The 71673-nt window shown below is 43.0% G+C and overlaps 2 protein-coding genes and 1 long non-coding RNA gene across 4 annotated transcripts in view; 2 read left to right on the top strand and 1 right to left on the bottom strand.

Annotated features, from left to right (window-relative positions):
- PSTPIP1 (proline-serine-threonine phosphatase interacting protein 1) overlaps window positions 1-4881 on the top strand; it is a 46147-nt gene extending 41266 nt beyond the window's left edge. Inside the window, exons 10-14 of the mRNA XM_040492186.1 lie at window positions 286-382; window positions 893-983; window positions 3234-3289; window positions 3494-3618; window positions 4576-4881. Coding sequence (XP_040348120.1) covers window positions 286-382; window positions 893-983; window positions 3234-3289; window positions 3494-3618; window positions 4576-4707 — 501 coding nt within the window. The 3' untranslated portion in view covers window positions 4708-4881. The remainder of the gene's footprint in view (window positions 1-285; window positions 383-892; window positions 984-3233; window positions 3290-3493; window positions 3619-4575) is intronic.
- Window positions 4882-13587: 8706 nt separating this feature from the next.
- TSPAN3 (tetraspanin 3) lies at window positions 13588-43912 on the bottom strand. The gene is made up of 7 exons (XM_040493342.1): window positions 43669-43912; window positions 29299-29490; window positions 29008-29082; window positions 24027-24128; window positions 23000-23152; window positions 22654-22737; window positions 13588-14486 (listed from the first exon to the last, which is right to left on the bottom strand). Exons 1-7 carry the CDS (start codon window positions 43729-43731, stop codon window positions 14394-14396), a joined length of 762 nt encoding a protein of 253 aa, XP_040349276.1. The 5' UTR covers window positions 43732-43912; the 3' UTR covers window positions 13588-14393.
- Window positions 43913-43987: 75 nt separating this feature from the next.
- Window positions 43988-66835, top strand: LOC121042034 (uncharacterized). 2 transcript variants are annotated; one of them, XR_005795948.1, is made up of 6 exons: window positions 43988-44130; window positions 46292-46435; window positions 60743-60866; window positions 61291-61611; window positions 61824-61873; window positions 66674-66835. It is a non-coding gene; the product is annotated as an uncharacterized LOC121042034 (long non-coding RNA). The 2 variants fall into 2 exon arrangements; XR_005795949.1 differs by lacking the exons at window positions 61824-61873; window positions 66674-66835 and having other exon boundaries at window positions 46292-46430; window positions 61291-61487.
- Window positions 66836-71673: the final 4838 nt, after the last annotated feature.

Genomic DNA, 71673 nt, shown 5'->3' with positions numbered 1-71673 from the left:
TGTCTTCTTCAGAGGACAGGAGTGAGATAAGTCCCTTGCATAGGACCTTGTGCACACCTTGTGTGTTCAGGAAGTAGAAGAATCTGTCAGCCAGGGTTCTGACCTCTCAGTTCCACGCCAAGGCCCCCAAATGCAGGCACTGAGCTGTGCGCACAGGGCCCGTGAGGAGGCTGGTGGGGTGGAGGCCCCTGGCCAGAGTTCACACCCACTGAGGAGCAGGGCTTTGAAGAGGGTAGGCCCCAAGGTGAGGCCTGATCCCTCAGCCTCTGCTCTTCCCACTGCCAGCTCTACGAGGAGGTGCGGGTGACGCTAGAAGGCTGCAGCGTGGAAGCCGACATCGATGGCTTTATCCAGGCCAAGAGCACAGGCACTGAGCCCCCGGGTGAGGCCCGGCCTGCAGGTAGCCTCTGGGGCCAGGCCCATCTGTCCCTAAGAGGCCTGGCCCCAGTTCTCTGAGCCTCAACTGCCAGGACAAGGCTCACAGCTCCCTTCTGGGTGAAGGACCCTGGGCCAGACCCCAAGGAGGGGTCAGGGATGGGGCAACCCCCTGGTCAGGACCCTGGCCTGCTGCCTCCTCTGAAGCAGAGATGGCACAGTGCTTAAGAACACAACTCTCAGAAGGGGAAATAGAGGCGGGAGCCTTCTTACAGCCGGTTTGGTTCCACTAAATCATGAGCCCAGAATATTTGATCTCAGTGGTGCCCACAGTGGGGTGTGTCTCATCAAAGTGAGAGAGGCCCCCTCCCCAAGCACCGAGGCAGGCTAGGGCCAGAGTGGGTAAGTGGGGCCCCCGTCTGGGTCTCTGGATGGGGACAAGTCGGGTATCAGGTGGTGCAGGTCCCGCCTGCCCTGCCCTCGGTCACCCTGGGCCTCACAGGCTTGCTGCCCACAGCTCCGGTGCCCTACCAGAACTATTACGATCGGGAGGTCGCGCCCTCATCCGGCAGCCCTGGCGTACAACCATCTTGCGGTGTGATAAAGAGGTGAGGTGCCAGATGGGGCTGAGGAAGTGCCAGGAAGTGGGTCCGGCCCCTCCTCCTCCAAGTGTTTCTCCCACGTGTATTTACTGAGCACCTACTGCGGGCCTAGTGCTGGGTTTAGGTGTTGGGCATTCTTTGGGGACAGGACAGCCTCATTTTGGACTCATGACACTTTCAGTCCAAAGGGACCCAGACATTAAGCAAATAATCACACCCCATTTACTTGCCGGTGACTGCGCTCAGAGCTCCAGGGAGGCCCCAGGCTGGCTTCCTTGTCCCTTGGGCCCTGCTGCTAGCCTGGGTTGGTACCCTTGACTGTCATGCTGTGGTAGTGACACTCCTGCTCATGCAGGATCAGGACACAAGAGCAGACCTTATAGACAGTGCTCTGGGAGAATTCCCCAGGCCTTTCAGGGCCCCTTCCCTGGCCTGGCCGCAGAGGATCCTAGTGCCATGCATCACTGTGTCACCTGCACAAGTCACCTTCTCCAGGTCCAGAGCCCAGAAGTCATTGGGGTCAGACTCAGAATCCAAAGACCCTCTTGGTTCAGGCCTTAGGTGACAATGGTGACAGCTCATTGAGAGCACCCAAGTTCCTGAAGGGGCCACGTGCCCTGTGTGTGTGTGGGAGGAGTCTGCATCTGTGGGTTTCATGTGGTGCCTGTGCCCCACTCCCACCCTGAGGCCCCTGTGATGCCCTCTCTCCATCCAGCCTCGTGCAGAGAAGGCCCTGCCTTCAGGAGGTAGGTAAGGATGAGGATGGGGTTGATGGACCTCTCAGCTCCCTGAGGACAGCTTATCTCTGAGGCTTCGGGAACTCCTGAAGCCTCCCCTGTGGGACACCTCTGGAGACAGGGAGTGACCCAGGGGCACAGCATGCCCCTCCAGGAACCGTGAGAAAGCAAAGGCCCCAAGGGAGGGCAGTCACACCCTCAGTCTTAGTGTAGTCTTGGGGGACTCAGGCCTCCTTGCAACCCTAGGAAGGACCTGGGTCTCAGCACAGATGGTCATTTAAACACCTGATGGAAAAGCTCACCTGGGACAGCGTCAAGAAAGGACTGACACGGGTGCCTTGATGAGAGAGCGGTCCCACCAGGTGGAGGAGGCCTGGCTACTGGAGGGGATGGGCAGGAGCCAAAGCAGGGGAGAGCTAGAAGCCACGTACAGCTGAGGAGGGGTGGGCCAGTGGCCGGGAAGTGAGTAAAGTGTCACAGGTATAGACAAAGCTGGGGAAACGGGCAGCAGCCTCCACGAGCTCTGCTCCTCCCAGCCACAACCCTGCCGACTTTTACCCTGACTCTGGGTAAGGGCAGGACTCTGTCATTGGTGCTGAACCTGCACAGCCCGTATCATCATCAGTCCGGGTCCACACACCCATGTCCATGTGTTTCTATCCTGCGCATGTATCCTGGGCAGCCCCCTTGCACCTCACAGCCACTCACAGGCTATGCCTTGCACCATCTCTGTCTGTTAAAGCTTTCTTTCAGGGGGCACCTAGGTGGCTCAGTTAAGCATCTGACGTCAGCTCAGGTCATGCCTGGGATTCTCTCCTCTCCCCTCCCCCACTTGCTCTTTCTCTCTCTCTCAAAATAAATGAATAAACTTAAATAAAGCTGTCTTTCAGGACTCAACCCCACCTGGAAGCCTTTCCAGAGGCTAGGAATAGCATCAGCCTCTACTTACACAGCCCTCAGCACTGCCTGCTTTGTGGGTACCCATGTCTGTCTCCCCAATGCCCCCAGGGTCTGCCTCTTGCTGGCTCTGGTCTTTTTATGCAGCAAACCCTCATGGCTGCCGCTCAGTCCAGGCATGAGCCAGGCACAAGGGAAGGGGTGAATTAGCCTGGCACTGCTTCCTAGTGCTCACATGGACATTGGAGTCCCTACTTCCCATGGTCAGGGAGTGGCTGGGCTGGCCAGGTCATGGTGGAGCGCAGGGAGGAGGTCTGACTGGGCCCAGGCAGGTGAAGGTCCCAGCAAGGCCCAAGCGGGCTGAACTCTGGAGGGCAGCCCCTTCACCTGTGGGGGTTAGAAGGCGGATGGAGAAGTCTGGGGGCTCAGGGCCTTGGGAATGCAGTGAAGAGAGCCTGCAAAAAGCAGGCTGAGGAGGCTTAGGAGGGTGAGGCAGGGGAAGGACCACCCTCAGGCCTGACGGGCACTCATGTCACTCTGTGCCTAGAGGCCAGATGGCCCCAAGCCCTGGGGCTTTGCTGAATCCCTCTCCCTCCCTACCTGCTTTGCTTCTTGCCCCCAGGTTCTCCGGGCTGCTACACGGAAGTCCCAAGACCGCATCATTGGCAGCCTCTGCAGGTTACTGGGAGTGATGTGGGGGCCCCCAAGCAACTGAGCCCAGGGGAAAGGAGAGGACTCCTTTGTGGCACAGACGGGTTCTCTAACTGCTTTTGGGGGGAGGCTGAGCCAAGTCAGGAGAAGCTCCGTGCCAGGGGGGCCTCCGGGATCACTGCCTTTGAAAGGGGTAGGCTCCAAGCCTCACCTTGCTCTCCGCCTCCACAGAGACCCTGACCCCAACCCCTGAACGGAGTGAGGTTGTCTACTCTGCCATCACGGTGCAGGAGGCGCCGGGCCCCCCAAGCGTGCCAGCACAGGGCTACAGGGTGCTCTACGACTACACGGCCCAGGTGAGGCCCTCACCCCCTCTCCTCAGGCAGGCACAGGCAGGCCAGAGTGTGGAGTGAGCTGGGGCGTGTGCCCCTAGAATAGCACCCAGCACTTGGCAGTGGCTGCGTATCTGCCAAGCAAATGTGGGACGGGTACGAGGGCCTGTGCCCGAAACTGTTCTCACACACGCGTGGTGTCCAGGCATTCACGGACACTGTGTGCCTGGGTGTGCATGTGCAGGCACGCTGACAGCACCTGGGGCAACCTGCAGGAGATGGACCAAGGGTCAGACCCTGTGCCCTCAGACTGGGGCCACAGGCGCCAAGAACGAGACCTCGGGTTGGTCTTCTGAGGTCCATGGGGAAAGGATGGGTCAAGAGGCCATAGGACGGGTGCTCTGAGATCCTTGAGAGTCCAATCTGCTCCCTGCTTTGGTGGATGTGGTAGAGCCCCCCTCAGTCCACACAGAGGGAAGCCAAGAATCCCCTCGGGGCAGGCAGGCTGTGCCCTGGGTTGTGCAGACTCCCAAAGCCTGGTTCTCGGTCAGAGGGGGGACAGGCCAGGAGAATGGGAGTGTGCTTGCGTGACAGGGGCTGGCTCGGCAGCAGTGGGGAGGCTGTGTGCGGTGCGCCTGAGAAGGCTCGGAGCGTGGCCAACACACCTGTGTAAGCAGAGCTGGGAGAGTGGGCAGCAGGGGGGAAAGTGGGGGAAGAAGCCTCAGGGTGAGGAAGGCCTAAAAATAACAAACCAAGGAGGGCAGGAGGCCGAGTCCCACAAGACACCCCACACCCTACATGTCTCCGGAGGCTGCCCCAGCCAGAGCAGCCTCGTCTTGTGGCTCCAGGAGGCCAGGTGCGGCTCTGAAGACCTGGCCCACCGGGGAGACAAGTTCCCATTTACTGCTGGGGTGGGGGTGCCCACCAGAGCCCCCCTGAAAGGGCCCCTCCAGCCCAATGCACTTTCATTCTCTTGCCCAGAATTCCGACGAGTTGAATATCTCTGCGGGAGACATCCTGGAAGTCATCCTGGAAGGGGAGGATGGTTGGTGGACAGTGGAACGGAATGGGCAGCGTGGCTTCGTCCCTGGTTCCTACCTGGAGAAGCTCTGAGGAAGGGGCAGCGGCCCCCACCTGGACCTGCCCTGCCCTGGGGCCAGCAGAGTCCTGACTGCTGCCCCAGCCTTGCTGGGGCCCTAAGACCAAGCCTACACCCCAGGACGTATGCTGGAGGCTCCCTGAACAGTCTCTCCCACAGGGAATAAAGGAGTGCATTTTTTCTCATTAGTCTGTGGGGGTCCCTTTCACTCTTTCTCCTGCCCCTGTGTCCAAGTACATCGTCCAAGATGAGGGAAAGGAGTGAATGGAGAAGTCCGGGGGAGCAGAGCTCACTTACTTCCAGTGTTATCACTAAGGCCCGGGCCAGTCCTGTCGCAAGGTCTGCTGGGGAGGGAGAAGAGCCCTGGCCCCAGTCTGGGAACTCCCACGCTGCCAGGCAGACACATTCACACACAGGCCAATGGGAGAAGGCTGTAGGGGTCGGGATGGGGGATGGCGATGAGCATGTGCTCAAGAGACCTGGGATGGGGGGACCATACTTTCTGGGGGCAGAGGGACTGGAAAGGAGTCTCAGAAGGGCAGTAGCAGACAGGGCACAGAGAAAAGAGCATCAGGGTGGGGTAAACGTGTGAGCACAGGGTGGAGGTGGGAATGCCTGGAACATTCTGGGGATGAGCCAAGCTCAATCTGGGGAGGAAATAGGTGATGGGTCCACTGGAGGTGAAGGGACCAGAGTGCGGAGTCGACAGGCTTGGAGCCTTGTGGGTGCAAGCGACCCTATCTCCCAGACCCAGCTGAGGCTCAGGGAAGGCACAGCTGCCTGTGCCGCTCCATCAAACATGGCATGTCCCACCCAGGTAGGGGCTCCAGAGCCCACGCAGGCTGGCCCTGGGCCCTGAGGTTGCCGGGCTCCCAGGCCCCCAGAAACACAACTTCCACTGCTGGCCAAGGCCTGCCAAAGCCCTGCTCTGGCTACAGTAGGTGCCACATTGCCAAAGATGTTGGGAGTGGGTGTTGGGGAGAGAGCCCATGGGAACCGATGGCTCCTCATTCCTGGCACTCCTCCACTCAACTGTGGGGGCCCCAACACTGCCAGCACAACAGGCGCGACCAAAGGGGGTGGCGGGGGACACAGCGTTCTTCTGCACTGGGCACACCTTGAGAGATACTGCCGAGGAGGGTCACTATTCCCTGAAGACAGCTTTCTCTAGGACCGTTACTTCACTTATTCATAAACTTGTATGGCCCACCCCATACGAGCAAGAGGAGTAAACCTCAGTATTGCTTTACTCAAGGAGCTCACGACCCAGTCAAGGGACCAAACAGCCCAGAAATTTAATGACAGTACAGGAAATGTCCTGAGGTTCAGAGCAGTCACGAGACTTCTGGGAATAGGTGACCCAAGAGAAGCCAAGGAAACAGGAAGGCTGTTCCCAGAGAAAAAAGAGGGCTCCTTTCTGCTCCTGCCTGCCTCTGGTAGCCCACAATGGGCCGGAGAGGGCTCATGTGTGTGATGGAGAAGGGAGTGAGGGTCAGCACTGGAATCCCCCAGGATTTAGAACTAGAAGATACTCTGGGAGAATCTAATCTGACCTCCTGCACAATGCCCTGCCTGTCACCACTGGGTACCCCAGTCGGCATCAACATCCCTGGCGACAGGCAGCATCCATGAAGGCCCATATGCCCGGGCAAATGTCAGGTGCTACGGTGGCAAAAATGAGGCATCTGACCAAGCTCCTCCCTAGGCAGAGGGTAAGGAGGGCACTGAGAAAAGGGGGCTGCCCCCCATGGCTATGCAGATTTCCAGCTCTGTGCCTCATCTTTATCACGTGAGCAAGAAAGTAGGGGTGACTAAGTACACTTGGCACCTGGTGGTGGAGGGGATGGGCTCTGTTCTCTTGGGAGGGGTAGTACCTTTGGGGTGCAGCCTCTCACCTGTCTTGTGTGTGGGCACCACAAAAGTCCATCAAGCAACGAAACGGTTGTTTTCTACCCAAGTGTTACTCATGCTGGGGCCAGGCAGGGTGGAAAGGCATGAGGCAGCCCCCGTGCAGGGCAGGCCTCCCGGAAGCAGGGCTCCAGCTAGCCCTCTGCTGGATACCACCCACCTCTGCTTCAATGTGGCAGATGGGATGAGAGAAAGGCTTTGGGCATTTGGAAAAAATCAGACTAAGGCTTAAATCTTCCTGGAAATGTCATTGTCCCTTATAAAGCACATTCTACAAGGGAACTGAACAAACACCCTGACACATCTGACGTTCATAAATAGGGATGTTTGGAAAGGAAAACATAATCTTGTGCGCAATCTTGGTCTTCTACTCCCCTGAAGGAGAGAGGTCAGTGAATAAAGCCCTATGGAAATGCCTGCCTGCGACTGCCAGGCGTGGGACCTGCCAGGTGCCTCGGAAGGAATTTGATCAAGGCCTCCTGATGACTTCTGTGACTGGCCCTGTATTTAATAATTGGGAGTGGAGGGGTGTTCAGGGGTGCAAAGAGCTCACTCACTCCAGAAGGGGTGCACAGATGCTGTAACTCCTCTGATATAAGGTAGAAAGCAAGCAGGTGAGAGTAGGCCCCAGATGCTAGGTGCAGACTGTCCAACATGGAAGTGATGGTGGCTCGTCTGGGAAGTGGCAAAGGGGCTGAAGAGCAATTCAGGAAGGCCAGGGAAAGCAGATCGACAGGACTTGGTAACTTACAGGCTAAGAGACAGAAGTGGGAGGACTGGAAAGGAAGGAGGAAAGGAGCGACTTCTGAACTGAGCCAGGCCTTGAGGGCAGACGGGTCCTCCCGAGGCTGAGAAGGACATGGAGGAGGGGTCAGCGGCAGGGACAAAGCCTGAGCAAGGGCCCAGAAGAGGCAGGACAGCCAAGGAGACTGACCACCGGCGTCACTCACGTATGGGCAGCCAAGAGGGAAGAAAAAGAGAAAGTTAGGTATCGTGCTTTATTTGTTCCTTGAAAATACCTTGTCATCTTGACTGAGCATTCCATTCGACTACAGAGATTTTTAAAAAAACCTTTGGCCTAGATATTTATCATCATTTCTGACAGGTGCTGCAGTGTCTACGGCCCCAGAGGGCGATGGGTAAGGAGTGTCAGATAACAGAGCCTGTGCTCTAGTCGTTCAGGCAGCCAGAGAATGGAGCTGAAAGCAACTCATGGGTCACAATTTATACCAGGGAAAAAACCCACAAATGAATCTAAGTCAGAGTCATGGCTCTGCAGCTTTCTCCATTCTCCATGCACCAGGCAGGTCAGAACCTCAGCTGCCATGAAACAACTGCGTGGACGGACAGCCTTCCCGGCAGAAGAGATGGCGCCACATAAAGAGGGAGCTGGCAGCCTGCTTCCTGATGGATGACAGCCTCTGAAGTCAGAACATCAGGGTCCAAAGCCAGGCTCGTGCTTCCTTGTGTGGTTTTAGGCAAGTCACAATTTCTCTGGACCTCATCTTCATCATCAGTAAGATGGGTATAATCGGCCTCTTGTGTACCTGCTATCCTCATATAAGTTCAAATTAGATATAAGTACTAATTAAAAGCAAGAGATGACCATTTTGAACAAAAAGGCCTCTGAATCTTGGCATAATCATCCTCACTCAGCATGCCCTTTGGAGGGCTGTGGTTATGTCAGTAAGTCCTTCCCAAAGGAGACAAGGAGTAAAGAAGCGATCTGCTTTTTGGCCAAACTAGATGCATGCCATCACTGAGCTCCAACACCTAATGCCAAATACCTTCCCATAGCTATTCCCAGGCCCAGCCACATCTGCCTCAGTCTGGTGAACCAAGATGTCTGCCTATTTCCCATCCTGGCGTGTGAGGCGGTAGCACAGGCCCAGAACAAAGCTGCCACGGCAAGTGGGCACACCACCCTTAACATCCTCACAGGATTCTCAGGACCCCAGGGATGTGGCTTTCCAACTGGGTCCAGCAAAGCCCCACTTAGGGGCCAAGAGTTCATCTTGAACTCCACTTGTAGAGTTTATATGCCGGACTAGCAGTGGTTCTCAACCCTGGCTTCTCAGTGGAGTTACCTAATAAGACTTTTAAAAATGCTGATGCTTTGGTCCCACCTTAGATAGACTGAAACCAATTCTCAGTCAGACGAATTTGAGCATAAATATTTTAAACATTCTTCTGGTGATTCTAATATGCAGCCAGCAATGAGGACCTTTCTGGCTAATGGGTTTTTCAGCTTAAAAAAAAAAAAGTAAAATGGAAATCCTATTCTTATGGCACCATAGTAACTTATTTTAGACGTTCAGTGCCCACTAAGTGCCAGGTGCTGGCGATGCAAAGATAAACACATTTCTTTTCTATCCTATTATTTCCATATCTATTTTTCTTTCAGTGAGTACACTCAGGAGAGAAGGACTTGTGTGTAAGTCCATTTCCCCAGGAATAGGAATGTACACAGCACTGTCCAAAAAGGTATTTAGTAGGAACACTTAGCTTATTTTTGCAAGGTCACTAACACCCTCAGAAGACCTCAGACACACTGTAACAAAGAGCCACCCAGAATGTGCAAATTATTTTCAAGAACTGCCCCCCAACCCGTGTTGGATACAAGATCAATGTATCTAAGGTGGAGGTGCTCCCTCACACCAACCATAACCAGTTAGAAAATGTATCAGGAAGATTATCCCACTCACAGCAGTAGACACTGAATTTCATAGAAAAGTTTCCTAAGTAAACTTAACCCTATTAAGAGATGTAAGGGGAAAAAAATCCACTACCAAAACCCTATCAAATTAGGCAGATGACAGAAACTGGAAATCCAACAGATACAAATGGCTAAAACATCTTAATAGTAAAAGAATACATATTCTTATTTATTGGAGTGGAAGAAAAATAAAGGCTGATAATATACAAAATGCCAATAAGGGTATAGGAAAATGCACACTTTCATACTCTAGTGGGAATATAAATTAGAATAGCTTTTCTGGAGGGCGGCTGGACATAACCATGAAAAGCTTTTAATGTGCCTTTTTGTCCAGAGTAAATCCATTACTCCATTCTTGCGTCCACGTAAAAATGCACAACATGGGGTGGTGAAAATGCGCTGGAACTAGAGAGGTGGTTGTGCAACGCTGAATGCACTAAATGCTGAACCATGCACTTTAAAATTGTTAATTTTATGCTATGTGCATTTAACTCAATAAAAATTTTTTAAAAATTAAAAAAAGTTAAATGCTTAACAGCATGTGTACCCAAGTCTGCACTGCAGCAAGGCTGGAGTCAATCTGAATGTCCATCCACTGCACACTGGTTAAGCATGATATTAATATACCCATGCAGCTGACAAACAAAAATGACAGAATTCTACATTCTGGTACAGAGTACATACTATGCTGTGAAGAAGAAAAAAAGACCTTGTAGAACAGAATTCATATATTAGCAAAAAGCAAAACTAAACCCCATCACCAAATGTAGTTTTTTGTATATGTAAATAGTCTGGAAGGATACACACCATCCCTAAACTTTACCTGTGGGTACTTTTTTAAAATAGTTGTATGGTTTACATTTTTTAAAGCACTACTACTTTTGTTAAAAAAGAATTATGAACAATTTTTAAAAGGGATTAAGACAAGCTCTGATAGGATAAGCGGCAAAGACACCCCTGTAGTAATGCACACAGCTAGTGTCAGGGACCAGGGATCCTCAGAGAAACTGATTCCAGGGCACCAGGGGTACAAGATAAGCCTGGGACATCTTGTTAAGTCAGAAATTACAAAAACGTTCAACAAAAAATGCCAGGACACAAAAAGCAACTTGAAGGGGCTCCCGCTGGCCAAATCTGAAACTATTTGAAAACCAAAAGCAAAAAAGGACAATAATGAACTATAGATCACTGGGAAAAAAAAATGGGACTTGATCAGTCCATAATGAATATAAATGTGTGTGTGTGTGTGTGCGCGCGCGCGCATGTGTGTGTAGACAGACATACATACATACATACATACATAAACTGGGGGAGAAGGCAGGGAGGACAGACTGGTAAACATGGAAGGAGTGCTGGAATGGAAAAAGTGTTTCACAACCATCATAGTAAAGATGAAACCTAAAACAACAATCATCATAGAGAAGATCAAATCAGGCCAGAATCAGCAATATTTGCTAAACCTAGGGGAAGTTTGGTGAGAAGCAGGATTTTTAAATAGTCTTACTGTATGGTCTCCAGAGATGGCCTGAGTTGGGAGAAAACAGTAACTATACCATTGAGAGAACAAAAACCACCTTAACTAATGTGTGCCAAACTCGCCCTTCCTCGCCATATATAAGTGAGGACATTTCTCTTTTGCCAGCTGGAGGAGACTTTGTGTTTCAGTCTGGCCTGGATCTCAGCGGCATTCTCCATGGTGGCTCTTGGCTCTGCTGGCTCAGTGGTGGGCACCACTAGGGAGTTTATCCTGCAGCACAGGGCAGGCACTGCACTCCTGTCAGGTCCAACCCTCAGACTTGCAGGGCCCTCCTCTGACTTTCTCAGTTCCTTCCTTGTCCTCTCTTCCCTTGACCCTGGGAGTGGGAGTGGTTTCCTACTAAGCTGCTTTAGAGCTTTTTTTAAAAACCGCTTTTAGTGGCTAACCAATCTTTACCACTGTTAGCAACTGTTTATATTGTTTCCTGTTTTCATATTCCCCTCACTGCACCCTGAAGGATACACCAGGTGCCAGGTGATCAAAATTAACATCACCACGTCACCACTGTGGGGCAGATGGCATTGTGTGCTCCTGATTGTTACACCCTGAGAGGACACATGACATGGGTGGTGCTCCAGCCACCTGGAATGCAAAACCTAGTCTAATCAAGAAGAAACATCTGACAAACCCCAAACGAGCAGCAGCACTTAAAAGAAGGGACTGTATTCTTCCAAAATGTCAGTGTCATAAGTGACAAAGTTATGGCAATGCTCCAGATTAAAGGAGATCAAAGAGACAGGACAAATGATACCTGGGTCCTTGACTGGATCCAGAACTGGAGGAGATATGGTGTATAGGGCATTATGAGGTCAAATGAAACACGAATGGTAGGTTAAAGTATTGTATCAGTGTTTAATGTGCTGAATTAGAATATCCTTATTCTTAGGAAATACCCACCAAAGTATTAGAGCTAAGGGCCATGAGGTACTTACAGAGAGAGCACATGCAAAAACACAAATGACAGATCAAACAGGGCAAAATATTAATAGATGAATCTATATGAAGGATATTTGGGCCTTCTATTCTTGTAATTTTTCTCTAAGTTTGAAATTATTTCCAAAAAAAAGTAACTTTAAAAAAAGGCAATAGGATACAGCAGTGGCCCTCAGCCTTCATGCTCTGGAAGCTACCCAGGTTCTGGGATCCAGGGGTCTGTAGTTCCCAAAGTTCTTTTAGGTGATTCCAATGTGCAGACAACGGTGGGACAGCAACACAGCCTGAGAGCTCATACATTAAATCCAGACATAAAAAATGGCTCTTTTGCCCTCTGAAGAATCAGCATTGGGGAACAGAGTCTCAGGTACTACAAACTCCCAGTCCACCATTAAAGGGAAGAAGCTGCGCTTTCACCAGGCAAGCAGAGAGGAACGAGTGAAGGAGACTGTGTGGAAATAGCCTCCTGGGCAAGTTAAAGGAACAGGCTAATAATTGGTACATTTTCCCCAAAGCAACTGCCTACTCTAGAGGCTCAGTCCTGCTGTGCAGAAATTGCTGAGGACAGCCAACATCGGTCCAGATATTGCTCACCCCAGCTCCAACCTGTGACGGGACAGCCAAAGAATGGTACGTATCGAAAACCGGAAGGGAGAAGAAAAGAGACAGGGCTGGGGGAGAAGGTAGTAGTGAAAGGTCATGAGGACAAGCAAAACATTCCTGCCTACTGTGCAACCTGTAGGGACAAGAGATGGGATGAGTCAGAGGAACACAGCAAACCTCCTGTAGTTCTCAAAAACCATGAATGTTTTAGTTAACTTCCACTCTGTAAACAGGAGTTTGTTTTTACTCTTCTCAACGCCTCCATTTTCAGGCAGGACAGACCTGCATGATTTTCCCCAAATTGATAGATCCAAAACCGAATGTGAACTCATGCCCATAGATACAGTCCTTACTTGCTTTCTAGCTCTGTTACTAATTCTGTTTCCTCAGTTGACTGAGCCAGAAACATGGGCCTCAACCTAGACTCCTTCCTTCCTCTCCCTTTTCTCTATCCCATATGCAATCAGTGATGGAATTCCACCATCCCTCTCCCCACCTCCACCAACGATACCCTGCCCCTCGCTCTTGCTCTGTCGTGAGCCATTACACCTACCTCACGCCCCTTCAATCATCCTCCCTACTGCAGTCACGGACATCCACAACAGGCACACACACAGCTGCCTCATGTTCAAGTAACATTGAACCTCTACAGGATGTCGTGGGAGACCCTAGAGGACTTGGGCTTTGCCACTTCAACTTTTCCCAGCCCTGTTATTTTAAGCTCCAGGTACAACAAGCTACTTGAAGCTCCCTGCACACTCCAACCCATCTCGCATTCCTGTGTACTTTCTCTCACAAAGCCTAGTCAAACTCTGGGCTCAGGCCTCTCCTCCAGGAAGTTGCCTCTGACCTCTCTGGGTACCTCCTTTGGGCTCCCATTTTTTTGTTACTATAATCATCGCATTGTATGGAAATTAACTGCTTCTGTATATAGTCCTATAATAGGACTCCACATTCCTCCAAGACAAGGAGAGCATCATCACCGTATGCCCAGTGTCATGCACACGGTTAGGTGTTCACATTTGTAGGATATACTAGAGTGAAAAGCATCTCTGGCTTTTTGGATCCCAAGGCCTTTAGAATTTGGCAACTGATCTAATTAAAACACACGCAAATCATGTAGACATGCACCAACATTTAAAACATTACACTGCTGCTTGGGAACTGAAGTATCCCCAAATAATTAAAAAGTACATGTTGAGGGGTGATACAGAGTTTATTGAATTAAATCCTTCTATTTACAACTGAGATCACATCTACATACTATTTTGCTAGTCTACATGGGTACATTAATCCTAATGAGTTTAGACTTATGATGAATGGGCTCAGTCATACAAAAACACACACACACTCACACTAATTGCTTTAAAATAGTAGTGCATACGTTATACTCCTCCTATAAAGCCAGCTTTGATTAAAAACTGCTAGTTTCAAAGATCAGTCTGATTTTGAAGATGAACCAAGAGACACACTGTATGATTCTAAAATCTATTTTAGCAATTTTATACAGTTGCTATCTTATTGGACTACAGTATATGTTTTTTAAAAGGACACTGATGAGGGGCACCATCTGGTGTTAACTTTAACCACAGCTGGTTTCCTCCCCCTCCCCCCAAAAACCTTTGGCCAAGAGTTCTCCATTGTGAAGACTGAAAGGGCCCCGGGACACTCCGGTAGCAGCCCCATTACTGCATGGAGGTAACAGAAAGTAGGTCCAAGCCCTCCTTTAATTCTCCCACACTATGCAACCTGCAAATGGTTCTGAATTAGAACATATACTGCCACACTTAAAAACTTAGGGACATGGAGGGTCAGCTAGAATAAGGGAAAAGAAAGGCATAGGTGGGTAGGGAAGTAGGTGGGTACATGAAGAGCCAAGCTGCTTTGTCCAACACCTGTGTGCTTTAACTAAATGAACTCAGAGGCCAACGCAGTAGACCTGGCTCAATTCACCTTCCAAATCAGAACAACAAGACTAAAAAGCTCAGGCTTGCATTTTTCTACTATGCATAGGTTCCACCGGTGATGAGGAGCTCATAAGCAGGATCTCTACTCCTTCTGCACAATACGATGCATGCACACAGCATGCCCAGCAGCTGTGGGAAGAAAACAGAAAAAAGAAGGCTGAAGACCCTCTCATAGCAAGTGTGTAATTTCTTTGTTGGCAATGGAGCTGTTTCAAAGTTCAGTGATCTCAAATCATCAAAAAAGCAATAACAACAGTAATAGAGGCAATTTCTAATGAATATATTATCTTTTTAGGAACTGTTTAAATACCAACTTTTAGTTTCCCTGCCTAAGAACACCTAAGAACAATACACAAAGAGGAGAAATGGAAGGCTCTCCTGCCATTCCCACTCTTGATCAATAGCAGTGCTCTAAAAAAAAATAACTTTCTACAATGATGGAAACATTCTGTATCTGATACCAAAGGTCTAGGGAGTGGAATGACCAAGACTTTGTGAATTTAGGAAATTTACTGGTGGTCTTTTCAGACATCTGGATTTGGGGACATAAGTTTTATTAACAACCACAAAATTCACTACACGCATGAACAGCCCAAAAGCCTTATGGTGGAAACCAATCAATTGGTCTGAAGGTTTTTGTTTCTTTCATAATTATTTACTATTTTTGAAATCCAGATTTGGCTCTGTGGTATTACATACATATTACTTTTTAAAGGTCACTCTTCCTTCATGATTTTATTTTAATAAGCCCTAATCCCTCTGTGGCAGCAAGCTGGAATTGTAATAAAGTCATGCCATGTTATTTTGAATAAGCAAGAGGATTAAACTGGATTAAAGAGAAAATGATTCTAGAATTTTTGACCTGGCTTCTTACAAAATATAAATAGTAACCAAAGAGCTAAATGAGAGTAACTTAATTTGCTGTTCTAACTTTTCATAATGGTTTCAGTTATTTGATTTTAAAAGGCAGGGCTTCTGTACATATGGGGTCAATCAATTTCAACAAAATGTACCAGATCTATAAACAGGCTCTGAATGTTTGAAGTGGAAGATTACTAATGAGATACATATACAGAGAATAACGATGTCCTCAATCTGAATCTCCATGGTATAAAGTCACACATTCCAATTTCCAGCCTCAATTAGCTCACATTCTACCCATTCAAGATATATATTTGCTGCTTAAATCCATCAGTTTCATTACATCAATATTTGCTGACTGCAGTAATAGCACAAAACACCTTGAAGACATTTTAAAAGTGGATATTGTTGAAAATTGAGTAAATATCTATAGCCAGTCTAGACATGTTTAGTATCTAATTCCTAAAGAAATACATTTCTACTCACTGTACATCCTCAAAATAGCTATAAAATCAAACAGAATTATGTTCCCAGGCAATGTTAAATTAAGCAATAAAAACGCTAAGCTCAGAAATTACTGATTTTCTGGAAAAAAAATCTCTCTTCCCATCCCACTTCCCTCACATTCCTTTCAGTTGGTTAACTTCTAGTGAAGGAGTCAGCACTCTCAATTGGGATCTGAAATAAGTATCATTTCTGTTCCTGAGTTTTATTTCAATTAAGTCAACTTGCACTGATTTTAAAACAATTAAATAAACTTGATAAAACCCTACTCATGCTTGGGAATGAGTCTGTTTATGAACATTAAACTCTACACATTAACTTCTTATATTCCAAACCTCATCACTAAGTGCTACAGGCCCACTTCCAAAGCTCTGCTATACTGAAATTTCACTGATTAAAATTTTCCAACAATAGACTTGGAAATATTTTAGCTTTAGAGTTATTTCTTGCAATAAAAATTTGCCCTGCAATATTCAAGTCATGAGAACTAATCTGCACTTAGTCTAAATATAATACCAAGCAACTGCAAAAAATAACTGCTAAATACAGAGGCAAGTGGTAATTAAAAAAACTGACTGCCAAGATTAAAATGTTCTAGAATATACTATGTAGGGGACATTATGGGAAAATAGGTATTGTTTGTTATATAAGGTTTTGGAACTGCACACTGGAAACACCTTTTTCTGAGAAAAATGTGGAACTCTGTATCAAAAAGTCACTTATAGGGGTGCCTGAGTGGCTCAGTAGGTTAAGCATCTGACTTCAGCTCTGGTCATGATCTCCTGGTTCCGTGGGTTCAAGCCCTGCATCGGGCTCTGTGCTGACAGCTCAGAGCCTGGAGCCTGCTTTATATTCTGTCTCCCTCTCTCTCCCACTTGTGTTTCTCCCACCCCCGTTTAAAATAAATAAACTTTAAAAAAAAAAAAAAAAAAGAACAAAAGGTTACATGCCATATGGTTCCATTCATATATTTTGAAATGACAAAATTTTAGAAATGGAGAACAGATTAATGGTTGCCTAAGGTATGGGGGGAGGAGGCACAGGATGGAGGTGGGTGCAGTTAGTTATAAACAGGTACTAGGTAGAATCCCTATGGTGTTAGAACTGTTCAGTAAACCCACCAGGTCATAAAACTGTACAGAACTGAACATACACAGGTAGAAATGAAAAATCTGAATAAAATTGGTGGATTGTATCAGTGCCCATACCTTCGTTGTGATATACTACAGTTTTGCAAAATATTACCCCAGGGGCGGGGGGGACTGGGCAAGGCATACAAAGATTTGTCTGTATTACTTCTTAAAAATGCGCATGTATAGGGGTGCCTGGTTGGCTCAGTTGGTGGAGCATGCGACTCCTGATCTCAGGGTCATGAGTTTGAGCCCCACAATGGGGCTAGTTTACTTAAAAAAATTACATGTGAACATACAATTATAACAATTTTATAAAACAGCAAGGCAGAAAACTGTATACCATAAGCTTCTATTTGCATAAAAAATATTTATGTGCTGTCTAACCACAACTACTTCTGGGAAGATATACAGAAAACTGGTATCAGTGGTTAACACTTGATGAGGGATGGGGAGAATGGGTCTCAAGAACTAAGGTAAAACTGAGAGGGAGACCTACATTTTACTAAATTTAAATAATCTGAAAAAAATTCTATCAAATGGGTAAAACTTTCAAAACTTTCAGAAAGTTAACAAGATTTCATTTCCTCTAAACCAAAACAAAACCTAGCCACTCAAGAATTAGCTTCCCAAGCCTTGGTTTAACATGTTAAAGAAGAGTTACTTGAAATATTTAAGAGTGAATCAGAATCAGCCCACTAGATTTTACCTATGTGGGGGCCCAATGTGAAGTGTTATTCACTTATGTTTTTAACTCACATTAATGAGTAACTGACAGTCAAGAAGCAGCAGGAGGAAATAGCAGTCTCAACCTCCTTCACACTTGGCAATACAGACCAGAAAAAACCAACATGGCTTTGGGAAACAGTTCTCTCTGAAAGTTTGCTCTTGGTGATCCATCTTGAGGACATGCCAACTTTGTAAGACTCCAAAGACAGACAGTTCCCATTTTTCCCATATTTACTTTGCAGAAAGCCTTACCCTAGCAAATACTTGATATCGTCAAATCAAAACATAGATTTTTGTCTATTATTATGACCAGATCTTTTAAATATAAAATTCCTAATTGATCAATTGTTAATTTAAGAGGCTGGTGACACTCAAAGAAGTGAAATAGCTTGCTGATTAAAAAGACAACAAAATAAAGGGACACCTGACTGGCTCACTGGTTGAGTGTGTGACTCTTGATCTCAGGATTGTGGGTTGGCCCCCCACATTGGGTCCAGGGGAGTTTTAAAAATAAAAACTTAAAAAAAAAAAAAAAAAGGCTAACAAAATAAGAAGTGCAGCAAAATCCTAAAAATCTTTCTCTGACATTAAAAAATCCTGTTTAGGGGCGCCTGGGTGGCGCAGTCGGTTAAGCGTCCGACTTCAGCCAGGTCACGATCTCACGGTCCGTGAGTTCGAGCCCCGCGTCGGGCTCTGGGCTGATGGCTCAGAGCCTGGAGCCTGTTTCCGATTCTGTGTCTCCCTCTCTCTCTGCCCCTCGCCCGTTCATGCTCTGTCTCTCTCTGTCCCAAAAAAATAAATAAAAACGTGGAGAAAAAAAAATTAAAAAAAAAAAATCCTGTTTAACAATTAACTAGTATTTTTCAGGGTTTTTTTTAAATTATTTTTTTAATGTTTATTTATTTTTGAGAGAGAGACAGAGTATGAGCAGGGGAGGGGCAGATAGAGAGAGAGGGAGACACAGAATCTGAAGCAGACTCCAGGCTCTGAGCTGTCAGTACAGAGCCCAATGCAGGGGTCAAACCCACAAAGCATGAGATCATGACCTGAGCCAAAGTCAGACGTTTAACTGACTGAGCCACCCCGGTGCCCCTGTTTTTTGTTTTTTTGTTTTTATCATTTTGGTCCCATTCAAACCTAGATCATTTAACTAGACTAGAGCAAGAGTTAGCACGTGTTTTCTGTTTTTTTTTTTTTATTAAAAAAATTTTTTTTTAATGTTTATTTACTTTTGAGACAATGTGAGAGACAGAGTGCAAGCAGCAGAGGGGCAGACAGGAGACACAGAATGTGAAGCGGGCTCCAGGCTCTGAGCTGTCAGCCCAGAGCCCAACGCGGGACTCCAACTCACGAACTGTGAGATCATGACCTGAGCCGAAGTCGGACACTCAACCGACTGAACCACTCAGGCACCCCTAGCACATGTTTTCTTAAAGGGCAATATAATGAATATTTTAGGCTTTGTAAACCAAGAGACAAAACTGGGTCTCTGTCACAACCATGTAACTCTGCCACTGTAACACAAAAGCAGTCACAGATAATGCATAAATGAGTGTGGCTAACACAAAAAGAGGTAGTGGGCTAGACTGGTCCACGGGGCCTACTGATGGCCAACACGTGAACTACAGGCTTTTATTGGTAAATTAGGTTCATGAAAACATTTCTTCTTAAATTCACTTTTACGCCTTAGAACTTCAACAGAATGCACTACTTCATTCAACAGAACATGGTACTTAACAGTACCACAAAGTACTCTCAAATTCAAAGGAAACAATGCTTCCAACAGTTTTGATACGATACTACCAAAAAGTATCATTCGATCTTTAACATTATTTTTCAAAGTTTTATTTACTTAAGTAATCTCAGGGTCATGGGGTTTACCCCAGTGGGCATGGAGCCTGCTTAAGAATCTTTCTCTCCCTCTGCCCCTTCCTCTCAAAAAAAATAAGAAAAATAAAGTAATCCCTCACCCAACATGGGGCTCAAAATCACAACCCCAAGATCAAGAGTTGCATGCTTTTCTGACTGAGCCAGCCAGGCACTCCTAACATTATTTAGAACTATATTTCCTATGATTGCTCTTAGCTTTCTCACTTTAGAACCCGAAGGAAAGTGCTAATGATATTTCAATGTTATTACATTGTGTATTTTATTAAGCTGAAGTGTCAATTAACTGTTAGGTTGCATAACAGGATTGAGGAATTTAATCTTTTGAAAACCTTAATTCTTCACTTTCTAATTCAAGGCAGAGTACAATGGGCCAGGGTTCAAGCTTCAGTGATGGTCATTAGTCATACTATCCTTGCTCCCCCTCATTTTCATGGCCTTTAAAACAAAGCAGAGGTGCCTGGGTGGCTCAGTTGGTTAAGCGTCTGACTTCGGCTCAGGTCATGATCTCGCGGCTTGTGAGTTCAAGACCCGCATCAGGCTCTGTGCTGACAGCTCGGGCCTGGAGCCTGCTTCGGATTCTGTGTCTCCCTCTGTCTCTGCCACCCCCCCAGTCTACCGCTGCCAGCTCATACTCTGTCTCTCAAAAATAAATAAACGTTAAAAAAGAAATTAAAAACATAATGCAATTACGAAGGAAACAGGGACTGGAGACTCTCCAAGTGTCCTTTTAGCTCCAACTCTATCAGGATGAGCATAAAAGTACACTTTGGGTTGTTTTTACCTTTGCTCTGGTTTTCCAAACCCAGGGCACCAATCTACATCAGATTTTGAGTATCAAATGTTTAGGTACTCTTTATAGGTTTATAGGTACTCTTTAAAAAAAGAAAACATATTAGGGAAAATTCTTTCGTTATTTCTAATGTATGTTTTTTTCCCTTAAAACCAAAGTTTAAAAATTTTCAAACCATTAGCATTTGAATCTGTGAAAGCTCTGAATCCTTGACTTAGTTTTGCTGAACTGAACACATCAAATCTTTATCAGCCATTACTTAAATAAGGGTAATTTAAGTATAAAATGCATAGAAGGCATACTTAAAAATTAAAAGACTAGCTAAAATATTTATTAGCCCCCAATGAAAAATATTTAATGAAGAAATATCTGCCTGGTTAATAAGCTTAACAAAATGAGGGATGAAGCTAAAGTAATGATGTGCATCAGTCTTCCTTATACATACTGTATATTTCATGACCACAAGCACCTTACAGTTTCAAAGCTTTTTTTTGCTGCATGCTAGTATGTGCTGATTTATTAACACAAATAAGATAATTAAGAATGCACAGACCAGGATTTCACTTGGGAAGAGACTTCCTTCATGTTTCATTATTTTTAGCTAAATGAATATGTTTGGACAATCAAAATATCATCCCTGCTGATTAACATATTACTGCTATGCTGAGCCACAAAGTAAATGCTTAGAAGGGCAGAGACCATAGCAAATAAAGAGCTAGGCTTTTAAATGAATCATTTCAAAGCTGTTTGAGTACCAGCAAAGTAAACAATCACCTTTAAGGCATTTCTCATTAAATACACTAGCTTTTCTTCAAATACACAGACAGCAGGCAATCTAAGCAACTTACCTTTAAACTAGCAATTACGTTGGTTTTATCTAACAATTAAAAGATAACTACACTTTCTTAAAATAGATTCTAGGCCTGAAGCATATTTCAAAAACAACCAAAAGAACACTCTGAGAACTAGATCTGACACAAAGGATTCTCAATCATTTTAATTTTAAAAAAATATTTATTTATATTTGAGAGAGAAACAGTGCATGAGCAGGGGAGGGGCAGAGAGAGATGGAGACAGAATCTGAAGCAGGCTCCAGGCTCTGAGCTGTCAGCACATGTGGGGCTCGAACCCACAAACTGTGAGATCATGCTCTGAGCCAAAGTCAGACTGACTCAGCCACCCAGGTGCCCCGGATTCTCAATCATTTTAAACAGTTGGTTATTCTCAGTTGTAAGATTCCTCTAAGATGTTCCTGTAACAGAATCCCTAAGATACATTGTATATGAAACTAGCAACGTAGGTAGTTGTACAGAGCAGAAAAATAGCTATCTTTATTTGTTTTCAGGTGAGGGCTAAGGATGTGGGTGGAAGGGATTTTTTGGTGAGGGAGGAGGAAGGAGTAGATAAAGTGAGAGGTAATTAAACAATTACCAGCTCCTATGCATACGCCATTATTAGGTGGGAAAAAGATTGTTTTCACTGGTAGAAGTTGGGAAGACAAGTTCTCTCAGCTACCAACAATGATATGGTATACTTTTGGATGTGCCAAGTGATGTCACAGACTCCTTAATGGCTATTAGTCTGATAAAACTAAGCCCAGAAATACAGAAGAGGTTAGAACCTCATTTTTACTTCATCTTTTCTGTAAAGCAACTCAATTGCTCCTATCAGCATAAGAGTCTAGTGTTGTAGTAGGAGTTCCTGATGTACATATATGGACATATAAAACCATGAGGACAGAAAAATAAGAACCAGAAGAAGAAACAGTACAAAAAGATTGAAATGAAGCTTTCCATTTCCATAGTGAAATAAAGCAGTACAATTTTTAAAAATTCTGTGAAGTTCTATTAAAATACCTCCCAAGAATACATTAGGGCAACAGTATGTATTTTTAATTTTTTTTTTTTAACGTTTTTATTTTTGAGACAGAGAGAGACAGAGCATGAATGGGGGAGGGGCAGAGAAAGAGGGAGACACAGAATCAGAAGCAGGCTCCAGGCTCTGAGCCATCAGCCCAGAGCCCGACGCAGGGCTCGAACCCACGGACCGTGAGATTGTGACCTGAGCTGAAGTTGGACGCTTAACCGACTGAGCCACCCAGGTGCCCTGGGCAACAGTACGTATTTTTGAACAGGCCACTCACTAGTCAAGTCAAGAAAGTAAAGCAAAATCTCCTCAAACCTAGTCCCTGCATCCAGATCTCTGGTTTCTTGGAACCATTATGGGTCTAGGACTAGAGACAGGAAATGGAAGACATTGGAAACAGACGGCCAGTACCTCAATGACTTCCAAGTTATCTATATACACAAAGATTAAATGCACTTAATGATTAAAACCATTCATGGTTGACATCAGAGAATGAGCACATTCTGATAACAACCCCTGTGCTTACCTGAATAGCTGCAAATGCCAGTGCTGCCCAGATAACATGCATCATGATTTCTTGTAGCTTCTTCACAACTAGAGCTTCACATCCCTGAAACACACAAAGTCATCGTCAATAAAAGTCTTTTTTTAAAGTGAAAGCTATAAGGTCACATATCACTACTCAGTGGCAGAAATGGAAGTAACAGAAACCCAAAGAAGGAAAGACAATGTATTTAAAAATAATTTACAGTAACATAAAACAGCATAAAGACAAACAAAAGAGTGTAGAAAAGAAGTTCTAGGTAAAGATAGTTCAGAGACAACCAGGTTACCAAGCTAGATTCAAGTCTTGGTCAAGAAGCCAAACTTACCTCGGCATAGAGGTCAGAGGGGTGGGCCAGACTGCCATTACAGCTGCTGGCGGTCTCTCTGCAGCAGCTAAGAGGGACACTCTGGTTTTTGGTTTCTTTGAACCAGTCTGTATTTTCCCAGTCTGAATAGTTGTGAATTCCACAACAGTGCAGCTAGTGGGAAAGAGAACAGAAATATTAGTCCTCCCAAGACACACAGATTTGTGTTAACTTTAAAATTCTGTGCACTGCAGAACTTTAAGCTACTCTAGACCAGTTAAGTCCAATAAAACTTTCTGCAGTGATAAGAATGTTCGGTGTCTGCTTGTTCAACATAGTAGCCACTAGGCACCTGAGGTTACTGAGCACTTACAACGTGGCTAGAGTGACTAAAGAACTGGATGTTAAATTTTAATTAGCCACTAATAACTTTAGAAATTCTACATGAAAAGCATATTACCCACAAGGGGTAATTTATAGCTAAGAAAAATCTTCATATCTTACATGTTAAATATTATTTCCAATGATAATATATTTCAAATATTTTCCCCGAAATGTCTGGGATTTGCTTTAAGATAATCTAGCAAAAGATATGTGGGGTAAAAGATGAAATAAGATTAACAAAAAATTGAAAATTTTGAGGTAGGTTTATGGATATAAGGATCTACTATACCAGTCTCTTTACCTTCACACATTTCCAATTATCCATAATTTTTTTTAACAGTTTTGTCTATTATCTTTTCTGGTCTTGCTTTCTAAAGGTATATGAAGACCTCTTACCTCCTTGAAGTCCCTTGAGGATCCCATCTTTCCTGTGACACATACCTCTCTTCCATTATCACCTTTCTGACTAATTACTTTTTTGGTAAAAAGTCACTAGGTGACAATGGAAAAAACTTTTCAAGAGTGAAGGTGAAAATATTAGACACACCATGAAGCTATCCATGGCTACAAAAATACATGTTTAATTTACACAGTAATAGCTGAGTTTAAGGTTGACCCAACAGTGACTGGCCCTCAAAATCGAATTCACCTGAAGAGAGCTCACCTGTCTCTGAACATAATCAATAGCCCGGCTAGCGGCATCAGGGTTCGTTCCATTGTAGGTCTTATACACTTTCTGAATGCTGCGGTCAACCTCATTTTCCACCTGAATCAAAACAAAGAATTCGGTCCCTTAAAAATACTGGTAAAATTAACATTTGTCAAGGCTCCAGCTAAGAAATCTAACTGACATGTATGCAGAGTTGCCAGATATCTTTGTGAATTTCTTTTAAGAAAAAAATTTTTCTCCCTGTCTCCACAGAGATTCAGGTAAAAATGCAGACATATTACATCACACACTATAAGCATTCAAAGAGAAGACTGTGTGCAAGACAGATTAACAATCTATTCAAGAGAGAGAAAGCAGCTGAACCCTGAGACAGATGTCCTAAATTATAAATGAACTGCCTTTCTTTTCAAATAAGCTTTCAGTGGGTTGGATTTACTCATTTTCCTTTCCAAAAGTAGATTAAAAATAAAGACCTCCCACAAGATACTTTTGGAACAAATACCAACATACTTTCCAGTTTATTTATTCAATGTTTCGATTTAGCCAAATACACAAAAGTAATCAGCAGGTGAAAAAAATCAGTCCTTACAAGTAGCATTTTATGAAAAAGGTGCAGTTTGATGTTATATGAATTAGGCGACAGGAAATAAACTCTTCATAACTTATTTCTGTCAATCACTAAATGGCAAGAAAAGTACCATTTAGTAAAATTTGTTTGTACCAGATTCTCCTTACCCTTCTAAGATGATTAGACCTACTTAGTAATTATACCAGTTATGTGATTTAACTACAAGGTGATAACCAGTAGGGGCAAACCCAATACATTCTTTTTTGGGCCACAGTTACCTGGTACCTTATGTATCAATGATTTGAAAATTAGATTGGCATATTATGCCTTTGATTTAAAATTATAAATTACAGTAACAATGCTTCTCTTTTATTTCTTAAGTTTATTTATTTTTGAGAGAGAGAGAAAGAGAATCCCAGGAGAGTCCAACACAGGACTTGAACTCCCAAACCATGAGATCATGACCTGAGCCGAAACCAAGCCAGTACCTCTATTATGTCTTTATCATAGCCCTAAAGTTATACCCCAATTAATTACTTTCAGGCAGCCTGTTTAGCCTTTTTTTTTTTTTTTAATTTTTTTAACGTTTTTTTTAAAATTTTTTTTTAACTTTTTTTTTTTTTTTTTTTTTTTTTTTTGAGACAGAGAGAGACAGAGCATGAACGGGGCAGGGGCAGAGAGAGAGGGAGACACAGAATCGGAAGCAGGCTCCAGGCTCCGAGCCATCAGCCCAGAGCCTGACGCGGGGCTCGAACTCACAGACCGTGAGATCGTGACCTGAGCTGAAGTCGGACGCTTAACCGACTGAGCCACCCAGGCGCCCCATAGCCTTAAATGGTACTTAGGTGGAAAGGAAAAGCAGGCAAATAGAAAAGGCGAAAGAAAAGGAAATGACTAAGAAAGAGGAAAGAGGGGCAAGATGGGAATGGCTGGCAACAGCTGCCTTGGTTTTCAAGTTGGCAGGACCCTCATTCATCAGGATGGGCACAGAAGGTAGGATCTCAACTCATAATCACCTTTTTCTATGTCCAGAACAAAGGCTTTTTTTTTTTTTTAAAGTGGCAATGGAAAATGAAGTCCTCAATTTCGCTCTAAAAAAGAAATCAGAAAATGTGTATTTCCTTCCCCCTTCCATACCGGGAATTTATGGGCTGAGGAAATCTGAACAAACTTCTCATTCTGAGGTAATTTAAAGAAAGTTAAATACTCACAAGTTAGAATAGTAGAACACTTTGCTATATTAAATAAGATTAGAAGTCTTGACTTGTAATTTTTTTTTCATTCAACAGATCCATAAATTCATTAACATTTATTATGCCAGGTGTCTTGCCACTGCCGGACAGTCAAAGATGACTGCCTTGCCCTTAAGAAGTTTGGAGTCCCCAGGCTAGATCTTTAAAAGATACACTGTAACAGAATTCAACAAGGGGGAAACAGAAAACTTCCTTGTCCAAAAGTTATTACTTGCTTGTTGATTTAATGTTTCTATTATCCTGCCTCAAATGAGGAAAGTGAATTATGATCAGATATTACAACAGCCTCTAATTTAAGTTCCAGAAGGATTTTACAAAGGGCTACAACATCTCCCTCATGTGGAACAGTCACTAGGGTATGCCTATAAAGTTCAGTTAAGGATTAGCTGGAAATTCTGTATGAACAAATCAATCAAATGTAATAGTCTGGGGTTAGAGGTAGGCCTGGATGAATGAAATTTTAAAATGAATCCTTCCTTCAACAGAGAGCTGAAATGTAATACAGATGATAGCTGAATATTCCCTAGCATGTCTTGGGTAGAGACTATATGAAATAGTAAGAAAACCCTTTGGCTGATCTCTACCCTGAGTCCAGAAATTTATGTCATATAATTCATTAATTTACACATATAAAACCCGTGTTGTTCAAAGGTCAACTGGGTGTATATATATGGGTACCCATATACATATGTTTGTCAAATATAGATGTGAAATCCAAGTAGGCCATCTATGATTTTGACAAGGTTCTAAAACCATTCCTCTCGAATATTTGTGGAATGAAAGGACCTAACCATGACCCTAAACTGACTTTCACATACTCTCTCCATCCAAGGAACATATTGTTGTTGTTGTTTTCATTATTATCCTACATGTAAAAATTAGTGGTAAATGCAGTTGTACTACAGTTAACAAATGGAGAAGCCTCCCATGCATGGTCAGGAGTAGTTGGTTGGTTAACTGAGGCTTTTAGAAAAAGTACAGGCTTTTAGAAAATCACAGCTTTTAGAAAAAGTACACATTTTGGGGGCACCTGGGTGGCTCAGTCAATTAAGTGTCCAACTCTTGATTTCAGCTCAGGTCATGATCTCACAGTTGTGAGTTCGAGACTCGCGTCAGGCTCTGTGCTGACAGTGCAGAGACTGCTTAGGATTCTTTCTCTCCCTCCCTCTCTGCTCCTCCCCTGCTTGTGCCCTCTCTGTTTCTCCCTCAAAAATAAATAAATAAAACTTTAAAAAAATGAACATTTTCATTTAGCTTAAAGCACAGAAATGTGTATTTCACACCAATCTTAAAATGCAAGCCTGTCTTTTCTTTGCATAGGATCCACTGATTAGAGCTCTTTATCATTTGTTCTGCACAAATCACATCCTTAGTACATTGACAGTGACTTCCAGTTTGGGTTTCTTTACACTGCAGAGACATTGCAACACAATCAAAGTGTAGAATTCTACTAATTATTATTATAATTATTATTATAATTTCCCCTAAACTTTTACGTAATTGTACTCATAGCTGATTTGATCAAAAATGTTTTAGTGATTGAGGCACCTGGGTGGCCCAGCTTGTTAAGCGTCCGACTCTTGATTCTGGCTCAGGTCACAATCTAACAGTTTGTGAGACAGAGCTCGAGTCTGACTCGGCACTGACAGCACAGAGCCTCTGGGGATTCTTTCTCTCCCTCTTTCTCTGCCCCTCTCCCACTACACACACACTCTCTCTCTAAGTAATGAAACTGAAAAAAAAAAGTTGTAGTGACTTGTTTTTACCAAGCCTCTTCAAATTATTCAATTTTCTTTTTTTCATGTACTCATTTTCTTAGACTTCATCAATATTTAATTAACCACACAATTACACTAACAAGTACTTGGGATTACACTTGTATCAGGCCTAACAGTTCTCAGTCAGACCTGGTTCCTTCCCCATGTTCTCTCACAGACCTTTCCTCTAACAGAATCCGCGTATACTGAATTCCATCTTTGCATCTGCTTCTCACAAGACCCCAACTGACACAGCACATGATACATTGTAGAAAAAAATTACTGTAGCAGAAAAATACTTTAAAACGGAAATAAATAATCAAATAAGCTTACAGGAGACTTCCTGAGATCAGAATCCACATTAAACACAACCTTTTGACACCTATATAGGTAACTTCAATGGAAAGAACTATTCAGAAAAAAGAGCCTGAAACGTTGCAGTATTCTTAAACATAAAACAAAAGCTCAGTTCTCTAGTATGTACTCTTTATTAAGCCAGGAAACTGGACTTGTGTGTTCACTACATGTATTTTTTCTTTTCTTTTTTTAAAATTGAGGTATAATTGACATCTAACATTAGTTTCAGCATGATTCAATCTTTTTATATGGCAAAATTATCACAATAAGTCTAATCAACTCCTTTACCATATATAATTATAAAAAATTTTTATCGTGATGAGAGAACTTTTAAAAGTTACTCCCTTATCAACTTTCATATATGCATTACAGTATTATTAACTTAGTTGCCATGCTGTACATTACATCCCCATGACTGACTGACTTTATAACTGGAAGTTTATACCTTTTGACTCCCTTCACCCATTTCGCCAAAGCCCCCACATCTGGCAACCACCAATCTGTTCTGTATGCAATTTCTTTCTTTTTTTCAATGTTTATTTATTTCTGAGGGAGGGGCAGATAAAGGAGATGTGGACAAAAGAGCTGAAGTGGGCTCTGTGCTGACAGCAGCCAATCTGATGTGGGACTCGAACTCACAAACTGTGAGATCATAACTGTGCTGAAGTCAGATGCTCAAGTGACTGAGTCACCCAGGGCCTTCTCTCTGTGCAATTTCTAATTAACTTCAGATTTTTTTTAAGTTTATTCATTTATTTGGAGTGAGAGAGTGAGAAGGGGAGGGGCAGAGAGAGCAGGAGAGAGAATCCCAACACGGGGCTTGATCTCACAAACTGTGAGATGATGACCTGAGCAGAAATCAAGAGTTAGACACTTAACTGACTGAGTCACCCAGGTGCCCCAACTTTAGGTTTTTAAAGCAGTGACTAAACTGGAGTTAAGGCATAAGAAAATGTTTACTTTGATAAAATGAGTTTGTTCTATTTCACCCGAAACACTTAAACTGCCTTTTAAAACATGAACTAGAGTAGACAACATACCTTTGCTCTGTAAATGTATCCCAAAACCACTACAACAACTTCTGTGACAAAAACCAAAAGGAGGATGATGACAAACTGTAAGGAAGAAAACATTGTCAAAAGTTAAATACAAATTTAAAAAACTGATAAAAAAGTTACCAGAGGTAACTGCTAGAAGACAAGTGCTAATTCTGTTCCAATTATAAGAGCCAAAGAGTCTATGGAATTTTATGTTCAATTCAAGCCAGTAACACAAATGAAATATTCCCACATATTATGATGACACATGCAGTCAATAAAGTGCTAACTTACTGTGGCAAGTCCGCAGCGGCTTTCTCGGATTGTGGCACAGCAGCCAATTAGCCCAATGATGAAAAGCAGGGCTCCTACAGCTATGATCACTACAGCAGGGATGAGAGTGTACACATCTTCAAAGAAGTGGTCATAGTCATCATAAGTGATAAAGACATAGGCTCCCACATAGCATAAAATGCCAGCTGCCCCCTGTAGAAAACAAGATCAGAGCACTGGTAAAAGTCTCTAAGCTCTGATAGTAAAATGTTCCTACTATTTCTTAGTAGGTTGTAATTTAATGAGATTTGCCATCACTTTTAAATCTACTTATACACCTTTTTACAGTGAAGCCAAAAAGTCTATTATTCATTAGTAAGAACATTTCTTTGCTAAAGTTGAAAAGTTTCCCAAACACTACCTTCTTTTCAATAATTGATGGCTCAGTTAAGACCAAGAAATCATGAATACAATAAATAATACTGACAAAAATTACCCCCCAAACACACAACAAAGGCTTATTTCTTTTTTTAATTTTTTTTTTTCAACGTTTATTTATTTTTGGGGACAGAGAGAGACAGAGCATGAACGGGGGAGGGGCAGAGAGAGAGGGAGACACAGAATTGGAAACAGGCTCCAGGCTCCGAGCCATCAGCCCAGAGCCTGACGCGGGGCTCGAACTCACAGACGCGAGATCGTGACCTGGCTGAAGTCGGACGCTTAACCGACTGCGCCACCCAGGCGCCCCGACAAAGGCTTATTTCTAACTCAACTAAACCTCCACCACAGATCAGCGGGGTGGTGGGATACCCCTTTGCTCATTGTAGTTGCCCTCAACGAATGAAGAAATTATGCAGAAGTGACAGAGCCAGGATTTGAACCCAGGCAATCTGACTCCAGAATCTGCATTTCTAACCTCTATCCACCCACTGGGAAAAAGAAAATATAATAATTGCTAGTAACCTTGATATCCATTTTCAAAAAGCTTACTGTCCCAAGTCAAGACTGTGAAACAGTAAAGTCAGAAAGCTCAGTTAACTAAAGAACTTTGCAAACCCTTAGATTTGTTCTTTAGAATGGTGCTTCTCAAACTCTAAGATGAACAGGAATCACCTAAGGATCTTATTAAATGGCAGACTCTGATTCAGTAGGGCTGGGGCTGGGCATGGGACTCTGCATTTCCAAGTTCCCAGGTGATGCTGCTGGTTCTTGGACTATACTTTGAATAATAAGGTTTTAGAGCACCTAAAGGGAAAGTGAATGTAGAAAGTCATGGAACAGAGATATGCCTTATTTCAGCTCTGCTCCAGATACCATTCTCCAATTGCAGAGTTTTACATGCATTCTCCTCTCTATTGTTATCCATTTTGCTATCATTGTGTACCTGCTCAATGCCTAATGCCACTTGCTTATATGGGAATGATCAAATGCAGTGTGAGGCTAAGTGTTAAAATATTTGGCGGAACGAGCTATAATTTGTAGAGCTCTTTGAGACTTTCACAACAAAAGAATTATTTCACTATCCTTTAAAATTTAACACATAGGGGTACCTGGTGGCTCAATGAGTTAGGCATCCAACTCTTGGTTTTGGCTCAGGCCATGATCTCACTGTTTTGTGAGTTTGAGCCCCACGTTGGACTCTGCACTGAGCGTGGAGCCTGCTTGGGATTCTCTCTCCCTCTCTCTGCCTCTCCCCACCCCCTCAAAGAAATAAACTTTAAAAAAAATTAACATATAAATCATTAACCTCCAAACTAGAAAACAGCCTTCTACAATGATGCTAGAAATATCATGAACTCTCTCACATGAGAGAGTTTATTTATGTCTAGGGGACCCATTTAGCTTGGGCAAACCAGATCAAGACATTAGCTTGTTTAAAATCAGGATGAGGCAAATAAAATAAAGCCCCTGATGAACAAAGCTGCTCTTCCTTGCTACTCACCTCAGATTCCATTACCTTTCAAACACCCTGAGAGAAAAGTTATACCCAAATGTACCACATATTCTCACTTCTGTACCTCTCTGCTGCTCTCTTTGGAATGCCCTCTCCACATCTGCCTGAGAACTCCTTGTCCCCATTAAAATGCAAATTCTTGACCTTTTCAGTTTTTCAGGCTGGATTAGGTGCCCTTTATCCACTCACCCCTTACATGGCTCTAACAGCATTTATTACAGCTGTTGCAACTACATTTATTTCAGCGCACACGCGCGCGCACACACACACACACACACACACACACACACACACACACACCCTTATTATAACTACAGGTCTCAGTATACCTTTAGGGCACAAACTTTGCTCATCTGTGTTTTAGCCCTGTAACACCACCCAGCACCTAAAACGGTGTTTGGCACAATCAGTCAACATTTATTGAGTACAATTCATTTCATCCTTTCCCTTGAAATCACGCCCCTGCCCCATTTTTATCATTAGCTTTGGTGGTTTTTTTTTTCTCTTCAGTCTAATATGTATAGTGTTCAGTTCACTATTCAAACATGATTTGGCAACTTAATCTAGCTTACTAAATTCCTGATGGCCATCACATCTGGAATAGATTAGTTTATAAATGCTGCACTTAGAGCAACCATGCCTGTTCAAAAGTTCTCAGAGTTCACTGACATAGTTAATCTGGGGGTATATTATTATGGGATGAAGGCAGGTATAGGAAAGGGAAAAGAAGAAAAGTAGCTTAACTAATGACAGAAGTACATGGACTACTGAACATTCTTACCAAATACTACTTTTTCTTTGGTATAAAAAAAACTATATATCTGCAATATAGAAACACACACATGTATGTATACACATATTTTGCTAAATACTTTCAGTGTTCAACTGATTTAGAAGAAATCCTAAATACAAATTAATCAAATCGTGTGCAATTTGTCTTCACTAGTCATCTTTCCATCCTTTGGATTCTTAGCTTTTCTTACACTAAAAGGCAATATTTATTTCTTAAAAGGCTTAATTAAAATAAACACAATGGGGTGCCTGGGTGGCTCAGTCAATTAAACTACTCTTGATTTTGGCTCAGGTCATGATCTCAAAAGTTCCTGAGTTCAAGCCCCACATTGGGTTCCACACTGACCTGCTTAGGATTCTCCTTCTCCCCCTCTCTCTTTGCCCCTGCCCTGCTTGTGTGCATGCTCTCTCTCTCTCTCTCTCTCTCTCTCCCTTCCTTCATCTCAAAATAAATAAAACTTAAAAAGTAAAAAATAAGTAAAAAAAAAACCCTCCATTTTGAGCTTCTAATAAATGAAATTTTAGTCTACAGAAATATGAGTGAAAACAAGATAAAACTGGAAAATATATGTACTGAGCAATTAATCTGAAGCACAGACACTGAAATACTTGCATTTTAAATACAAAATGATGAGTTTTCCACCTGAAGAGACTCACACTTCGTGCTGCCTGGGAATGGGCCAAGGGAAATGCTTCCTGTGCTGCTACCTTTCACCCAGACTGAAGCACTCAACTGAAAGTGAGACTCTGAGGAAGCAGAAAAACAAACCAACAGCAGATACAACCAGACATGTAACAAATGCGATGGAAGGGTAGCAGGAGATGCCATTTGTAAGGCTGCCTGTTTTTTTTCCTAATAGACTTGAGAGCTGTATATTTTCCCAAGCTGCAAACCAGTCAACATCCAATTCACACAGCAGAGCTGAGAACATAACAGAACTCTATTTTGAACACATAGTGGGAAACAACTTACTAGTTACACACCAAAGCAGAAACTGTGATTGCTGATATGAGAGCATATAAATCACATGACTTGGAAACACAGGCTTGTTTCCTAAATAGAAGACAACTTCAAAATTTTCTTTTAATGACATCTGTATAGGGTCTATATCTTAAGTTGCATAATAAACAACTTTATGAGGGGTGCCCGGGTGGCTCAGTTAGTTTAAGTGTGCAACTTCTGATTTCAGCTCAGGTCATGATCTTGCTATCATGAGATTGAGCCCTGTGTCAGGCTACACTGAACGTGGAGCTGCTTGAGATTCTCTCTCTCCCTCTGTCCCTCCCCCACTCACACTCTTTCACTCTCTCAAAAATAAAACTTAAAAAAATAAAATGGAGAAAATTCAAAGAAAAAATAAACTTATGAAATGACAAGTTTCTTTAAAAATATAGGGTAGGTGTCCTAACAATAGATGAAGACCTAAAAACAACAATAAGAAACTTCTTTAATGACATCTAACCATCAGTATGAAAGACATAGGTAGAGTTGTATGGTAAATGGAGGGGAAGCAATAAATAATTCTGAACTAGTATGCATAGGGACTTTGTTGTCACACATGTTTAATATAGGAGTTATGGCTATTAGAAAGGTTAAAAGGTGAGCTGAGTTAAATCCTGCTTTTGAAGGGTCAGGATGGGATTGGGATCTATCAAAGGATCAGGACTTTGCCAGCAAAGCAGCTGCAGAGGGGGAGGAGGTACAATAGAAAAGGAGATGAAATGTAGAACTTGGAAGCAACTGCACTGCACTGCTTTAGTCACCGCTGAAAAAAATCTGAGCTTATAAGGAGGATTTGTGCCAGGACAGTATACTAAAAATATTCATCCTTTTTACAAAGAAGTGAAGGGAAATTTAAGGGAAAGGCTGAGGGTTGAAACTACCAAAAGAATAATTTTTTACCTTTTAAAAAACGGATGCCCTAAATTAAGTCACAGAATTTTAAAATTTTAGGAGAGCCAGTGTTTTTCCACACCAAGCTGTTCCTCTAAAAAATAAAGCTATCTTGCTATAAAATTTTGGGGGGGTTCCAAAAATATGGTATTCATTTTATCCTTTAACCTTCCACTACATACGCACAAATGTAAAATATCTTCTAAAGTAAAAAAATTTCATTCTTATACAAGATTGTTTTTTCTATAGTTTAGACACTACATAAACTATAGTTGTCTATAGTTTATAGTTGTTTTGGGGTTTTTTTTTTTTTGTACTTTTCAAATCCTCTGTGAAAGAAACAGCTGATGAAATGCTGAAATACACAAAACTACTAAATTCTTTAATTTCCTAAGGAAGAAGGAATATGAAACAAAAGGGGGCACATGAACTACAGGGAAGCTTGATACTGGAATGTGGGCACTATTAAAAACCAAACAGACTTATTACAAGCTAGGAGATAACAGCTCTGCTGTGAAAAGTGTACCTGTAATGGAAGTTCAGAAGCGTGAAGGCGAAAGCATCCCATAGAACATTTGGGGGAGGATAAAGCAAAGAAGAATAGAAGTGATTTTAGTGCTGTAAGTCATGGATTCATGTCTAGAAGTGGCAAGAATCAAGATGGTGTAAAGATGAGGGACCATGTGAAATCACTCAGCTAAAATCACAATGTTTGACAAGTTCTTGTCTGTCTTCGTCAACTCCTCCTTCAGACTAATTTTTGCCTCAAAGAATCAACTGTTAAAGTAAAAGTGATTGGAATGTTGGGAGAAAACAGTCAAGAAAAGGAAAGGGGTAAACCACTGTGTTCTCCAGACTTTGTAAGAGAACAGATTTCAAAAAAGAAGCAGAGGGTGAAAATACCAGCAGAAATCCATCTTATGTACATCTTTTAACATTTAATTCAGTTTCCTGTACAGTCATACTAAATTTTATGTACCATACTTCTCTCTTGCAAGGAATCTACCAGTAATTCTGCACAGGGTATTTCTGAAAGCTTCCCCAAACTCCAGTTTTGTGCCATTACAAGTGTCTTAAAATCACCTTAAATCTTTTAACATTCTACATACCATAATATTCTCTAGTCCAGACATGTTTTGTTTCAACTCTTACTCTGATAAAATACTTCATAGCATTAAACACAATTACTCCTTTACTAATTCCAATGCCTGTATATGTCGTTTACTTTCTTATCAACTTTCAAGAAAAAAAAGACTACTCCAAAGATTTCAAATCCTGTTTCAGAAATTACATCTACTCTTACCAAGACTTTCTGAAGCTATGAAAATAATTACATCATTGTCTAACAAATCGGTCAATAATAAAGCCAAGCAGTATTCAAATGTAATTTTTTAATGAATGCACAAGTGAGGGAGGGGCAGAGACAGACAGACAGAGGACCAGAAGTGGGCTTCGCATCTACAGCAGAGAGCCCTATGTGGGGCCCAAACCCACAAACTGTGGGATCACGACCCGTGCTCAAGTCAGATACTTAACCAACTGAGCAACTCAGGTGCCCTAAGCCAAGCAGTATTCAAAGAAGTGTGAGGGTACAGAGAAAAGAACTGGAGTAAAAATTAATACAGAATAATCTTTTTAGAAAGCAATCTGGCAACACATACCAACCTCAGTATTTATGCTTTCATACCTATTTTTTTTTCTAAAGGTTTTATTTAGAGAGACAGAGAGAGAGAGACAGAGAGAGAGAGAGACACAAACAGACAGAACCAGTGGGAGAGGGGCAGAGAGACAGAATCCCAAGCACTAACAGCGCGGTGCCCAATGCAGGGCTTGAACTCACAAACCCTGAGATAATGACCTGAGCCAAAGTCAGACGCTTAACTGACTGAGCCACCCAGGCACCCTGCTTTCATACCACTTAATTCCACTTTTAGGAATCTATCCTGAAGAAAATAAGTCAGATAGAAACAAAGATTTGTATGGAAGAAGGTATGTTCATCAAAATGTTATAATACTGTAACAAAATTATAGCAAAAACAAAAGAAAAAGAAAAAACCTTGGCATCTAGAGGCATACTTGGCATTATAGCCTTTACATATTTTGTTAAAGCATAATTTAATAATATACTTGTGTTGTGGTAGGAGGAAAACATGTATCACATACAGACATTTAAAAAACACACTATGGGGCGCCTGGGTGGCGCAGTTGGTTAAGCGTCCGCCTTCAGCCAGGTCACGATCTCGCGGTCCGTGAGTTCGAGCCCCGCGTCAGGCTCTGGGCTGATGGCTCAGAGCCTGGAGCCTGTTTCCGATTCTGTGTCTCCCTCTCTCTCTGACCCTCCCCCGTTCATGCTCTGTCTCTCTCTGTCCCAAAAAAAATAAATAAACGTTGAAAAAAAAATTTTTTTAAAAACACACCAAAATATTGTTTGTCTCTGCATGTGAAATTATGGTGATGTTAGTTTGTTTTAAAATACTTTTTAGGGGCGCCTGGGTGGCGCAGTCGGTTAAGCGTCCGACTTCAGCCAGGTCACGATCTCGCGGTCCGTGAGTTCGAGCCCCGCATCAGGCTCTGGGCTGATGGCTCGGAGCCTGGAGCCTGTTTCCGATTCTGTGTCTCCCTCTCTCTCTGCCCCTCCCCCATTCATGCTCTGTCTCTCTCTGTCCCCAAAATAAATAAACGTTGAAAAAAAAATTTATAAAATACTTTTTAGGGTCTTCTTTAAAAAGCAAATATATTATTTATAATAAAAAAAAGTAAAATATTTAAAATTATATCTGAAATTGAGACTGTTGTTCCCTCACAAATGAATTCCACCAACATGAAACATGAATCTCTTCAACCCCAAATACTTTAAGCACTTCTGCCAATCTCCCCTGTTTATCACTTTTCTCTGGTCTCCTGGCTTTGACTCATTTTCAGATGTTTTCTGATTATCTAACACATTATTCTTTTTTTGCCCCATAAATATCACCTTTCAAGGAGACCAAGTAAAAAATATTCCTACTTAGGGTCGCAAAGTTTTGACAATAAGCCACTCCTGTCATCATTATCTATGTCACTGCCATTATTATTTAAAAAAAAATTTTTTTTTTTTTAGTTTATTTATTTTTTTGAGAGAAGGAGAGGGAGACAGAGGAGAGGGAGAGAGAGCAGGAGAGGGCAGAGAGGGAGAGCAAGAATCCCAAGCAAGCTCCGCACTGGAGTCCCCCAGATGTGGGACTCAAACTCACGAACCATGAGATCATGACTTGAGCCGAAATCAAGAGTCAGATGCTTAACCAACTGAGCTACCGGAGCCCTGTCATTTATTCTTAAAGAAAAAATATTTTAATCCTTTTACACCGCTATAACTTTGATGATATTCCAGGGGTCATGTTCCTCAATTCTGCCTTATTTTTACTTTTTCTGGATTCAGTTTTTTATGTCACTGTTTATCTAGTTTAACAAAGTTGTTCACTTAATCCAATTATACCTACCAGTTAAAAAGACCCAAAAGTTTGGGTGGCAATGAAACTGGAGATCAACCAATTGCCAAAACCAAATTATTTTAACAGCATGGAAACGCTGTTTTCAGATTATAGGGCTCTAAGGGTCATCTGAGAAGCATGGAATTTAAACATGCACTTTTTTCCTAAGATCTTCTGTCCCCATAACCTCCTCTGACTATAAAAAGTGTCAGTTATTACTATAGGGGCCTGGGATGCATAAACTTCATAGTTTGTCCATCTTAATCAGCAGTAGCAAGAATGTAAGATACAATATGCTGGCATTTACTACAAACCACCTTTAGAAAATTAAAAACAAATATATAAACACAAGTAATTTTTCTCCTCTACCAATTCTACCAAAATATTAAGGTAGGGGAAGGAGAAGAAATAAAGAAAGACTTGAGACTATCCAGGAGTTATCTGAGGGGGAGACAGGGAAAGTGCGCCTAGAAATTAAATTCAATAAAGTATTAGATGATTTTGCCTGTCTGCTCCCTCTCCCCATGGGCTGTTACAGAATAGGGACTATGCCTTTTTTGCCTTTTATATTTCTCAGAAACAAGTATAGACATTCAACAAGCATTTATGAGTGAAGTAAAGCACAGGTATTCAACAAGCATTTGTGAATGAATGATTCTTAGGGTATACCTGTCTGGTGCAAGTATAAATTTTATGGAATAAATTTTCTGCAAAAATCCCAACCCAAACTGGGTCTTATGGAATAAAATTCATGAAAATATTTCAATGCATGATAACTATTCTAAAAAGCAAATAAGTATCCAACTAAAGAGAGCTTTCCTGCTATGGTCACCTGGCTGATTCCAAGTTCCCAATGCTGAGTTCTTTCAGTCAATGATTACTCATAGCCACAAGGCACTTGATCAGTGGACAGATGACTGAAAATGAAATAATATGACTGGAAACATTCAATTTCATAACTGCCAAAGACAAGGTAAGAAATAGATCTATTATGTACCATGACTTGCTTACTGACAAAGTCAGCTTTTCTTCTATAGTGAACTGAAAAACAATTATGGGGAAAAAAATCTGTTAGCTGAAGGTGTGTTCCAATGACATAGTCTTTGTTAGAGCAGTCATTCATGATGACAGAAATACAGGAAACAGAGAAGCAAATTCCCGGATGTCTGATGAAAGTTCCAGTTTAAAAGAATCACATTCCCAACTCAAACGTGTTAAGATGTGCTGGAAAACACAAAATATGTATAAGGAGATTTCTGACAGGAAGTGTTCCTTGAAATATTTCATTATACATTTTTTTTATTTTTCTTAATTTATTATTATTTTTTAAATGTTTATTTTTTAAAATTATTTTGGGGCGCCTGGGTGGCTCAGTCGGTTAAGCGTCCAACTCGATTTCGGCTCAGGTCATGATCTTGTGGTTCATGAGTTCGAGCCCCGCATCAGGCTCTGTGCTGACAGCTCAGAGCCTGGAGCCTGCTTTGGATTCTGTGTCTCCGTCTCTCTCCGTTCCTCCCCTGCTCATGCTCTGCCTCTATCTGTCTCTCAAAAATAAATAAATGTTTAAAAAAATTTTTTAAAAATACATTTTTTTAAATATTCATTTTTGAGAGAGAGAGAGAGAGAGCAAACAGGGGAGGAACAAGACAGCTTCAGAATCTGAAGCAGGCTCCAGGCGCTGAGCTGTCAGCACAGAGCCCAGCGTGGGGCTTGAATTCACAAACCACGAGTTCATGCCCTGGGCCGAAGCTGGATGCTCTACTGACTGAGCCACCCAGGCACCCTTTAAATGTTTATTTTTGAAAGAGAGAGAGAGACAGAGACAGAGCACGAGTAGGGGAGGGGCAGAAAAAGAGGGAGACACAGAATCCAAAGCAGGCTCCAGGCTCTGAGCTGTCAGCACAGAGCCCAACTCGGGGCTCGAACCCATGAACTGAGAGATCATGACCTGAGCCAAAGTCAGATGCTTAACCAACTGAGCCACCCAGGTGTCCCTATTTTTTTTTTAAACAAAAGCATGAATACTATAGTTGAAGCTTCTTTTGGTAATCTGAAGATACCAAGTATATTTTTGCCACAAGGCCTACAGGCTATTCCCTGTCTTGAATGCCCTCATCTTCTCCAAATCATGCCCAAATCGGTGCCTCCTTGTATTCCAGAGTTCACATCTTTGGAGAAGCCTTCTTTGCCAACCTAAGGCAGCCATTCATTCACTCACTCTATGATATGACCTTGTTTTAACTGTCTGCATAATGCACCACTATCTGATATTTTTCTTGCTTACTCTTGCTTGCTCCACTAGAAAGTTAGTTCTGTAAGAACAAGACCTTCCCTGTCTTTTCCATCGTTTTATCAATAATACAAGCACAAACTAGGTGCTCAAGTATTTGTGCTGTATTTGTTTAACAAAGCAATTTTCTTTAACTACATATATTCAGATAGAAGTGTGGTATGAAAAGATTTTTTTAAGGATAAATATTAAAGGTTATATGTGGCTTTCAAATATGATTTGTATGTATAGGGTACTTCATATAAGTGAACGATGATTAGTGAAGGTGCCACATTCTGGAGTTCTTTCTAAAGACACTTGAAAAGTTATCTGACTTTCATGTAGTATTTCCTACCCCCATAGGTATTTTAGTGTTACTATCACCTCTCATATGGATGAAAAACAAAAGTCTAAATAGATATGCCACATTATAAATTCTATAAGCATGGACAAAGTTTTCTCTTGCAGTCAATATAATACCTAAGACACATCAGCAAAATAAATACTAGCCAGTTGGTTTTTTTCTTATAGGGTAGAAAAAGTAAAGGCAATTTGTGTAATATGGAACTTGACTGAGTACTCAATTAACTTACGAGAATAAAACCTGAAAATTAAAAAGTACTGATTTAAAGTTTTATTTTTTTTTTTAATTTTTTTTTCAACATTTATTTATTTTTCGGACAGAGAGAGACAGAGCATGAACGGGGGAGGGACAGAGAGAGAGGGAGACACAGAATCGGAAACAGGCTCCAGGCTCCGAGCCATCAGCCCAGAGCCTGACGCGGGGCTCGAACTCACGGACCGCAAGATCGTGACCTGGCTGAAGTCGGACGCTCAACCGACTGCGCCACCCAGGCGCCCCACTGATTTAAAGTTTTAGATGAGGCCTCTGGGTCACAGCAAATGACCCACCAAATTAAGAATCCTTTCTGATCTTGGTACAAGGGTGCAGTTAATAGAAGAGGCTAATGACTATTCCAACAGTCTTCAAAATTTAGTAATGTACCTCAAACACTCCTGTCTTCCATAAATTATCATGGTCTAGCACTAATAAACTTACATTTAAAGCTATGCCACTCCAAAAAGTAGAGATTCAAGTTGTACATCTGATTTCACTTGTCCCAAATTATCTTTCAAGCCTTAACATTCTGGAATTTGGTAAGGAACTCTCTAGTTCCAATAAGACAACCTTTAGGACTTTAGAAACGACCGTTTGTGCCTTTTCTGAGTTAATATTCTTAGACCACACCATCCAAAAGAATCCAGGTCAAGTCCACATTAACAATTTTGACTGGCAGGTCATGTAGGGCCAAGGCTAAGTATTTCAGGTACATATCTATTTCCACAGCTCATTGAACAAACTGCCAACTAAAACAGGATATCAAGATATTAAAAGGTATAAAGATCTTGCCAAAGCAATTAATCCAGTCAGCCATTATCACAAGCAGCCATTACCATCTGATAGTGAGGAACTAGTGCAACACAGCTAATATAGTCTTCACAAAGTTGCTCCAGGGAACCTAGATAAACTTTTGATATGCTCTATGTAGGGAATGTTTATTCTTCCACGTATGCGGCATTAGAAGGAGGGAGGGGCCATTATATAAGAATACACTTATTAGAACTGAAGAATGCATTACATTCTCAGGAAGGACCAGTTAACATCTGTTTTATGTACTTCCTCATAATGACCTAATTTTTTAAACTGACAAGTCAGTGTAGTTTACATGAAAGTACTGGCTCTAACCAAGGTTAAAATTAGTATGGTTTAGAGAAAGTGACTTTAACTTGGCTAAGGAGTTCCTTCCCCTTTCCAAATCTTTTAAAATCACATTTTGCTCTAACATCACAGGCTCTAGATAATAAGACAACCTGGGATTGAACACAGGCTCTGCCACACCTTGGGTGTGCAACTTTGCCTCAGTAAACCATAAAGTCTGCATCTGTAAAATATGCATAAGAATATTTAAACTGCCAGATAGGGTTGCTGTGAGGACAGAGACTGTAAAGTGCTCAGCACACTGCCTGGGTATAAATACTAAAATCTTAGTTATCATTACGAGCATCATCAGATTCCAACAGTTTGTCCCTAAACTGTTAGGTGGGAGACATGTCTAATACTGTTTCCTCATTAGTTATGTTCCACTAATCCTGCTCTAAGCCACATTTCCCACCCCTGACCCTGCATGTCTGTTTAACTTATTACTGCTCACAAAAGCTTTACTATCCTACTAACCTAGAAAAAGGGTATTTTTACTACACAGTATGACTTTAGTCTTGGCAATAACCCACTATGACAAGCACAAGTGAAGTTCGGTATGACCTTTCTCCACAGAAGTACCAGTAGTAGATACACAATTTCCAAAGATTCATGAGCACTTAGAATTAACTGATATTTTACAGTAAATGAAAAATTAATTAAAGAAAATGGCTCCTATATGTTTAATATTTTGTTACATTAATGATTCCAGTCCCTGAGACTGAATAGCATAGAATTCATTTGATAGTTTACTCTTCAAAGTCAAATAGCTATGCCCATAAAAATCCCAAGAAACTGTAAAGGATACAAAGCCAAGTCTCTACCTAAGTACCTTATTATCTAATTGAGTGTTTCTCATTTGAGGATCACTGAAATATTCTTTAACCTTTTAAAAAGGCTGGTAACTCAAACTAAAGTATGAGAAATACTGTTCTAATTAGAAAAGATCATAGAAATCCCAATGTCACATGTGTGATTTTGAACAGGTATTATTGGGACTCTTTCCATCACACCAGAAATACCCTAAAAGACTCTATGGCAGTAAGAGTGTGTAGTAAATGCCTTATTATATAGAATTATCCTTTTATGCTACAGGGGTTGGGATATGAAACGCTTCATCCTTTGTTGTGGGGGGGGGGCCGGGGCGCGGTGGTAAGGAGGTAAGGATTCCTTCCAAATTAGGTGTGCGTGAGAAGAAGCAGTTGAATGGGGACACACAAAAGCAAAGTATGAACATTCAAGGAATGTCTGGGGACTGGACAGCAAGAACCTGGCCAGTCATGAGGAAGGAAAGGTGACTGAGGACTTCAGCTGCAACACCAAGAGGAGGCTGAACCTTATTCTACTGCTGAAGATTTCGGGCTGGATTTTGTTTCTTAAAGAAAACGATGTAAGGGAAGAAATGCTTACTATTCATCCGGGTGCAAGGTCCAGATGGACTAGAGGGTGGAGAATGATAGGAACAACACCGGTTATTACAAGTCCCTGGTGAGATAAGAAACCGAACTAAGATGAACTAAGTGGTTATAAACACTCCTTTCTTCGGGGGCGTGTCCAAAAAAATTCACAAGCCACCTTTTATTGAAAGTGAACTCATCGCTTTCAAAATCTTTTGACATCCGAATCCTATTTCACCAAGGTTTATAATCTCAGGTTACTCACGCCCAATGACCAAACAAATATAATGATTTTCCCGGGCAAAGAATTATTTGGCTTAATAAGTTGAAACCTTTCAGTTTTCTGGGCTGGTAACCAAATAACAAGTTCTAGACACACAAAGAACTGGAAGTCAAAATCCCTCAGCCCTGTGCCGCTAGCGTCCCCGCGTCGCTGCACCGTTTGCTCACACGCTTCAGGACTGCCACCGGAGCTGCGGGGGCTCCGGGCCCTGACAAAGAAAGAGGAGCCTGACCCTTTGGGGAATATCCTATTTCAAGCCTGGTGTCCTGAAAGAATCTGCATTGAGAGCTCTCGGATGAGCAGGCTGTTCCAGGGGAAGGGCCGGAAGGGGGGGGGGGTGTTGGCCCAGCCTCACTGCGCGGAGCCAGCCGGTCGGGGACTCAAGAAGCTCAATCGCGAAGGCCGCCCGAGGGCTTCCCTTCACCGCCCTCTACGCCCGGGGCCTCCGTCCCAGCCCGCGAGGGGCCTAGCCGCAGGGACCCGTCGCCGCCGGGCCCTGGGGCGCCTCAGACGAGGCCTCCCCTCACCCGCGCCGCCGGCCCCTCGCCCTTCCCGCCCGGCGACCCCGCTCACCCAGAAGATGAGGTTAAGAAACACCAGCACGGTCTTGGAGGAGGTGATGCCGCACTGGCCCATGGTACCGGCGCCCCACTGGGGCCCTGCTCGGCGAGCGGGATGCGCTCACCGAGCGAGGCGGCAATGGCGGCGGCGCCTCTCCGCTGGGAACTGCACGGCCTGCGCGGCGCTCACCGCAGCCCCCAGTGCCGTCGCGCAGCCCCGGCCCCAGCAAGCACCTCGCTTCTTCGCGCAGCCTCCGCAGATCCCCGAGCTCCCCGAGCTCCCCGCGCCGCTCCCTGGCAACCGAGTCCCGCCCCCGGCAGTTTGAGCCAGTCACTCCCGCGGCGGCTACAGCGAGGCCACGCCTTTTAAAGGAGTCGACGGTTCCGCACCAGCTCTTGGCCTCTGGCCGCCCTTGGACGCCTAAGGCATATCAGAGAAGTTCCAGAGGAACAAACCCACTCCCGTCCTATTGAGGTATGTTTACTATGCCAGTCTTATAGATGATTCCAAGCCCGTAGAATGCTGTCTTTGTACATAGCCCATCTTCCTTAAAAAGGCCAGAGCCACAAATTCACATCAAGGTTTTCCTGACAAGGTAACACTTAAGCAGCACTGTTTGGGAGAATTGTAGTGAACTCCAACAATTTATGGAGAACTTATTGTGCCAGGCGCTAGGGTAGTTCTCGGAAGAGTCATCAGAAAGGAGAAAAGGTGGGGTGCCTGGGTGACTCAATAGGTTAAGGGTCCGACTGCGGCTCAGGTCATGATCTCATGGTTTGTTGGTTCAAGCCCCATGTCGGGCTCTGTGCTGACAGCTCAGAGCCTGGAGCCTGCTTCGGATTCTGTGTCTCCCTCTCTCTCTGTTTCTCCCGTGCTCGTGCTCGTGCTTGTCTCTGTCAAAAATAAATAAACACTTAAAAAAGAAGAAAGGAGAAAAGGCTGCTGATGGCTTTGGCAAAGCAGAGACATGTTTGTGTGGATGGTGGGTGGTGGCAAGGTAACAAGTCAAGGCTATATCAGGATGGGACATTTTGGGTCAACACTTGGAATGATTACAGAAACTTTTTTTTAGGTGGCAACATTTCACACTCTTCCCATGATCTGGGATTGATCACAGTAATTAGCACGTATTGAGAGCTTATAGTTTCTTTACATTTTTTAAAAAAGTTTATCTCTTGAGAGAGAAAGTGTGAGTAGAGGAGGGACAGAGAAAGAGAGAGCGAGAGAGAATCCCAAGCAGGCTCTGCACTGCTAGCACTGAGCCAGATGCAGGGCTTGAACCCACCAACCATGAAATCCTGACCTGAGCCTAAATCCGATGCTTAATCAACTGAGCCACCCAGAGCTACTAGCTCACTTAACCCCCATCATACACTTATGTGGAGGATACTATGGTCATCAACCTCATTTTACTGATGGGGAGATTGAGGTTTAGAAGATTAACAGACTTTCCCAGACCAACACAGAGTTGCTGGTGTAGTGCAGAAACCATAGTCTTTCTTGCTGCTACAACTCTTTGCTTCCTCCTCGGTCAGGCCTTTAAGTTGCCTGTTTACTTGTCCTTACTCATCTTATTCTTCCTCAATCTCCCTACCTAGTCACTTTCCCCAAGCACTGTCAGCAATACCTGTTCATTTATTTCAGTATCCTATTTATTTGCACCAAGCAGCACCTGTCATTTATTCACTCATCAAACTTTTTACAAGCACACCTCTGTGCCTCACTGTTCTAGGCGGTGGGTTTTCCACAGTGAACAAGACAATGGAATTTGTGTTCTGGTAGAGAAGGCAGACTGAAACAAATAGGCAAGTAGCTTTATGACCTGATGTTGGGCAGTAACAGAAAACAATTCAGAGAAAGGGAATAGAGAGTGATGTGGGAAGTCTTCTCTGAGAAGACGGCATTGGAGGAGACCTGACTGAAGTAAGGGAACAGGCCATGTGAGTATCTGGAGGAACAACAGCCCGTAGGTGGGAGGAGCAAGTACAAAGGCCCCGAGGCAGGAACATGGTCAGTGGGAAAAGGAATACTGAAGAGGTTGGTGTACTGGAGGTCAGTGGAGAGCAGAGAATGAAGTCACCACGGGCCTAGTAAGCCATGTGTGATGGAAACATACTGCAAGGCCCTGAGCAGGCCAGTAACACCATCTGACTTCAAGTACCCTCTTCTCACACCATGCATGTCCTAGTTAGCATTTAAAGAATCAACCAATCATGGCTCTCAGGCCTGCGGGTCCCCACCCTCTACACATTTCTCTCTGCTTTATTGTTACTGCTTTCCCTCCTTCCACAAAACATCTTTGCATTTCTTCATCCTTACCCCATCCCTTCCCATTTCCCTGAGGAGACCTTCATCCATTTTGTTATTCCCTGGCGTCTCCACCTCCATCCTGTCCTTCCTTACTTGTGCCTTCCCCTTGGGTAGGCCATGTAGATTCATTAGAATCACCTGGGCCACAGACTTTCTGAGGGTAGGCCTTAGGAAACTAGTATTTTTTAATAGCACCCAGATGCTTCTAGGATGTTACAGGAGTTGCAAACCACTGGTCTCAGTCTATAAACCTGCTCAAGGCTCTCCAACCTAAAAAAACCTTTCACTTAACACTGTGTTCTTCTGTCTCTCTCTCTCTTCACAGCCTAAGTTCCTGAAAGATCATCTAGTCCAACTAGACTTCACCAGGCACATGAATCACCCAAGAAGCTTGTTAAACTGCAAAACCTGATTCAGAAGAGCTGGCTGCGGCTCGAGGTTCTGCATGTCTCATGGACTCCCAGGTGGGGTCAGTGTAGCTGGACCACTCTTTGTAGCGAAGGGCTGGACTTCTGGTCTTGACTCTCTTGCTTCCAACTCCCCTTTTTTCTCATTGCCTTGTAGCTTCACCCCACAGCCCCGCTGAAATTTGTTCCCCCTGATGTTACTTGTGACCCACCGGCTACCTCTTCTCTGAGGCAGCAGATATAATGGTGAAGAGCACAGACCTGGGAAACAGATAACCTAGGTTCAGAATACAGCCCTCCCACTTCCTAGCTGGGTGGCCTCTCTGTGCCTCAGTAACCTCGTTTTAGGGAGGGAACAATAATGATAACACCCATCTCACTTGGTGGTCTTGAAAATTAAGGGAGTTAATACATTGAGAGCTGTTAGAACAGTGCCTGGCACACAAGAACTTCACAAGTATTGGTGTTTTTCATTTTACGAGAACTCCTAACTGACAGCATTTGACTCCATTCACTCCACCATGCTGAAAACTCTCTTCTCCTTTAGCTTCCAGAACACCACCCTCTCTCTTAGTTCTCTACCTACCTCTGGCTGCTCCTCTCCTTGCCTCCCTGGTATGATGGTGTTTCCCAGGGTTCTGGCTTAGGCTCCTTGGTTTTCTCAACGCACCTGGGCTCAGTGGGTAACCCAGCTTACCCAGTGCCTTGAATTCAGTATCTAAGTGTGGAACTCTCCTGAATCTAGATCTTCATCCCAGGTCTTTCAGTTTCCTATCCACATATCCCACTGCCTGCTCTAGGTCTCCACAGAGATTCATTAATTCATTCAACACATATGTATTGGTTACCTGCTCTGTGCCTGACTGAATGCCAAGTGCTGGGGATATAACAGTGAAGTAGTTAGACCTGAGCCAAGACCTCTGGGAACTCATGATCTGGAATAAAGATTCAATACTAATTCTGCAGTTATTGATTAAAGTGCATTCAGGATTAGCAATACAAAAGAGAGGTGCAGGCTGCTGTGGGGGGTGTATAATGGGAACCCTGACCTTGTCCGGGAGTGACTTATACATACTCCAGACTCAGCACGTCCCAAACTAAACTCATCGCTTTCCCCAAGCCTACCCTATCCCTCTTCTGCTTGTGTTGTTTCGCTCAATGAACAGCACACCCATCGTTCCATCCAGGCCAAGACCTGGGTGTCAGTACCCATACTATCCCTTGCTGGCTCCTTCCACTCACCGGGAGACTTCTCCTTTCTAGAAAAGTAGCCTTCTCGGGTAACTCCTGGCACTCTATAAATTCCTACTGCCCAGTGCTCAGGCAATCTGATTTTACCTTCACTGGCAAAGTTGCACTTAGAAAAAAAGGAGCAAATAAGGGTGTGAGGTCCATCCCCAGAAACACAGACCCAGTCTGTGTCCTGCGGCACTTGACCATGGCACACCTGTCTGGGGAACAAGGGGAAGATAGAGTCTCGTGGCCTTTTTTCACTGATCCTTGGCTTATAACTTCTCCCAATAAAACCCCGTTTTTTAATCCACACTGTGTAAAGTAAAATGCACTCTGATCCATGTTGTGTGACAGACACAAAGTGTCTGTGTTTTATAAAAAAAAAAATTATTATTCCCAGTATAAAAGCAATGCCTACTTATGGTGATTAGTATCTTTATTAGACCAGCTCTGAAGCCTGATCTGAGACATTGCAAATAACAATAATAATAATAGTAACAATATCTGAGTGTAGTAGACATTTATCTTTTTTTTGAGCTATCCCACATTTGAACTCCCTATTTGGAAGGATCCCCATTGTATGAACCTTGTGGGAAGCCCAGTCAAGAGCCAGACAGTCCTCCCTAAGCTCAGGCAGCTAGAACATGGGCACATGATTGTTGTTAGTGAATCAGGGGATCCTGCCCAGAAATCTGGACCATGAAAGAGTGACACAAAGACAGAGGGACAGTTAGTATATTTGTTATAGCAATGCGGGCATCGGGAGTCCAGCAGCAGCAATGGCTACGAGTGCCTGGGTGGCAGTTCCAGTGACAGTCTCCTAACCAAATCGTTGACCTTGGTTTGGCCTTGGTTGGGTTCTGTCCTACTAAGCCTTCCTTTGCTTCCAAAAGATAGTGAGAAACACTTTATGATCTTATAATAAAGCCTTTTCTGCTTAAGGTAGCTGGACTCAATTTCCACTCTTGATAATCAAGTATCTTTTTTATCTTTTTTTTCTTTTTTTAAATGTTCATTTTTTATTTATATTTGAGAAAGAGAGAGACAGAGCATGAGCAGGGGAGGGGCTAAGAGACAGAAACAGAGTCTGAAGCAGGCACAGAGCCTGACGTGGGGCTCAAACTCACGAGCAGTGAGATCATGACCTGAGCCGAAGTCTGACACTTAACTGACTGAGCCACCCAGGCACCCCTGCAATCAAGAATCTTGACTGATATGATTGTTACAGAAAAATTGGAAAGTTCTAAAAAGTAGAATGAGAAAAAACTCATTGCCCTACATCCAGAAAAAATTATTATTAACAATAATAATAAAACTTCCAGTCTTTTACTATATACACATTTTGACATAATTATGATTACATGATTATATAAAAATTTATGTACTCTGAGCTGATTTTAAAAATTGTATTATTTAAAAGGTGACATATAATCATTGTAGAAAATTTGAGGATACCAAAAAATAAAAAAATAAAAACCAACGCAAAAAGCTACAACCCAAAGATAACTACTGTTCATAATTGGTATATTTCCTAAAAATTTTTTCTGCATTTTTACATAGCTGAGAATACTGATTATTCCACATGTTTATGCATAGTTAACTGAGCAATTTTAACAGTTCTAGATAAAAGATGGCATGAAGAGGAGCTTGGGGATGGATATGGATAATATCTGCCCTTTGTGTGGTAAATACCAGTTAAAAAGCCTTAATGGATTCAGGGCTTTAAAGATGCAGAAAATCATTATGCAAGTTTCTTGGCAGTGAACATGTGTATTATGTGCCCTTCCCAACTCTGCTTCTAGTGACAAAAATACAGAAGACTTTTTGTTCAGTGATTTTCCTGGCACAGGGTTCCAAGCTCTTAAAAAGTTTGTCCATTATTGGCAAGTGCTGCAATACAATAGGAAGCGCTATTGTTTTTAGTGTCATCAAACATGGGCAAAGACACCACATGGACTGTGGAATGAATTATGTAGCTTGAGAAACACTGTTCCAGGAACTGGGGAAGGAGTGGAATGGAAGAGAAACAGCTGACTCTGCAGAGTGGCATAGGGCATGAGTCCTGGGACTAAACTGCCAAGGTTTGACTCTTGGTTCTTACTCCTTAGTTATCTTTTGACTTTGTGGAAGTTACTTTAAACTCTCTGGGCCTGGGGTGCCTGGGTGGCTCAGTTGGTTGGGCTTCTGACTTTGGCTCAGGAAATGATCTCACGGTCCATGAGTTCAAGCTCAGCATCAGAAGCCTGCTTCTGATTCTGTATCTCCCACTCTTTCTGCCCCTCCCTACCCATGCTCTGTCTCTCTCAATCTCAAAAATGAGTAAGTGTTAAAAAAAAATTTTTTTTTAAACTCTCTGGGCCTGTTTTCTCACCTGGAAAATGAGAAATGATATTCACTAATTTTTTTTTCCAGACTTTTGCAACTATCTTCAAATTGAGAGTGGGTAGGTGGATGATAAGAGTATTGCCTATTTCATAGAACACTATTTAATCAGAGAGGGCTAAATAAATGAATAACTATAAAGTGCTCAGCTCTTTTGCTGAGCTGCAGTATCCACATATGACACAGAATTCATCTGGATCATGGAATTTGAGAAACCTTGTAAGTCCTTTATATCACAATTTTCCATTTCCTGAATTATTCTTTTTTTATTGAGTTTTTGAATTAAAACATATTCAGAAAAGTGCACAAACCATAAATGTATGGCTTGATTATAACAAAGCAAACACCCTTATGAAGCCACCACCCAGGTCAAGAAACAGATGACTAACATCAGAAATCTCTCCTAGCCCCTCTTTGTCTTTATCTCCTGCTATCCAGACTTCTAACACCATAGAGTCATTTTGTCTGTTTTTGAACTTTTTATAAATGAAATAAATGCGTACTGTTCCATATGATGTTTATGGAATTCATCTGGGTTGCTGCATGCAGCAGAAGTTTGTTCATTCTCATTGCTGAATGTATTCAGTTGTAGGATTACATCATGCTGAATTTGTGCATTCTATTGTTGAGGACCATTTGGGTTGTTTCTAGTTTAGGGTATTTAGAATGGTGCTGGTATGAATATTCTTAGTCCTTTAATCTATGAACATGGTACATCCCCTCCTCCCTTGATTTCGGTTTTCTTTGATTTTTCTCAGTAATATAGTATGTGGTCTTGTACACCTTTCACTAGATGTGTTCCTATAAATTTGTTGCTTTTTTAATGTTACTGTAAATGGTCTCATTGTTGAATTTCACTAACTGTAGGTGGTTAGTAGAAGTACTACTGATTTTGGTATACGGAGAATGGATCCAGCAACATTGCTAAATTTAATTAATAAATTAATTGCCTTTCAATTTGACTCATTTTTGTTGTTATTTCCTTTCTTCCACTTTACTTGGGCTTAGTTTTCTGTCTTATTTTTAAAAAAAAATTGTTTTACATATATTTATTTTTGAGAGACAGAGAGGCAGAGCACAAGTGGGGAGGGGCAGAGAGAGAAGGAGACAGAATCCAAAGCAGGCACCAGGCTCCGAGCTGTCATCACAGAGCCTGATGCAGGGCTTGAACTCACAAACTGTGAGATCATGACCTGAGCCGAAGTCGGACACTCAACCAACTGAGCCACTCAAGTGCCCTCTGTTTTATTTTTCTAACTTCTTCCTCCCTATTGATCTTAGGGTTGTGAGTTCGAGCCCCACGTTAGGTGTAGCAATTACTTCAAAATAAAATCTTTACAAAAGAAGAAAAAGGACAGGAAGTTGAGAACACTGCACTGGCTACCTCAGAAAAGCAGCCCATGACAGCAAAAGGGCAGTTGTGCCATTTTCTAGTTGTTAAATATTTGGGGTCTCTGGATGACAAAGAGAATTAGGTGTATTTCTATCTTTATGTATGTCAGTGGATTGCTTTGTTTCCTAGTTGAAGCATGGACAAGCAATTGTTTTGTCTTTCAGAATCTCGTAATTGATTATCTGTCAGTTTTGATTTTCAGAATTGTTTTGCATTTTTGTGTTTTTTGTGTGTGTTTGTGCAAGAAGTACTGGGGGCTATAATAGGGGCTGCTCTCCGGGCACCATTTAGAATAAGACCTCTCCTGGAATGATCTCTCTAAAATGCAACTCTGACCATGCCTTACCCTCACTTAAAGGATTTTATTAATTCTCTTTATCTACTGAACAGGGACCAAACTCCTACCTTGGCAAATGACCCTTTGTAACAAAGCCCTTGGCGGAGGCTCTGGTCATACTCAACTATTTACTGTTCTCCAAAACTGCCTTGCCCCCTCTCCTCTCCCAGCCTTTGGACACATTACACACATGGGCTGGCATGCCCTCTTCACCTGCCTTTACTTGAAAGACTGCTCATCCTTTAAAATTCAGCTCAGGCATCACCTCCAAGAAGGATTCCTGATCTACCTCCTCAAGCTGAGTGAAATCCTCTTCCCTGCGCTCTGACAGCCCCCCAGCCCCCAGGCATTCTTCTGTCAAGCTACTTGCCACATGGTGATGGACAGTGTTATGAGCTCTTAGGAGAAAGGTCTGTTTCTCATGCATCTCTTTATTCCATGCCCCACTTATGGGAAGTCCTCAGTAATGGTTTGTTGATCAAAGGGTGTAGCTCTTTTTGAACTAGGGGTTCCTATCAGATGTGATTCTGGTGGTATTAAGGCTTCCACACAAGTGAAGATGCTAGTGCATTAAAAAGGCAAGGATAGCCTCATTTACTCCCATAAGATCTACTGTCCCTACTAGCTGTGTCCTTGTGCATGTGTGCAGACAAACAGACAAGCACTGCTTCCCACCCCCCAGCCCCGTGCAGGCCAATTGCCCTCTTCCATCCTCCGGGGCCAGCTCTGTCCCCAGCCTGTTACACTGAGGGTAGAAAAGAGGCAAGGTAAGGAACCAGTGTGAAAGCTGCTCCTTTTTGCTATCAGAGCTGAGAGAGGGCTGCTCTAGCCAGTGAAGGAACCTAGCGTTGGGGTCAAACCATCCTGGAATCAAATCCTGACTCTGAACCTCCTATGTCACCTCATGTAAGTTACTCACGTTTCTCACCTCAGTTTTCTCATCTGTACAGTGAAGTTAACAATACCAAACTTGCAGTGGTTGTTAAAATGAAATGAGGCAACGTAAGTGAAGTAACAGCACGATGCCTGACACATAATAGATGCTCAAAAAATGCTTAACAATTACTAAAGGGGATGAAGTTCCACCACAAATACAACCTGTAGTCCCCAGTTATCCTTGCACAGGACTTGTCTTCTACAACACACTGGGGGATCCTGCAGGGCAGCAAGGACGTCCTATTCTTCTGCGCGTCCCCCTAGGGTGCAGGGAGTTTTCCCGACTGAAGGAGTAGCTGGAGCAGGGGCTCTCAGGCCCTGCTGGGGACGACAGTGCACGTGCAGTCATATAAAATAATCGCTCCTGGGGCACCTGGGTGGCTCAGTTGGTTAAGTGTCCAACTTCAGCTCAGGTCGTGAACTCCTGGTTCGTGAGTCTGAGCCCCACATTAGGCTCTCTGCTGTCAGCGTAGAAGCCTACTTCAGCTCCTCTGTCCCCTTCTCTCTCTGCCCCTCACCTGCTTTCTCTCTCTCTTTTCAAAAATAAATAAACATAAAATAAGACAAAATAAAATAAAATAAAATAAAATAAAGTAAAATAATCACTCCTTTCAGGTATAGAGATGCACTTGACACCAACTCGGTGCAATGGCCCTACCAAAGCCAGAAGCAAAAAAAAAAAAAAAAAAAAAAAAAAAGAGAGAGAGATGGCAAGGAGAGAGAAGAATGAAAGACAAATGCACCACAATTCACTACAAGAGGAGGTGACCAGCAGTAAATTGTTGGTGGGGTGTTGGAGCAGGCTGGAAAGTCAAGAAAGGCATTTCAGTGGAAGTGAGTATTGGAGCAGGAATAGAATTTCAAAAGCAATTTGCAGAAGAATGGAATAAAGAAGTGGGGGAGAAGGAGAAAGAGTAAATGGGAAGAGTGATTCTGAGGCAGGCACCCAGGGCAGCCCAGTGCCTCGGGTGGGGCACTAGGCAGAGGGCAGGAATAAGGGGTGTGGAAAAGCAGGGGCCAGGGGCCAGGGAAGCCCGAGGGAGGCAGAGGGTAAAGGCAGGGGAGCCAAACACAGCCTCCCTAAGGCCATGGATACAAGCAGAGGGCAAGGGAAGCTGCCTGTTCTGGGCCCGCAGTCCTTGCTGCCATGGGGGAGGGAGGACCCTCCAGGGGCAGAGGTGAGCATAGCAGTGCCGAGGCAGGTGGAGAGGGGGGACGTGCAAGGGAGGCCTTAGCAGCTTTCCGGTTTCTACAGTCACTGACTCAGTGGGTGGAGCAGTTCTGTGCAAGAGAAATATGGGGAGAAGATATGAAGTAGTTGAGAGACCTATTTCTAAACTCCACAGGGGAAGAAACCAGAGGAAGCTGAAGAGGGGCAGAGGCCAGCAAGTCTTGTGGTAAGATGATGATGGGCTTTTATCCCTGCCATGGCCAAGCCCTAGGTCCCTAGGTCGGGCGCCTCAGTCTCCGGCAGACACTGGTCAAAGCCTCACTTGTTCTTCTTCTCATTCCCCTTCTTCTCCTCCCCCTCCTTCTCCTCCTCCTCCTCCTCCTCCTCCTCCTCCTTCTTCTTCTTCTCTTAATTTTTATTCATTTTTGAAAGAGAGAGAGAGCAAGCAGGGGAGGGGAAGAGAGAGGGAGACAATAGACTCTGAAGCAGGTTCCAGGCTCTGAGCTGTCAGCACAAAGCCTGACCCAGTTTGAACTCACAAAGCAGGAGATCATGACCTGAGCTGAAGTCAGATGCTTCGACTGAGCCACCCAGGCGCCCCTCAAAGCCTCACTTCTGCCATTCTCCCCACCAGCTGAGAGACCGGGAATATTTCCTGATACTGCCTCTCTTTTGTTTTACATGAAATGACAGGCTTCGGCAGGGGAGGGGGGGGGGGAGTGGCATCTCACACCTTGGCAGGGTTAGTTGAACCCCAAACATGAACCATGGACTTTGATTGTAAAGAAAATTGCATCACTTTATGGCATGGAATGATTTCCAGGACTGTTCATGAAAATAGCAAGATACAGAGCAATGTATATAGTGTGCTACTTATTTTAAAAGTTCACTTACTTATTTTGAGAGAGAGAGAGAGAGAGAGAAGGGCAGAGAAAAGAGTGAGGCAGAGGGAGAGGGAGGAGAGAGAATCCCAAGCAGGCTCTGCACTGTCAGTGCAGAGCCCAATGTGGGGCTCAAACTCATGGACAGTGAGATCATGATCTGAGCTGAAACCAATAGTTGGACACTTAACCAACTGAGCCACCCAGGTGCCACTGCTACTTTTTAAAAAAAATGTCTTTAAGTTTATATTTAAATTCCAGTTAGTTAACATACAGTGTAATATTAGTTTCAAGGGTACAATATAGTGATTCATCACTTTCATACAACATCAGGTGCTCATCACAAGTTCTCTCCTTGAGCTTATCAGCTCTCCTCTGATAACCATCAGTTTGTTCTCTATAGTTAAGAGCCACTTTCTTGGTTTGCCTCTCTCTCTCTTTTTTTTCCCCTTTGCTCATTTATTTTGTTTCTTAAATTTCACATGAGTGAAGTCATATGGCATTTGTCCTTCTCTGACTGATTTATTTTGCTTTGCATAATACTGTCTGGCTTCATCCACATCATTGCAAATGGCAAGATTTCATTCTTTTTTATGTCTGACTAATATTCCATTATATATAAATACCACATCTTCTTTATCCATTCATCAGTCAGTGGACATTTGGGTTGTTTCCCTAATTTGTCCATTGTAGATAATGCTGCTATAAATATTGGGGTGCATGTATCCCTTTTGATTAGTGTTTTTGTATTCTTTGGGTGAATACCTAGTAGTGCAATTGCTGGGTCATAGGGTGGTTCTACTTTTAACTTTTTGAGGAGCCTCCATACTGTTCTCCAGAGTGGCTGCACCAGTTTACATTGCCACCAACAGTACAAGAGGGTTCCCCTTTCTCCACATCCTTGCCAACACCTGTTGTTTCTTGTATTGTTAATTTTAGCCATTCTGACAGGTGTGAGGTGATATCTCATTGTAGTTTTGATTTGTATTTCCCTGATGATGAATGTTGTTGAGCATCTTTTCATGTGTCTGTTGGCCATCTGTATGTCTTCTTTGGGAAAATGTCTGTTCATGTCTTCTGCCCATTTTTGGTTTTTTGGGTGTTGAGTTTTGTAAGTTCTTTATATATTTTGCATACTAAATATGTAAAGACGCATCATTTTGCAAATATCTTCTCCCATTCCATAGGTTGCCTTTTCATTTTATTGTTTCCTTTGTTGTGCAGCTGCTTTTTATTTTGATGAAGACCCAATAGTTTATTTTTGCTTTTGTTTCCCTTGCCTGAGGAGAAATATCTAGAAATAAGTTGCCACGGCCAATGTCAAAGAAATTACTGCTTGTATTCTCCTCTAGGATTTTTATAATTTCCCATCTCACATTTAGGTCTTTAATCCATTTTGAATTTATGTTTGTGTATGGCATAAGAAAGTGGTCCAGATTCATTCTTTTGCATGTTGCTGTCCAGTTTTCCCAGCACCATTTGTTGGAGAGACCACTTGTTGTCTTTTTTCCATTGGATATTCTTTCCTGCTTTGTCAAAGATTGACCAGATAGTTGTGGGTTCATTTCTGGGGTTTCTATTCTGTTCTATTGATCTATGTGTCTATTTTTGTGCCAGTACTGTACTGTTTTGATCACTGCAGCTTTGTAATATAATGTGAAGTTCCGAAATGTGATGTCTCCAGCTTTTCTTTTTTTTTCTTTTTTGAGAGACAGAGAGAGAGAGAAAGAGAGAGAGAGAGAGAGAAAACAAGTGAGCAAGGGGCAGACAGATAAAGAGAAAAAGAATCCCACGAGGGGCAGAGAGAGAGAGAGAGAGAGAGAGAGAGAGAGAAATGGGGCTCACCCGGGGCTCATGTTTTAACCAAAGTGGGGCTCGTGCTAACCTAAAACGGGGCTCAGGCTCACCTGATGTGGAACTCAAACTCATGAACTATGAGATCATGACCTGAGCTGAAGTCAGATCACCCAGGCACCCTGCTTTTCTTTTTCAAGGTTGCTTTGACTATTCGGGGTCAGACTGATAACCAGCAAAGAAACTGGTTCAGTAATCAAAAATCTCCCAACAAACAGAAGTCCAGGGCAGGATAGCTTCACAGGTGAATTCTATCAAACATTTAAAGAAGAGTTAACACCTATTCTTCTCAAACTATTCCACAAAGTAGAAAAGGAAGGAAAACTTGCAAATTCATTCCATGAGGCCAGCATTACCCTGATACCAAGACAGATAAAGACTCAACTAAAAAAGGGAACTACAGGCCAATATCCCTGATGAACATGGATACAAAAATTCTCAGTAAAATAATGGCAATCCAAATCCAAGAAAACATTAAAAAATCGTTCACCACAATCAAGTGGAATTTATTCCTGGGTTGCAAGGGTGGTTCAATATTTGCAAATCAATCAATGTGGTACTCTAAATTAACAAAAGAAAGGATAAAAACCATATAATCCCCTCAATAGATGAAGAAAAAGCATTTGACAAAGTATATCGTCCATTCATGATAAAAACCTTCAACAAAGTAGGTTTAGAGGGAACGTGCCTCAACATGATAAAGGCTATATCTGAAAAACCCACAGCTAATGTCATCTTCAATGGGGAACAACTGAGAGCTTTTCCTCTATCAGGAATAAGACAGGAATGTCTTACCACTCTTGCCACTTTTATGTAACATAGTACTGGAAGTCCTAGCCTCAGCAATCAAACACAAAGAAATAAAAGGCATCCAAATTGGCAAGGAACAAGTCAAAACTTTCACTATTTGCAGATGATATGATACTCTATATAGAAAAAGAAAGACTCCACAAAAAAGCTACCAGAATGGATACATGAATTCAATAAAGTTGCAGGATTCAAAATCAATATACAGAAATTGTTGCATATCTATACACCAATAATGAAACAGTAGAAAGAGAAATTAAAGAATCAATTCCATTTACAGTTGTATAAAAAAGCAGTAAGATACCTAGGAATAAACTTAATGAAGGAAATGAAAGACCTGTACTCTGAAAACTATAAAACATTGATGAGAGAAATTGAAGAAGACATAAAGAAATGGAAGGACATTCCATGCTCATGCATTAGAACAAATATTGTTAAAATGTCTGCACTACCTAAAGCAATCCATACATTTAATGCAATCCCTATCAAAATATCACCATTATTTTTCACAGAGCTAGAACAAACAATCCTAAAATTTGTATGGAACCACAGAAAGTCCCAAATCACCAGTATGCTCTTTTGTTTAAGCATGGGAAGGGGGAGGTAGTAAGAATATATATATTCACACTTGCATATAATTGCATAAAGAAATGCTGAAAAAGATACACCAGAAATAAATAAAAGTGGGAAAAGTCCCTTCTGGGGACTAAGGAATAGAGTTTGGAAACAGGGGTGGGAGTGAGACTTCCAAATGTATCTTTTTTGTTTAGATTTGTGAACCATATGATTGTACCACCCATTAGACTAGTTAAAAAATAAAAATAAATTAATTCTATAGTGTCTAAGTTGTATGGTACAAAAAAACCACTCATGGGAACCCATTCAATGTGGGGAGTGTGAGAAAAATAACCTGGACTCCGTTACTGCTAGGAATCATGGGATTGGTAAAGGAACAGAGCAGAGGCTCTTTCTGGGGTCCCCTAGTCTCTTTTCTGTGCTCCTGCCTTTCCGCCAAGCGGCTCCAAATTTGAGTCTGTCTGGGCTCCTTCCAGTGCTCAGACTGCCCACCTACTCTGGCCCTGCACCAGAGTGCCTAAGTCTAGCCTTGCTCATATAGGATTGGCCTCCCTCATAGGTATCATCCAATGAGATGTGGCCATGGGGCAGGGCTACGCAGCACAAACAGGGCTGACTAAGATACCCTCCCTCTTCAGTGGGAGCTGTGGTTGGAGACTATTTCCCAAAAGAGGGGTTTGGGCAGTAAGACAGTGATAGGCTTACTTGGTATATGGGTCAGTCAGAGGTCAGGGCAAAGATCCAGCCAGCATTGTGGTCCCCTAGACATGGGGGAGCAGATGAAGTCTCCTGGAGAAATGAGGCAGAGACACAGACTTGACAGTTAGGTTAAGAATCTGTGTTACCTGGGCAAGTCCTTTCCCTTCTCTGGGCTTTAGTTTCTCATTTGTGGCAAAAGGGAATGGGACTAGAGGATACTCTGGGGTTCCTTTGATCTCTAATGGGGAAGAAAGCAAAGTGCAGTGAAAAGAGCATTGAACCAAGAGTGAGGAGACCTGGTTTGGAGTGCCTCCTTGGAGTGCCTTGCTGTTGGACTTTAATTAGGTCACATGACCTCCATGAACCTCAGTTTCCTCTATCAGAAAAGAGGATAACACTCCCTGCAGATTGCTGTTACAGTTAAATAAACTCATGGATGTACAAGTGGCTTGTCAACCGTCCTGTGGGTGCAGGTATGAGAGGTAATTATAATAGCTACTGCCTCTATAAAATAGAAGCATAACACCTTCCTTGTCTCTCTGTCAGGATGACCGTGGGTGCAAATGTGACAGTGTAGGCCTTGTGTAGGCACTGAGCCCTGGACTGGACACAAGAGCTGGGCTGTATTGCTTGTTGATTGTGTGACCCTGGCTAAGAGTCCTTCTTTTCTGGGCCTCCCTTTTTCACCTGTGGCCCGGGAATGCTATTTCCTGCCTCATAGGTTGTAGTGAGAATAGATGAGAGGGTGAGCATGAGGTATGTGGTGTGGACTGTGTTGTGATTTTCAGTGAGAGGAATGATTAATGGGACTATTCCCTGGTTCCCCAACCCCTGGTTTGAAAGCCAAAGCCAAAGGTGGGTATACTGTGATGTCAATTAAACCCACACAGATCTTCTCCAAAGTCCTGTGAAGGATCTTAGTGATGCATTTACATGGTCACAATGTTTCTGTAAAACTTACAGAAGTGAAATGTTTCCATTAAGATTACTGCCTCTTCCACTGTAACTCCCATGTCATATTTCCACCATGTTGGATGGTGTTGGATAGCTGTGGACATCTTTGGGACCTGACCAAGGGGAAGTTGAATTGAAGATTTGGTTTAGTGGGATATAGTTATGTACTTTACAATCACTCTGATGTATAACTAAATTATTGCTAGCCGTTTGGCAATAATACTCCTGCCCAGCAATACCCACCATGCCAACTCACCCATTATCATGACAAAAAGGTGCAGACCAGAGGTCATACTGAAATATGTATTTATATGAAATATGAATGTGTCAGCACCCAGTACTGGCAGGTTGTGGAGGAGAAACAAGGTTTGAAATGTACAGAACCAGAGCTGGTCGGTAAAAAATGCTTCCACCATCAGAACATAGGACTCATTTCTCATGGATGCCCGGACAAAACGGAAATTCTCTCCTCTCAAAGAATGTCAGAATTCCATCGTTAGTAGGGCTTGTGTACTGTAGGAGTCCTACAAGTAGCAAGTACTTCTGGGTAAAGTTGTATGTTTTATGCATCTCATTATATGGAATCACATCTCAGTGTAACTGATGCATCTTGTCCTGATGTGGTCTCGTATTTCCAGATGAAATGGCACATGAAATCCCCAACAGAACAAGACGGCCCAGAGAAACAAGTGTTCCAGTGACAAAACTCCTACACATACTCATCAATAACTACAGTGTACATAGCGCAAGAGTAATTTTCTTACACAATTATGTAGCTAAAAACAATGTAGCAGCAATTTAAGAATGCATCTGAATTGCTCTGGTTAATGAGCCATCAATTCCAAATATTTAAGACTGGTCCTCCCCCCTGCAATCTTACCGCTCACTTATGAAAGATATTTGATAGAGGTTTCCCCCAATTTGGCAACAATCCTGAAAATTTCCAACTTTATCAATAAGTCGTGAAGCCGAAAGAAACTTTTGGGGGAATTTTGTGTTATTTGGGGGGATTTTGTCATATTTGTACTATGTCAGCTTTTCTTATACATTGTTTTGTTGGTTGTTTTGGTTTCTTTTCTCATTCCCAGTAATTATTCATGTTCATACCTGATTTTGTATTTATAGTTTTTATTATTTTCCTTACAGAAATCCTCCAATGTACACAAGCCTAAGGGCCCACAAAACGTGGATCTGCTGTGGCCTGAGGAGCGGCACTGACTCACCCTCTGGAGACCACACCAGAACTCCTGTCCCTCCTGCCCTCCCGTGGGTGAGCCCTTGCACGCCCCACCAGCACAGCACGCACTACCGCTGTCACTGCTCTCAAGCCGCAGCGCCCCTCCTGGGCCCAGAGGGCAGCAGCCACAGGCATGTACCAGGGGGCATGAGTCTCCGGAGCCCTCACCCTCCTGCACACTCCCCTGTTCAGCTTTCTGATGGGTCTAGACGATCTCACACCTTCTCTTTTGCTCCTCAGCACCATCAAGACAAAAGAGTCTGGCATTCAAGGCCCTTGTGGGTCTAGTTTTATTTTACATGGAAAATGGGGTTTTATTTTATGTTTTTTGAAATGGGATTTTAAAAATTAAATTTCCTTGCAGAAGAAGGCTGATAAACAGGAAAGCAATTTTATATCTGGTCACCACATTAATTGTTTAATGCTTTCTATTTTTTTTTCCCTATTGATTCTCCAGGAATTTCTAGGAAGACAAGCACGTCATCTGCAAATAGCCATGTGGTCAATTCCTTGCCAATATTTATCCTTCTGTACCAGTCAGAAGTTCTGTTTGCAAACAACAGAAACCAGCTCTACTTAAACTAACATGGGAAGGTTATTGGGAGAGACAAACTCGGAGCAGCCAAAATAACCAATAAAGTCCTATCACAGTTCTGCCTGCTTTTCATGCTTATAGTGCCCCCACCACCACCACCATCAAAGTTCCAGCCTGCCAAACTGACGATGTTTTCACTCTTTTATTGTTACTCTATACAACTCCAAGTCCAAGATTTCTGGGGTAAGGTCCATTCCTTCTCTAATTCTGTCCCAATCCTGTCCCAATATTCTGCAAACAGTATATACAATAGTGGATTAAAGGGAAATATAAGATAAATTCCTTAAAATATATGAATATACACATGGCTGAGCAAGGAAGAAACTGCGGGTAGGGAATATGGGGCTCTATGCCTTGGCTAAGGTGTGACCTCCCTCCTCTACCATTTATTCCAGGTTGACTTTGCCTTCAGCCAACACCTCAGTTGGCAGGGGTTCTTTATCTGGTAAGGTTGCCTGGACCATTATTCTTGAGGGGTCTGAGACTTGGTGGTCCCGCCTAAATTTGTTTGTTGTGGGGCAGCTGGGTGGCACCAGTCAGTTGAGCACCCAACTCTTGATTTCATCCCAGAGTCATGGGATGGAGCCCCGTGTTGGGCTCACTAACTATGGAGCCTGCTTAAGATTCTCTCTCTCTGCCCTTCTCCCCCATGCTCTCTCTCTTAAAAAATTAATAAGTAAATAATAAATAATATGTTTGTGTAGATTTTCTTCCATTTTGACCACCACTCATACCAGTACTAGCAGGTAAAGCAGAGGGTTCCCCGAGAGTCAACCTCATTTCTTCAGGTCTTGTTGTGATAACCTCCCTATTACCCTTTGATAGTCTAAATCAGCACTGTCTAATGCAACTTTCTGCAGTGATAGAAATGTTCCACATCTGCTCTGCCTAATTCTGTAGACAATAGCTATATGCTATAGCCCAATATGGTAGCCAATAGCCATGTGTAGATACTGACCAGCTAAGGTGTGGCTATTGTGACTGAGGAACGGAATTTCTAATTTTGCTTAATTTAAATTAATTTATAATGGCCACATTGGCTGTAAATTGTACAGCACAGATCTTAATCAATCATTCCAGCCAACACCATGACCTTCCTTTGGGCCTGTTCATCCAGTGGCATAGAGAGCCCATACTGGCTGGTTGGCACTATTAACGTCCTATATGTCCCCAGAATGAAGCTTTCCTCCCTTGGGTATCAAAACCTCTAAACCAGCAGATATAGAGCAGATATAAGAACAAAATTTTTTTTTGAAAGGGGGGTTATTTGGTTCAATAGTGACAAATGCCAAAATTTTATCACTATAAATTGGTTGCTGGTTGAGCCCACATACCATGTCTTAGAGGACAATATCCCAAACTTGCAAGAGGTTGTCTACCAAGATGCTATAACTGATCTTCAACAGCCCATTCTATTTTCTTTTTTTTTTTTCATTCTATTTTCTATCAGTCCAACTCTCCTGGGGTGTGGTAAGCCCCATGAATCCCATGTCCATCAGCCCATTGCTTCACTTCTGTTTTTACTGTAAAGTGAGTTCCTTGGGCAGAAACAGTATTGAGTGGGTTGTTCTGATGGCGTTTATTAAGTGCACTAATGGTGGTCCTGACAGAAGCATGAAGGAGAGGAAATGCATATTTAACTCCAATACAAATATTTATCCCAATGAGGACAAACCATGAGCCTTCTCTGATGGAAGGAGTCCAGTGTAACCAACTTGCTATCAAATGCTGACAGGTCATCTCTACTGCAATACATTGGATTTGTGGAATTGGCCTCCACTACTGGAAATTAGAGTCTTGTTAGTGGCAGTGGCTGCTTCAGCTTTGGAGAGGCTGTCAACTCCTTACTTGGATAGGTGGTCTCTGTTCCTGCCTCCAAACCCACTTTATTTTTGAGTGGGCCCGGTGGTAGCTGAGGGAAGAAGCTATCTACTCATCCACTGATGAGGGAAGCTCAGGGAAGAAGCTATCTACTCATCCACTGGGAAGATATCTACTCATCCACTGGGTAGGAATCTTGTCCACCTGATCATTGAGAACTTCCTTCACAGTGGGCACATTTTGGAGAGCATCAACATGGGACACAAGCAGTCTCTGCTTCTGGGTCAATTCTGAGAGATCCACTCACGTTCTCCCGAGACCACCTTGTCACCAACCTCCAATCCTGTTCTTTCCAAACTCCCAATTGTCCAGCTAGACCACTAGCTATTGCCCATGAACCAATGTAGATCTGTATCTCAGGCTTTCAGAGAAAGTGGTCAGGATGAGGTACTGTTCTACATTCTGTCCTTGAGAGAATTTCTCTTCCCCACCATCTTTTGGGACCACCTCCAACTGGGACAGTAGCACCACAGCAGTCCACATCCAGGGGACCAGCTGTGTGCAAGGAACACCCCATGAAGTCATAGGTGTGGATCATGGTGGGAGTGAGGAGAGGGCAGGGACACAGATTAAGAGATGTCCCCACAGCTGTGTTTGGGTGACAGGCCACTTATGTGCCCGAGTGAACACGCACAGCAACTCCCATTGTGACAGTTTCTTCCTCAGGGAAATCTGTGCTCCAGCCTTCCTGCTCTTCTTGCATCTGCTCTTGTAGTTATAATTCCAACATTTATTTTGTGTATTAGAGTTTGGTATGCCAGCCTTGCCAAAGAGTCTCTCTCCATCTTTATGTCCTACGTAGTTTAAATAAGATTATCTGTGCTTCAATAGTTTGTCAAATTTTACTTTGAATTTGTCTAGGTATTTATGTGTTTTGGTGGATAGAACCTGCACAGTCATTCCATTTTCTTCTGTAGTTATTGCACCATGCAATTTTTCCACCACATGAGTCCATTTTGGTAATTGATATATTTCTAGTAATTTATTCACTTTATCCACAATAGCCATCTACTTTTTATCTAAGTTTTTACATGTTTTGCCCTTTCTAATGATACATATTTGTGATTTTTCTTTTTTCTTAGGCATGGCACAGTCTGCTCAGATCTTAATTTTTTTAATTAAGTTTTTAAATTTTAATTCCAATATAGTTAATATACAGTTATGCTAGTTTCATGTGTACAATATAGTGATTCAACAATTCTATACATTACTCAGTGCTCATCAAGATGGGTGTACTCTTAATTCTCTTCACCTATTTCACTCACTCCCTGACCCAGCTCTCCTCTGGTAACCATCTGTTTGTTCTCTATAGTTCAGAATCTGTTTTTTGTTTTGTCTCTTTTTTTTTCCTTTTGTTCATTTGTTTTATTTCTTAAATTCCACATATGCATGAAATCATATGGTATTTGTCTTTCTCTGACTTACTTATTTTGCTTAGCATTATACTCTCTAGCTCCACCCATGTTGTTGCAAATGGCAAGATTTCATCCTTTTTTATGGCTGAGTAATATTCCATTGTGTGTGTGGTGTGTGGATATATATATATATATATATCAGATTATCTAGGTTTTGATATGAAATATTCTCGTTAATAATTTCAGACAGTTTGTAATCCTAATTTCATTTTTCAATTTAACTTGAGCTTTTTAGAGGAATGTTTGAGAATTTCCAAGTGGTTAGGCTTGAGGTGAAGGTGTTATCCTTTTGTTGTCGATTTTCTAGATTGATTACATTGTGATCAGGGAACGTGGCCCACATAATATATACTTTTTGGTTACTGAGATCTTTGTGGCCTGGTGTGTGGTCAGTTGTTGTTATTGTTCCATGAGAATTTGAAAAGAAAACACAGAGTTTGCTTTGAGGCTACACACGAAGCTTGTTAAATTTGATATTCAAAACTTCTCTTTCCTCTACTCAGTTTGATTCTGGGTTAGATAAATTCTCCCACTGTGACTATGGTTTGGATAAAGTCCCTTTTTATTTCACATCTTCTTGGTAGACTGTGTTTTTTACTGAGGAAAAAATGCATTCTTTATCTTGTTTAACATGTGTCTTGTCTTGAATTCTACCTTGTCTGATATGAGCATACTCTGCACTGCTTTCTTTTCATCAGTATTTGCTTGAGATCTCTTTGCCAGATCTCCAATGTTAATCTTTGTCATTTTGCTATAAGTGAGTATTTTGTAACTGGTGTATCATCAGATTTATGCATGTGAGTGTATCCAAGAATATGTGTGTGCATGCCCAATATTAGGGGCTTTATCTTTAATAAAGAAATTTAATTCACAGTTATAATGTAACAATGAAATGTTTGGTCTTTCTGCCATTCTATTTCATTTTTTCTGTTTATTATTCTTTTTCAATATTCTTACCTTTTTTCCTTCTTCTGAATTTTGTTGCTTTTCCTCTTGTGGTTTTCAGTTTCCATATCCCATATCCATATTATTAGTGCTTATCTTTATTAGCAAATGTATTTGAACATATAATTCCCTATTTACATTAAGAATTAAATAGAGTATAATTCACCCACTGAATAAGATAAATCTGGCGTAAGACAAGTCCAGAAGTCCGATTTAAATTTAGACACCAGCTTTTCAGAGAGTTGTCTAGAACACTAACTGCTAGCACCTGGTTAGCCTGGTGGAAAATTGAACTTTGGCTGCTGAGGTAAAGGTAGCCCCCAGCGAACAGTCTGCTTACTACCAGGCCACCTGAATTTCCATAGTCATTTGCTAGATAATTTCACATTGTCTCTTCATGCCCTTATTTTTTCTATTCCCTGGAATAACTTAATAAGCATTGAGAATATTTGTTTCTTCAGCTTTAGAAAGCTCCCCTCTGACATTTTTTAGGAATTGGCTCTTTATTAATTTTTAAAATATTTATTTATTTTTAGTTTATTTATTTTTTGAGAGAGAGCAAGCAGGGGAGGGGCAGAGAGAGAGAGAGAGAGAGAGAGAGAATCCCAAGCAGTCTCTGCACTATCAGCACAGAGCTTGATGTGGGGCTGGAACTCATGAACCGTGAGATCATGACCTAAGCTGAAATCAAGAGTCAGACACTTAACCGACTGAGCCACCCAGGTGCCCCTAGGGATTGGCTCATTCACAACTTTGTTTCTTTCACTGAGATTTATCTGTTTAGACTCTCTATCTCTTCTGGGGTCAGTTTTGATAAATAATCTATTCTTAGAAAATCACCATATTTCAACTAGATTTTTCAAATATATTTACATAGGGTTATGCAGAGAAACCTTTTATCATTTTTAAATTCCCTCAGTTTCAAGTTATTCCCACTTGTCTTTCCTGTTTTGGACATGTGTGCTGTCTCATGCATGACTTCTCTCTCCTTCTCTGACTCACAGATGGATGTCAATGCTCAGGGAGGCCTTGGAGACCACTTGTTGAAGACGACACAACTTCTTTCACTCTGAGTCTCTGGATAACTGTGGACAGCAAAGTCCCCAGCTCTTCCCATCTCCTCCAGTCAGACTCCACATGAGCAAAAAATAAACTATTGTACTAAGCTGCTGATGTTTCAGGAATTTACTTAGTATGGCCCCTTATCTAGTATATATGTTTGATTCTATTATTTTTATAGTTTCATTTTTACAATTAAAATCCATCTGGAATTTGCTTTAGAATAAGAAATAACATGGCGAGCCATCTTTTTCTCTGGATACACAGTTGTACCAAGACTCTTGAGTGATGGTTTTCCCCTTCTGATTTAAAATACTACCTTTATCCTAAACTAAATTCTCATATTATTTCTATTTCTGAGGTCTTCAATTTGTCCCTTTATTTAGTCTGTTTACGTACCAGGACCAAAGGCTGTTGATCTTGTTCTTTGCCAAGCTTTCCTTGAGATGTAGTGTGCTTTTTCAATCTGTGAATTCAAGCCTTTCTCTACTCTGGGGATGTCTTCCTCTCACTTCTTGATCTCTTGGTTCTCTCTCCATGTGCCTTTGTGTTTTCAGCATTTCCCTTATAGATGCTTCTAAAGTGGCATTCACATTTGCAGTCATGTTTGTAATTTCTGAGTTCTCTTTCTCTTTCACAGTAGCCCGCTCTAGTTTTATCTATGTGACATCCTCTTGAATCTCAGAATAATTTCCAAGTTATTTATTGAATTCACTCCTTTTCCCTGTAGGCCTTTTCTTCTGACTTCTTGCCTTGATCCCTTCTTTTGAGCTTTTCTTTCTCCTCATAGTTTGGTGATTTGTTGTTGTGACTGAACATTTTGATTTTTCCTATTTTTAAAATGTTTATTTATGTTTGAGAGAAAGAAAGAGCTGGAGAAGGGCAGAGAGAGAGAGTGGGACAGAAGATCTGAAGCAGGTTCCATGCTGACAGCAGAGAGCCCAATGCGGGGCTTGAACTCACAAACCGTGAGATTATGACCAGAGCTGAAGTCCAACGTTTAACCGACTGAAACACCCAGGTGCCCCTCTCCTATTTATGAGTGAAGGTCCAGATCCTCACTGTCCACAGTGAATTCTACAGCACACTAGTTCCGTGGGAGATTAGAAGGATTTATAGGAAAAATAGTTCAGTGGTCTAATAAGTGTGGGAAGTGAGGAATTAAGCGAAAAATTTAAAAAGTTACTGCAGAAACAATACCAAGTAATGGTGACGATATGGAATAACAGAAAGTCTCATGCATTTCTGGGGGAAGTGTAAATTGGTACTTTGGAGAACAAAGTTTGCATATACCTGCAAATTCCATTCCTAGGAATAATGACGCAAGAAAAATGCAAAACACGTGCTCACAAAGTCTAGTAGAGAAGTGTTTGTAGTAGTTTTGTTCAGGCAAAAAACTGGAAAGCCCTAAATATTTAAGGGTTTTCCAGGTTTTTGCTTGAACAAAACAAAAAGAGATAAGCAAACTATAATAAATATGTTTTTGCAGTGGACTACTCCTCAACAATTAAACATAACGAACTCCTGGCACATGCAGCAACATGGATGGATTTTGCAATTATCACGCTGAGTGAAAGAAGCCAGACACAAAAGAGCACCTACTGTATAAGAATCCATGTATATGAAGCTTCGGGACAGGCAAAACTAATCTATTGTCATAGAAGTCATACAGTGGTTGCCTCTGGGGTAAGTATAGAGATGATGGGAAAGGGGCATGAAGGAACTTTTTGGGGCAATGAAAGTGTTTTAAATCTTGATGACTGTGGGTTATATGGGTATGTTATTTTGTCAAAATTCATTGAACTGCACACTCAAGACCTATAACTGCACTGAATGTAAATTAGGCAAAAAAGTTACTGCAGGATTTCTCAGAGCCTTTAAGGTAAGGTGTGTTATGAATGACAAGAGGAGGATGTAGCACACAGGGTTTCCTGACCTAATTTGAACCTTGTTGGGGAGGGTGTGGACAGGAAATATGTCCTTCCAAGAGCATGAACTGAGAGCAAATGGCCATGTGGGGACAGGAGAGACAATATTCCTTGTGTCTCATGTTCTAGGTCTCCTGGGGAACTCTTCCCACTGAGAGACTGGGGCCAGGGAGAGGTAGAGTCCAGGCCATGCCACCTGCTCTCCACCCACCCACTCCTACACCTCCTACTAATGGGATCTCAGGGTTTCCTGAGAGGAGTGGGCCGTTAGAGCCAATAGCAGTAGAGAAGTTTCTGGTATGGCAGGAGCTGCCCCTGCTCGGTCAAGTCCCTCTCATGGTTTCCCTGTGCTGTGATTGTATGGTCCTATCCCCTCTGCTATGCAGGCCTCTTGGACCCCTCACTGACTCAGCATGTGGTCATAATCCAGTAAATCCTGAGGACAAAGAGTGGCCTGGATGTAGCTTCTGAGGCATCCTCCAGCCACTTTGCTCAGTCCTGCCGCCCTGAGTTGGGGGCCTCCTGGGCTCTGGTGAGGAATCTGGTCCCCAGAGTTCTCTGGTGGGTCGTAGGTTCTCAGCTTTGCCTCTCAGCTTCTAGAAATCTCTCAGAATGATTACTCTGTTGTCAATGGTATTCTTTGCTGTTTTCCATTGCTGCTAAAGAGACCTTCTTATTTTTCTCTTTTTTCTGTCTATTCAAATGGATCCCAGCAGGCAACTTATGAATGGGTGTGTGCATGTGTGTGAATACTTGTGAATATCTGTGCAGCCTGAGCTTGGAAGGGGTTGGAGGAGGGGACGGAAGAGGTGGGCAGGTGGGTAGCCAGGCAGGCAGTTGACCATCTGCCCCATGAAAGGTCCTTGCTGCACACAGGAATGACATTGCTGTGTGGTGGGGCTGACAGATGCTCCGCAGGAGATTAGGAAATAAGTCTGCATCTCCCCTGGGCCCTGATACCATCAGCGGTTAAGAGGCCTGTCTGATTTCATTACAAATCTTCCATTCCCAGGGCTTAAAGCTCAGCCTCCAGACTCACAGGTGTGGGAGGACAGTCGGCCACAGCAAGGGCATTTTGCTTTTAATTGTGGCCATTAATCTGGCACCAACAGCTGGTCTATCCTACAGGAGAAGGGGGGGGCTGACAGGAAACCCATCAATTGGGAACAAGTTGGCTCTGCTGCTTTGCTCTCTAGTGAATGGGGAGAGAGAGGGAAAACCTTTTTAATCTTGCTTTTCAGGGCCCACTTTCCTGGCCTCAGTGGGAAGGATCCAGATTTGCTTTCTCGCTGGATTTTGTAGGAGTTTCCTGAGGCCGATAGGTGACCATCTCCCAAACCATGTTCCCCATATTTTCCTAAGGACAGGACTACTGTGGTGTGTGGTGGCACCTTGTCTACTGCCAGCCCCTGCCCCACAGTCAGGACGTGTCCCAGAGGGAAGGGTGGGGTGGGAATATGTACCAGGGGCCCAGTGAGGAGAAAGGTGGAATGGGGAGAGGCCCAGAGCCACCCTGGGCACAGCTAGAGGGAAAGCTAGCATTGCCACAAAAAGTTGAGGAGAGCCAGACAGCATGTGTGCTTGTATGCGTGTGTATGGGCACACTTCTGTGTGTGTGTGTGTGTGTGTGTGTGTGTGAGAGAGAGAGAGAGAGAGAGAAAGAAAGAAAGAAAGAAAGAAAGAAAGAAAGAAAGAAAGGTGGGGGGGGATAGAACTTCATCCTGGTAAATTCCACCCCATCTCCATCCCTCAGCTGGAGCTTCCTCCAGGATGGCTCTGGCAGGCCTTGGGGGCAATTTAGAGGCAGAGGCCTGGCCTGGGAGCTCACCAGCATCAGACAAGTGCCGAGGGGCAGATGGGGGAGAGGGAGACAGACAGCAGTCAAGGAGGTGCTCTGTGGGATTGGAAAGGCAGTGCGCAGACTGAGGCTTTGAAGGGTGAATAGAATCCTGACAGGCAGAGTTGGGGCTGGCATGTGGATGGGGAAGGGGTGTGCTTCTGGGACTCTCGCAACTATCCGAGGATTCTCTGAGGAGCAAGGATCTACTAAAGAAAGAGGCTCCATTGACAGTGAGCTTGATTTCTGGGTGGCAGGCCTGGGACTCAGTTTCTGGGGTCAGTGGCTGCCCCTGTGAGGATCCTTTTCCAAGGGTGGTCTTGTGTCCTCAGACCACCTCAGTCTGGAGAGAGCCGGTTGAAGAGCTGGGATGGCCATAATCACAGCAACCACCAACTTCTGTGTACCAGGGCTCTGGAGACCCCGTGTAGCGTTGGGAGGGGCTGATGCAGATATGGTTGGTTGCTGAGGCTCAGAGAGGAGAGGGGTTTGCCCAGGGTCGCACCAGGAGTACGTGCTTTTGAGCCCAGGCCCTCCTTGCTGTACTGTGGGACCTTCGAGAAGAAGTCCAGCCTGCACTCCCCACTTCCTCCCACCAGACAGGAAGCGTCTGGGCACAGATAGGGGAGGGAACAAGATGCCAAGGTCTGGTCCTGGAGAAGGCTGTTTGGTTCTGGGAAGGTCTTTTGATTTCTCAAAGGAAAACCTAAATTCTTGCTGCCTGTTTCTTGAGTAGAGAGTCAATTAAGACTTACGTGAATGTGGAGCACACATTTCTTTGGCACAGGTCAGAGGAGCCCTGGCTCATTCACTTCCTAAGCTTAGTGACCTTTGGCAAGTCGACCCTCTCCATGCCCAGGTTTCCTGACTGGCAAAAGGGGGTAGGTACAGGGCCCATCTCACAGGGCCGTTCTGCAGATGAAATGCATTATGCAGGTAAAGCACAGGGAACGGTATCTGGCTAAACCAAGCTGCACAACAGGAGCTGTTGTTGCGACTGTAAAGTCTTGTCACCGCAGAGCACCATTCAGAGGAAGAACAAACCAGTCAGTTACAGAGGAGCTTGTCCAAAAGGGAGGGTGTCAGTCCTCTGGAGACCTGACCCCCTGGGCAGTTGCCCAAGCCAGGAGCTCTTGATTTTACTTCCTGGGAATTTCTAGGATCTGGCCCTGCTCGTGCA

The sequence above is a fragment of the Herpailurus yagouaroundi genome, unplaced genomic scaffold (assembly GCF_014898765.1).
Source record: "Herpailurus yagouaroundi ecotype Mexico unplaced genomic scaffold, PumYag 184, whole genome shotgun sequence".
Taxonomy (NCBI): domain Eukaryota; kingdom Metazoa; phylum Chordata; class Mammalia; order Carnivora; family Felidae; genus Herpailurus; species Herpailurus yagouaroundi.
Note: the sequence above shows the minus strand (reverse complement) of the source record. Positions and strands in the feature narration are given on the sequence as shown.

What these genes read in the sequence shown, in the direction of transcription:
- TSPAN3 (XM_040493342.1), bottom strand. Translation starts at nt 43,731, where the DNA reads ATGGGCCAGTGCGGCATCACCTCCTCCAAGACCGTGCTGGTGTTTCTT. An exon ending in GATACATTTACAGAGCAAAG is followed by an intron (nt 24,129 to 29,007) that starts GTATGTTGTCTA and finishes GTTTTGATTCAG; the next exon opens with GTGGAAAATGAGGTTGACCG. An exon ending in CCTCTGACCTCTATGCCGAG is followed by an intron (nt 22,738 to 22,999) that starts GTAAGTTTGGCT and finishes TGTGTGTTTCAG; the next exon opens with GGATGTGAAGCTCTAGTTGT.